At 30.9% G+C, this 60,948-nt stretch overlaps 7 protein-coding genes across 7 annotated transcripts; 1 reads left to right on the top strand and 6 right to left on the bottom strand.

Moving 5' to 3' along the window:
- The first annotated feature begins 4,608 nt into the window (after window positions 1-4,608).
- Window positions 4,609-7,252, top strand: LOC124920736 (G-type lectin S-receptor-like serine/threonine-protein kinase At2g19130). The gene has a single exon (XM_047461290.1). The coding sequence runs from the start codon at window positions 4,677-4,679 to the stop codon at window positions 7,137-7,139; it is 2,463 nt and encodes an 820-aa protein (XP_047317246.1). The 5' UTR covers window positions 4,609-4,676; the 3' UTR covers window positions 7,140-7,252.
- Window positions 7,253-8,349: 1,097 nt separating this feature from the next.
- LOC124932849 lies at window positions 8,350-9,031 on the bottom strand. Its single transcript, XM_047473537.1, has 2 exons — window positions 8,780-9,031; window positions 8,350-8,685 (listed from the first exon to the last, which is right to left on the bottom strand). Exons 1-2 carry the CDS (start codon window positions 9,029-9,031, stop codon window positions 8,407-8,409), a joined length of 531 nt encoding a protein of 176 aa, XP_047329493.1. The 3' UTR covers window positions 8,350-8,406.
- Window positions 9,032-23,816: 14,785 nt separating this feature from the next.
- Window positions 23,817-25,149, bottom strand: LOC124922357 (putative cyclin-D6-1). The gene is made up of 5 exons (XM_047463091.1): window positions 24,867-25,149; window positions 24,686-24,784; window positions 24,393-24,612; window positions 24,182-24,315; window positions 23,817-24,096 (listed from the first exon to the last, which is right to left on the bottom strand). The coding sequence occupies exons 1-5, from the start codon at window positions 25,110-25,112 to the stop codon at window positions 23,911-23,913; spliced, it is 885 nt and encodes a 294-aa protein (XP_047319047.1). The 5' UTR covers window positions 25,113-25,149; the 3' UTR covers window positions 23,817-23,910.
- A 6,786-nt stretch (window positions 25,150-31,935) lies between these two features.
- Window positions 31,936-33,505, bottom strand: LOC124921080 (uncharacterized GPI-anchored protein At4g28100-like). Its single transcript, XM_047461688.1, has 2 exons — window positions 32,756-33,505; window positions 31,936-32,683 (listed from the first exon to the last, which is right to left on the bottom strand). Exons 1-2 carry the CDS (start codon window positions 33,365-33,367, stop codon window positions 32,345-32,347), a joined length of 951 nt encoding a protein of 316 aa, XP_047317644.1. The 5' UTR covers window positions 33,368-33,505; the 3' UTR covers window positions 31,936-32,344.
- A 4,059-nt stretch (window positions 33,506-37,564) lies between these two features.
- LOC124941775 (transcription factor MYB74-like) lies at window positions 37,565-38,447 on the bottom strand. The gene is made up of 3 exons (XM_047482161.1): window positions 38,312-38,447; window positions 38,096-38,225; window positions 37,565-38,012 (listed from the first exon to the last, which is right to left on the bottom strand). The coding sequence occupies exons 1-3, from the start codon at window positions 38,445-38,447 to the stop codon at window positions 37,565-37,567; spliced, it is 714 nt and encodes a 237-aa protein (XP_047338117.1).
- Window positions 38,448-40,267: 1,820 nt separating this feature from the next.
- Window positions 40,268-53,169, bottom strand: LOC124921144 (vacuolar sorting protein 18-like). The gene is made up of 24 exons (XM_047461762.1): window positions 52,968-53,169; window positions 52,284-52,496; window positions 52,025-52,164; window positions 51,637-51,732; window positions 51,309-51,376; window positions 50,548-50,649; window positions 50,229-50,373; window positions 49,927-50,070; window positions 49,672-49,791; window positions 49,444-49,500; window positions 48,718-48,777; window positions 47,598-47,705; window positions 46,523-46,665; window positions 45,530-45,608; window positions 44,164-44,226; window positions 43,737-43,867; window positions 42,967-43,072; window positions 42,409-42,597; window positions 41,970-42,197; window positions 41,646-41,801; window positions 41,342-41,509; window positions 41,147-41,269; window positions 40,881-41,058; window positions 40,268-40,506 (listed from the first exon to the last, which is right to left on the bottom strand). The coding sequence occupies exons 1-23, from the start codon at window positions 53,128-53,130 to the stop codon at window positions 40,882-40,884; spliced, it is 2,979 nt and encodes a 992-aa protein (XP_047317718.1). The 5' UTR covers window positions 53,131-53,169; the 3' UTR covers window positions 40,268-40,506; window position 40,881.
- Window positions 53,170-57,845: 4,676 nt separating this feature from the next.
- Window positions 57,846-60,418, bottom strand: LOC124921258 (external alternative NAD(P)H-ubiquinone oxidoreductase B2, mitochondrial-like). Its single transcript, XM_047461888.1, has 10 exons — window positions 60,290-60,418; window positions 59,929-60,190; window positions 59,656-59,862; window positions 59,328-59,578; window positions 59,015-59,234; window positions 58,822-58,926; window positions 58,471-58,737; window positions 58,264-58,385; window positions 58,065-58,184; window positions 57,846-57,971 (listed from the first exon to the last, which is right to left on the bottom strand). Exons 1-10 carry the CDS (start codon window positions 60,376-60,378, stop codon window positions 57,884-57,886), a joined length of 1,731 nt encoding a protein of 576 aa, XP_047317844.1. The 5' UTR covers window positions 60,379-60,418; the 3' UTR covers window positions 57,846-57,883.
- Between the last annotated feature and the right edge of the window lie 530 nt (window positions 60,419-60,948).

Genomic DNA, 60,948 nt, shown 5'->3' on the forward strand with positions numbered 1-60,948 from the left:
CTAAATTGATCAAATACGGTATTAAGGAAGTTTATGGGGTATGTAGGTTATGGAATAAATGCGTAGAGATCAAATGATTATTTAAATATCTATGAGGGGCTGATTTATAAATAACGGAAATCTAAAAAATGATAGTTATGGTCCCCAATCTACACAACGCTACACTAGATCAGGCCCATTAGACTTAATACATGTCGATTGGTATTAGTAGGGTTATGACATTCAGTAGGTAAGACATCTCTCTTGTCTCCCCATTGACATAGAGGATTCACAGAGTGAGAAATCTCAAAGTGAGGTTAAGGATTGTGCTAGATTAGAATGACTATCAACTGAAATTCATCTCAAGGACAATCAAAAACAATATAAACTAAATATATGTTTCGCTTCTAGTAATTAAATTGATCTATCATCTCAAATCATTTTTTTTATCATTTGATGACTATTTAAATTTTATATAAAATATTATTAGATTTGATTTATAAAATCTAACAAATAGTACCAACATCATTTACCATCATTTTTGGCAAATCAATCATTCCATCATATCAACAACCTCTTTACCTTCACTTCTTCGATAAACCAACAAATTCATTCATATATTCAACCACCAATATTTGTTGTTCTATAATAAACATCTCATTACTAATATCGTGACATCACTTCAAGTATTTTGTACCTCAACCATCTCATATCATTACCGTGGCCTTTTTACATCCACTTCAGCAAACAAACCACCAATTTAACCGACCTCTCATCTTGTAACCTAACTTTCACACTTCGGTCAACCAACAGTCTCAATCACACATTTAACCATCAATATTCTTTTTCTCAATTGACAACTCTAATTATTAATATTGTGACATCACACACTTCTACGCATCTCTTATCCCTTGTCAAACTAACTATCAAAATCACAATTGACCTCTCCATCTCGTGACCTCATACTTTCAGATGCATTTTATCTCTCAGTAAATCAGCCACCAATCACAATGGATCTATAATATTGTGACATCACACTTTGGTCAATCAACATCTCATTCACATATATTTTTAACCACCAATCACAATCAACCTCTAATCTCCTGATCTTACAATCCTTTCTTACCGACTCTTATCCCTTAGTAAACCAACCATCAATCTAAATTTTATCGGCCTTTTATTCCTTGAGAAACTAGCCACTAATCCCATTGACCTCTCATCTCATGACCTCATACTTTCACATGCTTTTAATCCCTTGACAAACCAACTACCAATCACAATTGACATATAATTTCGTGACTTTATGATCCATTTTTTTTTATCAATCTCTTATCCCTCGTCAAACCAACTACCAATTGACCTATCATCTTATGACCCATAACTTCCACACTTCTCTTATCTCTTGTCAAACCAACCATCAATTACAATGAACCTCTTCATCTCATGAAACCACACGTTCACACCCCTTTTATTCCTTGGCAAACCAGCCACCAACCATCAATCCCAATCACACTTTCACACGACTTTCTTATCTCTCAGCAAATCAACCAACCACTAACCTAAATTGACCTCTTATCCCTTGTCAAACTAACCACCAATTCTAATATTATAGGCCTCTTATTCATCGGTAAAACAATTATCAATCATAATTGACCTCTCATCTCGTAACCTCACACTTTCATAGTTACATGCCTTTAATCCTTTGGCAAACCTATCACCGATCCCAATCGACCTCTAATCTCGTGACTTTACGATCCTTTGTCACCGTCCTCTTTATCCATTGACAAATAAACCACCAATCATAATATTACTAACCTATTATCTTTTGACAAAGCAACCACGAATCCAAATCACACTTTTACACGCCTCTTATCCCTCGGAAATCCATCCACCAATGTCAATCACACTTTCACACGCCTCTTATCCATCGACAACCCAACCATAAATTCTAAACACATTTTCACATGCCTCTTATCCCTCGACAAACCAACCACCAATCTCAATCAACTTCTAATCTCGTCACCTCATTATCATTTATTACCGGCTTCTTATTCATTGAGAAACCACATCCCATCACACTTTCACAAGTCTCTTATACCTTGACAAACCGATGTTACCAGCCTCTTATCCCTCGGCAAACCAACCATCAATTTCAATCGCACTTTCACACACCTCTATTTAAGCATTATTATATATATATTAGTTAGTTAAAATGTTTACTTATATTGTTAAGGATGTCATGCGTTTATCCAATTTTGTGTTGAATTTAAAATATAAAGTCTTATTAGCATAGTTGGTTAAATATTTATATACTTTTTGTTTTTGTTATGTTGTAATTTCGAAATATATATAATATTTTTTATTTTAATTTTAACCGTTTCAAATTTATGGACGGATCAACCCACGATCCAACCTATGTATCCATTTACTCTCACATATATGTTCAAATTAACCAAATTCTCGATCCGACAAATTAATCAAATTCAAATTAAGCATTATTATATATATAGATAATAGAATACCCTTATTTTCTTTCCTAATTGATTTTTTATAAGTTTGAACTTTTTTGTTTGGTAAATATGAATTTTGTGATTTGTTTGATTAATTAGCTAGAGGTTATTTTGTGTTTAACTCTACCTTCATTCATAATTTTTATATAACTCATCAGTTATCAATGACTATCAAAATTCTTTAATTTTAAAAATAATTATTATGTTATATATTTGTTTTAATTAAAGGAGAAATAGAATGACACTTCACCGTCGTTAGCTTCCCGTTTAAACTAAAAATCTTTTAGTCTTTAAGCCGATTCTTACCACTTAACTATATTGGTGGGTAATTATTATGTTATATAATAGCTCTAATATATTTTTACTCAAAATATATTTATTTTTTAATAACTTATACAATATATATTTTAAGAAACTTATTATTTATTTATTTTTTATCTTGAGTCTTTTGAAAATTAATTATTGGATAAAAAAAGTTATTTCGAATTTTTTAAATGAATTATCAAAATATTTTTTATATATCAAATTTAATAAAAATATTTTAATTGATAAATTAAATAATTTAATACTTATAATACATATATTATATATTTATTTAAAAAAAAAAATCATAATATAATAAAATATGTAAAAATATGTATAGTTCCAAATGTGACTTATTTCCACGGTTAAAAAATAGCCTATAAATACTCCATTAATTTAACTAGATAATCATATGCCCTAACTCAGTATCTAAGAAAGACGAATATTTTTTTCCATCTAGATTAGAAGAAAAATAATTATTAATTATTGAGGATAACATGAGATTCTGTTAAGCTTTAGCCTAATAAAAAATTAAAATTAAAATAAACTTGACATGGATTATATTTGGGGACGGGGTGATCTTAGCTAGCTAGGAAACAAGAGTTGTTCGTTACGTTTGACTTTTCTATCCTGCCGTGTTCTTTTTTTATTAAATGTCGTTGGTTTAGGTCAACTTATATGTTTGATCAAATATTTCTTAATTGTTCTTTAAATATTACCCACATAAATATTTCTTTAATTAACAATTTATTTCATAAAAGCAAATAATCTTTGCATATGCTTCGTGGAATATTACTATTGGGCTCAGTCGTAAATTCGTAATTATTTTATTAGAATTTAAGCTTGTTTGTTTACATATGCTTTTTTTAGGATTATCTAGAATGTGATTAAATTATTATTTACCTATAATCCGCCTTCAAAAGTTAAGCCTTGATTGCTTGAATTATTTGAGTTGTGTCCAACTCCATCTAATTTTTGTCATCAATCAATTCAACCAACTAACTTATTAAATTATATATATATTTATGTACGAAAATATATGACTTAATTGTTTTTTGAAATTAGTATTTATATCGTTTTTATTATATGAGACTTGAACTTTGAATTGTGTCATATGAAACTTAAACTATTATAATTTTAATTATTAATTTTTTTTTTATAAACAAATAAATATATGTTTTTATAATTTAACCTAATAGGTTCATTTTCTTAATTAATTTATGACATTTCTACAAATACATGTATAATTAACAAAATATACTCAATTTAAATTACAAACACTTCTAACTTGGTAGACATTTCGATATGAAGTTATTTAAAAATAAATATGAAATACATCTCTATTTAAAATTTTACAAAAAAAATTTTTAGATTATACATTTTTGTAGTCACCAAAACTAATTTTAACATATTAAAATGCATAAATCTCAGAATTCATTTTAAAAATTATGTTTAAAACGTCTCTAAATATCATTTTATTTAAAAACGTAGATAAACAAAAATACACAACATACGTTTTCTCCATTTTAAAAAATCTTAAATGTTTAAAATTTTGATCATTTAAATCTAATATTACACAATTCAACATTTGAGCTTCCGCTACCCAAATTCAAACTTCAGATAAGTTAATAACAATTAATTCAAAACTAAATTCTTCTTAATTCTAAATAATCTGTTTTTTCAAACAAGGCAAGTATGAATGTATGATGGGTCCCATTTACAAGTTATTTGTTGAATTTCAATTACTATGATGAGCAAAAGAGGACATAAAGGTAGAACCTTTAGGGTGATCTCATTCAAAGCAAAGAAAAGTCTGTTCATCATCTTCGTTTTCGCATCATCTTCTCTATCTCTCGTCGTCTGCAGAATAACCCTTTGCAGGTAATGATGGATGGTATCAGGAGAAAGAATCACAGCTTCTTCTTCTTCTTCCTCCTCTGTTTCTCATCTATTAACCGTCTCTCCCATGGCGGCAACACCATCTCTGCAAATGAAACCCTTTCCGGAGACCAAACAATCATTTCATCAAGTGGGATCTTTGTATTGGGTTTCTTCAACCCAGGTAACTCCACCAAAAACTACATAGGAATGTGGTACAACAATATCACACCGCAAACCGTAGTTTGGGTAGCAAACAGAGAAACACCCATCTCAGATAGATACTCTTCTTCCCTAAGAATCCTCAACGGCAGTTTAGTTCTTCTCAACGAATCTCAATCACCCATCTGGTCTACCACTCACGACACCCCCAATTTCTCACCTCCATTAGAAGCGATCTTGGGTGATGATGGTAATTTGGTTTTAAAAGACAGGTCAAACTCGACTGTCTGGCAAAGCTTTGATCACCCAGTTCATACATGGTTACCCGGAGGAAAGATTTCATATAACAAACGAACTAACACCCATCAAATCCTCACTTCCTGGAAAAACTCTGAAGATCCTTCCCCTGGTTTATATTCACTTGAACTGGATGCTAATAACAGTCAATATCTTATTAAATGGAATCGATCGGAGCAGTACTGGACTAGCGGACCATGGAATGGTGAGATCTTTAGTTTGGTCCCTGAAATGAGGAATACGTTTCTCTACAACTTCACCTATGTTAGTAATGAGAATGAATCTTACTTTACTTATTCCATGTATAACCCTAATGTTGTTTCTCGTTTCTATATGGATGTAACTGGGCAAGTTAAGCAAGTATCGTTAGTTAGTGGCGTTGGATGGAATTTGTTCTGGTCTCAGCCACGACAACAGTGTGAAGTTTATGCTTATTGTGGAACTTTTGGAGCTTGTAATCAGATTACTCTTCCGTTCTGCAATTGCTTGAAGGGTTTTAATCCGAAGTCACCGAATGATTGGAATCTCGAAGATTTTTCCGATGGTTGTGTTAGGAACATCGAATTGCAGCAATGTGGGAATACTAATGGTAAGAAAGATGGGTTCAGGATGTTACCAGGTATGGGATTGCCGGAGAAATCAGTTTCTTGGTCGGTTGGAAGTGAAAAGGAATGTGAAGCTTCCTGTCTGAATAACTGTTCCTGCACTGCTTATGCTTACGACAATGGATGTTTGATTTGGGTTGAAGGACTCTTGAATCTGCAGCAGTTATCTCAGAACGACGGTAATGGAAGGAGTATTTATATCAGACTTGCCGCCGGCGAGCTTCCTAGTGGCAAGAGAATGACCGGGAAATTGATCGGTGCTGTTGTGGGTTCTGTTTTTGTAGCTGTTTTGTGTCTGGTTTTGTTTGTTATTTGGTGGGTGAGGAAGAGATCGGTTGGAAAGTCGAAGATGGAAGGGTCTTTGATTGCGTTTGTATATAGAGATTTGCAAAACGCAACTAAAAACTTCTCTGAGAAATTGGGTGGAGGTGGATTTGGGTCTGTTTTTAAAGGGATGTTGCCTGATTCAACTTTGATAGCCGTTAAGAGACTCGATAGTATTAGTCAAGGAGAGAAACAGTTTCGAATGGAAGTAAGCACTATTGGTACCGTTCAACACGTTAACCTGGTCCGCCTTCGCGGGTTTTGCTCCCAAGGCGACAAGAAACTGCTCGTCTACGATTACATGCCAAACGGTTCACTCGATTCCATTCTTTTCCACAAAACCCTGGACTGGAAGAAACGTCAGCAAATCGCAATCGGAACTGCGCGTGGCCTGGCTTATTTACACGAGGAATGTCGAGATTGCATCGTCCACTGCGATATAAAGCCTGAAAACATCCTTCTGGATTCTGAATTCTTCCCGAAGGTGGCTGATTTCGGGCTGGCTAAGCTAATTGGTCGAGATTTCAGCAGGGTTTTGACTACAATGAGAGGAACTAGAGGCTATCTTGCTCCTGAATGGATATCAGGACTAGCTATAACGGCAAAAGCGGATGTTTATAGCTATGGGATGATGTTATTCGAGTTGATATCGGGAAGGAGGAACTCGGAAGGTTCTGAAGATGGGAAGGTCAAGTTTTTTCCAACTTGGGCGGCCAATTTGGCTATAGAAGGGGGTGATATTTTGAACATTTTGGATGTTAGATTGAATAGAGAGACTGTTGATCCTGAGGAGGTGCGGAGAATTTGTAGGGTGGCTTGTTGGTGCATACAAGACGAGGAAAGCGATAGGCCGACAATGGGACAAGTTGTTCAGATTCTTGAAGGGGTTATCGATGTTAACCAGCCTCCGATTCCTCGGTCTCTTCAAGTTATTGTGGATAGTGGGGAAGATATAGTTTTCTTTACAGAATCATCGGAGTCGTCGTCTTCAAACAAAAGCTCGCAAGTTCGAAGTAATACTTCCTCTAATCATTCGCAGCTCAAAGGCACTGCTACATTGTTGATGAATTCTGGGGCCTAATTGAATCAATTAGGATGATACATTGATTATTATTATTGTCACAATTTGTTTTTAGGTCATTTATGTATGATTCTGGTTAGAAAATGTGTTATTAAATTGAGCTGTTTCGGTTTGAATAATTTGAAAAAATTTACATATTTTATGAAACTAATCTCTTTGGGTCTAGGTCTTACAAAGTAGTAGTATACTACTGGTGGCATTGAATATAACATATTATTTTTGTAGATTTGAAATCAAATAAAATACAATTTTTTTTTATGCTGTCACAAATATCCTAAGGTGGCCTTACGTTTATTTTTATAAAAAAAAAATCTTATTTAATTTTTTTTTTTACAGTTATAAATAAAAAAATCTAAAGATTTAGATATCAAATTAAAGTAAAATTATCAATATAAAAAATTTAATAATCATATAATTTGTTGAAAAAACTCTATAAACAATTTCAGTCGAATAAATCAATGAATTAGTGTCGTAAACATCAAACCACAAAATAAAATCAATGAATTAGTGTCGTAAACATCAAACCACAAAATAGTGGTAAATTCATAAATTATAGAAAAATATCTATAAAAAAGTAAATATTAGTTCAAGTAATTTTTTTATGAAAAAAAATGAAATATAACTATAGATTCGATAATTTCAGTCTCTTTTGCGGTTAAAAAGAGGACATACATAGACTCTAGAAATAAATAATCACCACCACAATCAGATGACATTAATATCAAACAATTCATCAACGATGGAGTATGAAAATAGAAATAAGGCAACCTTATGTGCTAAGAAAATCATAATAATAGAAGATTTTGTAGGGGCGAAAAAAATTAAATAATGGAAAGCTTAGATTTAATTAAATAATTTTAAGATCCTTTCATTTTACTTTCAACGTTTTGGATATGTCCATCAAGAGCGAGTCAAGAGTGGTGTCTTTTACCTAGTTAGGCAGTTAAGCATGTTATTATTGTATGAATTATTTCATTTTGATTAAATAATTATTTGTCAAGAATTAATGCATTAGAGTCAATCCAATTAAATTGGGGAAGAAAATAAGATAATATAGGGGTGATGGGTCCATCCATCCATCATCTAACAACTTCAAATAATGCCTCTAAAATGTAATCTTCTATTTCATCCATCATCCTAACCGACTTTTAATTCCTTAATTGCATATAAGAAGATGTTTAATGCATCCAAGAAGATGTTTAATGCATCCGTAAAGAAATACAATACACGAGATCAAATATCACGAATTCATTTTTTAGGGTTTACATCATGAAAGAATCCCTTTCTTGTCAATCCCAATTCCCTGATCTTGAAATCTTCCACTTCTAGTGCTCAATGATGATGTCTTCAAACGAGGGAAACAGAGAATAAGGCAAGAACAAGTTACCAAAACAGAGTAAACCCTACCATACAATACCGTCGTTACAAAACTGATCACAAGAATCAAATAAACCATCCATCTCGATCCTGACCTCGATTCAGCACCACCACCCATTAATAATTTCTTATTCTCTTTACTCTTACTCATTAATGATGATGATCTCTTCTATGCAAAAGACAGAGTTAAACTATATTTATAGATAGAATATAAAATCAAATTAGGAGCTTTAATATGTAAAACAATCAAAAGGGTATCTCACCAATGAATGCCCAACCACGGCACCTTCAAAAGAACCTGAAATCGACCGGTTTGTCTTCTTCCTATGTTTAATGTTCTTGGTTTCGTTCTCTGCCTCCAATTTAGTGTTTGATTTAATCATCAAACTCTTGGATTTTCTGAGCGAGGACCGATGAATAGTAGTAGTAGTGTTGACGGAGACCTCAACTGCTTCCGACTCCGATTCGACAACGTCAACCGGTGGCCGGAAGCAGACAAGTAACTTGTTCTTCATCTTCTCAGTTCTCACTCAACGGAAAAATTCGATACATATGATCAAATTACATTTTTAAGTTATATTCCTTATTTAAAATGCTAATTGACCCCACATAGTGACATGTTTACATTGACCTTAATTTATTTATTTATTTTAATAAATAAATCATATTAATCATCTTGTTTCAAAAAATAAATAAATAAATATGTGACTAATGAATTGGGGTAATAATTATGTATGATTGTGTTAATTTCTTAATAAAAACAAAAATTAAATAACAATTATCTTTTTTTTCCAAATTAATCAAATTGTACTATTAAATTTGGGTCGCATTCAATTTGTTAGAAATTGGGACTATTTTGAGTATTGTGGTCCTTTTCAGCCCGTCTAAGGAAAGTGACAATTTTTTTATTTAATTTTTAAATTATACAATAATGTTATTTTGAATATTCAACTTAATTTTTACTTTTGAAAATAAAATTTAAATTGTTTAAGAAATCTGTATATAAACGCGATTTAATGATTATAAATTTAAAATAGAGAAATATTTATTCCCCGGCCGGTAGCAATCTTGTTTGAGCTGGTCATCTTCAAGTTTGATTTTCATGTTTGAAATATAACTACTAAGTTCAGGGTTTCAAATTAATATTTCTTATAAGTTGAGAGCATAATATAAGTTTGTTGATTTAATATATATAAACAATTAGTATGAGGTGAAATGATTTATGACTTGTATTATGATTTATGGAAGCTAGCAGTCTTGTTTGAGCTGGTCATCTTCATGTTTTTTTTTATTTAATAATTTAAATTCATATTTTCTTTTTAAATTAAAATTTATTTTATATAGTCAAAATTTGTGTGATATTCACAAACTTCCAATTCAATAAAAATATTTTTAATTTAAATTATTTAAAACAAATTGATAGTATAACTTGATAATTATAAAGGTATAAATGTTAACGTAAGAAATCTATATATACATATAATGATGCTTAATTTTAAAAGTGTTTGGATTGTCGGGTCGAGAGTTGTGAATATATATATGAGTAAATGGATACTTGGGTCGGATTTTGGGTTGACCTAAACTTAAAATGGTTAAAAATAAAATTAAAAATGTTGTAGGTATGTTTTGAATTTGAAACCTAACAAAATAAGTACAACCCTTTAACCAACTAAACTAATATGACTTTATATTTTAAATTCAACACCAAATTTGATGAACGTAAAACATTTTAACAATATGAGTTTATAAAATTAAAAAAACTATATATATGTTTCGAACTTGCAACCTAACAAAACATGAACAACCCTTTAACCAACTAGGCTAATAAGACTTTTAATTTTAAATTCAACACCAAAGTTGATGAACGCGGGACGTTATAACAATATAAGTTCATTTTTTTTAACTATATATAATGATGCTTAATTTTCAAAGTGTCTGTAAGAGTTGTGGTTAATTTGGATATATATGTGAGAGTAAATGGATATTTATGTCGGATTATGGGTTGACCCGCCCATAAACTTAAAACGGTTAAAAATAAAATTAAAAATGTTACATGTGTGTTTTTAACTTGCTACATAACAAAACAAATACAACCCTTAACCAACTAGGTTAATAAGACTTATATTTTAAATTTAATACCAAATTTGATAAATGCGGAATGTTTTAACCATATAAGTTCAAGTTTTTAGCTAACAAATATATATATATATATATATATATATAAGGATGCTTAATTTTTAAAGTGCCCAGATTGCAGGTCGAGAGCTGTGATTAGTTTGGATATATATGTGAGAGTAAATTGATACTTGAGTTAGATTGTGGGTTGATCCGCCAAATATGTATGTTTCGAACTTGCAACATAACTAAATAAGTACAACCTTTAACCAACTAGGCTAATAAAACTCTATATTTTAAATTCAACACAAAATTTGATGAACACGATACGTTTAACCATGTAGTTCAACTTTTTAACTACCTAATTTATATATAAAAGATAAAAATTAAAATTAAAAATGCTATCACATTTTCACCGTAATTTGTTTTTCTTGGTTTTTTATATCATTACTCGTGCAAATGCACGGACTACATGCTAGTGAAAAAGAATAAACCTCCCATCACATCATCAATAAGATACAAGAGTTTTAACGATAGAGATCATCACTCGTGTACACAAACCATTTTGTACACGTAGTATAGTAATATAAATATCAATGTGCAAATCAAAATACAAAGGGAAATACAAAAGAGAGAAGCTAATCTAATCAAGAATCCTCCTCTGAATCCAGTCCTCCGTATATCACGTGAGGTCCACCAGACTACCTATCCTACTCACTATAGGAATCAATGTTGATGATCCCATCTAATGATGGCGGATGAAGCGAACGTGCATAAATGATGGAATTAACATGCTCTGCGGGAATCGAAATAGACGCATCAGTCTCCCACATGTAATGATAACCGGAGTAAAGCTCTTGAGAAATGGGGCTCTCATCGATAAGGGAAGCGTACCTCCACAAAGGCGTAGGGGCTATGCCAAACTGGCCGAACAGGTGGGTGGTGTCGTAGAAGGTGGCCTCCTCCAACCCCAAGACCAAGATAAATGAACGACCGTCCATTTGGTACCTCATTATATCAGAGTGATACCAAGGGATAATGAAACGAATAGGGTGGCAGTCTGGGATGCTCGTGACTAGTAGGGCCTCAAATAACCTCGCATGTTACATGTGGACGACAATGGGTACGAGTAGAGTGGAGGGCTGACCAACGAAAATCTGTCCATGAGCCAGATGTGTAGCACAAGAGGACCCATTAAGAATAGTGAGCTGGTCCCGAAGAGAATTCCTAGATACCTAGAAGGATCTCAGCTAGGATTAGACCAACAAGGCTCTGAGGATGGGTTGTCATGGCATGGACAACCTCGACAAGACGGAGTGAGAGGAACATCCCCTCAAAAGGACGTAGCAAAAAGTGGGCTACAAGTAAGGGTGGCAATTCGGATAACGGGTCGTGTTTCGTATCGCGTACTTCATGGTACACGACTCATTATGGGTCAACCCATACACGACTCATTAAACTTATCGTGTCTACCTTTTAAACCAAACACAAACTATTTATTAACGGGTCGACACGACATAACCCGTTATACACGAAATTAATTTTGGGTCAATGTATACACGACACGATTCAACACGAAAAACACAAAATTTCTTTAAATTATTGTACACGGACCCGTAAGTACACGTTAACAAAAATTCACCCATTAACACAAACAATGCTCTCCAATCTCCACATAAGTACATAACAAAATAAGCATCAATGTTTTAACAAGAAACATTACACAAAGAAATGTATTACATCTAGCTCGATCGAGTTGTCTCTAATACGATATCTTCATCTTGTAAGTTGTAACTTGTAATATCCCATTCCCATCCCACTAGTTGGTAGAAACATTTTCTAACAAATATTCACATTTAAAATATCATTTAAATTTAAAATTAAATTTATTTGAAAACTATCCTAAAAGGCTAAAACCCTTTTAACTTACCAACATTATTCGCATTTTCAAGTGAAAACGTGTCTTGATCAATGCTTACTCTTGTAATATCCTAAGTAAGTTCTTCAATCCTCACTTCATTCTAAAATTTAATCATATAAACATAAGTCCATATAAAAATATGAATTAAACATAAATGAATCAACTAACCTTTTAAATTGTAAATCCAATCTCGATTGAAAATAAGTGCCTCCACGGTATTTGGTTTAAGACTACTTCGATATTGATCCAATACTCTCCCTCCAATACTAAATGAGGACTCCGATGCTACTGTGGATATCGGAAGGCCAAACAACCTGTGGATATCGATATTGCTCAGCTTTCCAAAACTTCAATATTTCAATATTGGAGTTCCTATCAACCCTTGGTTCCTCTAGGTACTTATTCAATTGCATTTTTTGATTGTTCACTTCAAGTATGTCACTCTCAACAGAATCAAACTCTTGTATTAAGATAACAGTAAATATATTAATATTTGAATAAGGTATAAACAAAGAACAAAAATCAATTCCTTCAAGAAATAATATTTTTTTACCGTGAACAACCCACGTGCCACATTATGATGTAATGATGAACCTTTTTTAGAAAGCCCCCTTTGGATAAAGAAGACACACCAAAAGACTTATCCTCATACTCATTAAAAAAAGTTAACAATTTGTTTTGAACCTTACTGATTTCAATAGAACTCTTGTCTGGGTAACATTTCTTAAAACAAAACTCCACAAATTGAAACTTATATCGTGGATATAAAGTAATGGAAATAGCTAATATCAAAACAAAATCTGACCAATATTTTCCAAACTTTTCCAGCATCCTATTTGTCATTGATCGAACATATGAGTTCAAATTTTCAGATCCTTCTTTGTGAAATACACCACAAATGCTCCAGGAAAGTATAAGTTTGAGGTGGGATAATTTGTTCCAGAAAATATAGTAGTCAGATCATAGAACACTGACAAAAACTTACAAATCTTTTCAGCATTTTCCCACTCATCTGTTGAAGGACAATGTTTGTAATTCGAGTCACTCAACTCCAAATGACAAAATGCATGTCTAAAAACAATAGCACTTTTAAGCATCATATAAGTAGAATTCCACCTTGTAGGCACATCTTGTCTCAAACCTTTTTTGGAATCAAGAGACAATTTTAATACATTCAATTAATTTTTCTTTTCTCACATGTGATCCCTTGATATACTTAACACTTTCTCTAATTTTTTTAATTGAATCATCAATCTCTTTCAATCCTTCTTGCACAACAAGATTCAGGATATGTGCACAACAACGCAAATAAAAGAATTCCCCATTACACAACAAAGCATCTCTCATGTTCAGCTGAGATCTTAAAACTCCCACAGAGACATTATTCGAAGAAGCATTATCCAAAGTTAACGAGAAAATTTTATTCTCAATGCCCCAATCAAAAATCATAGAAAATATCTTCTCAACTAACGCGACACCGGAACGAGGTGGAGCCATGAAAGTGAAATTCAAAATTACTTTGTGTAACTCCCAATCATTATGTATGTAGTGTGTCGTCAAACATATATAGCCATCAATAGCAATAGAAGTCCATAAATCAGAGGTCAAAGAAATTCTACCAGGAAAACGTTCTAACATGGATTTCAACCTCAATTTGTTACTTTCATACAATTTTAGCGCACGAGCTTTCACTATATTTCTTGTAGGAACATACGCTGATGGGCAAATATATTTGATTAATGTACGAATATCATCGTACTCAACAAACTGAAATGGTAAATCATGTAAAATAATTTTTGTTATTAACAAGTCTAGAAATGTACCTTGATCAAACTGACTTGCCGAACCACTTTCTTGGGACAAAATCAATTGACCTATATCCGTAGTGTTTCTTCTCACACAATTTGTTAGATGTTTTTTCATGTTCCCAATACCATATTTACTATCACAAAGATACACATTCCCACACTTCTTACATTTCGAACGACGTCTTTTGTCATCTGTTGTTACAGGGAACACATCAAAATAGTTCGATACTATTGATCTCAACTTTCTTTTATTCTTAAAAATTTGTTTACCCTTTGATGTCATTTCATCAATATTTGCATCTAAAGTATGAAGATCAGCACTTGTTGAGTCAATACCTTCCCCGAAAATTGGAAAATCATTGACATTAAAGTCAACGTCAACATCAATTGTGTCACTACCTTTATCTATAGGATTATTGTCCATTGAGGAATGAATTGCCATGTGAATCATAATGCACAACTTAGAATTTTAGCACTCCAACAATAACTTCAGTGATTATATGAAATTTCAGCACTCCAACAATAACTTCAGTGATTATATGAAATTTCAGCACTCAAACAGTAACTTCAATTACTCATACACCAGCACAAACAATGGTTATGAGATATATATGAAACATATATGAAACACTAAATGACTCATACACCAACTAGTGAGACATATATGAAACTCTTTTACAGATGTTATAGATGGATTATTAGCGCATTTTGTCGTACAAGATCTTCAATGAATTGAACATGAATAAGCAAAGTTAGATCGGTTCCATTTACAATATGATCGGTTAAAAATAGAGCATGAAGCCTAGATCTAGATGAACATTCGAAAAGAATGAACCTCCAAAATAAACCTATATCAAAATGCCTACATCTAGATGAACAATCAGAAAGAATGAACCTCCAAATTAAACCTAATCAAAATGTCTAAAGAAACATCGCGATATATTAGAACAAAAGATAGAGAGAGAGATAGACCTGAGGAAACGAGCGACCGTAAAGACGTCTAATAGTGTTTACGTCGGAGACACTAGGTCAAACAAACCTACGGTTGATACACAAAGTAGAGTTCCTGAAACAACGAGAATGAAGTGTTTTACGTCGATGAGCCTCAATTGCAACGAACATCTATGGATGAAAGAGAGAAAGAGAACTGGAAACATAGAGCAAGAATGAAAAAAGAAATTGGGTTGGGTTGGGTGTTTGAGGAGATGAACAAATTATTTATTTATTTAGGGTTAGAATTGGTAACAGGTCACATATGGGTAACGGGTAACCCATTATTCGTTAGACACGATAATTTAAATGGGTCATTATCGTGTCTAACGGGTATACACGATAATGACCCATACACGATCCGTTAAAAACCGACACGTTAAAGACACGACACGAAAAAGACACGACCCGTTAAAGACCGACCCAAACCCGTTAATAACGTGTCGTGTTCGTGTTGTAACGTGTCGTGTTCATGTTGTGTTATCGTGTTGTGACACAAATTGCCACCCTTAGCTACAAGGATGAGCATGATACGCAAGTGGGGTACCGAGCTCCTACGGGATATAAATCTCAAACGGATATCCTAGGCTATCACCCGTAGGTCGATAGTCCTACCTACGATGGACCGCCTCACGGAAACACGAGTTCACTCGAAGAACTCCAAAAGAAAGCGCCCCGGCCAATCGGGAGAGTGGGGAACCAACAACATTAGCTCCTCGTATGGGGCCGAATGATGGACTGGAAGTCCTCTATGGTAGGATGTGCGTCCCACTAATGACGAATTCCCTATCCTCGGTGCTCCAACGCTGTTGCATGTGAGCCATCAACCGCTCATTGATCCTGATGTCCCTTAATAGTAGAATCTCATTCTCACCGAAGAGTGCGAATGCATGGGCATTATTCTGGAATAATGACCTAAAACTACTCAATTTGTCTTCTGAGATGCTCATGTTAATCCTGACAATACAAGTTTATTAGATTTTCACATTTAAAAAAATAGAAAGGGACGAGGAACAGAAAATAAAGTTTTTTAGTATAGACCTTTTGAATTGGCCCGTACAGGTTTTAAATCGATACAACTAAAGCTTAACTAACAATTAGGCATTTCAGCAAGAATGTACATGTGTAAATCCAAACTAGAACATCTCATATACCACATATCAATTGACGACGGTGTACAAACCGTCATCCACAACAACAAACAATACTTAGCATATGAAGTAATGTAATTGGGCATCGTGCATAAACGTTCGTATTCGACTCGGGCAAGTCATGTTAGACTCTTAATCGTGTTGTGTTGTGTCGTGTCTCAATCTTATCTGTATCGTATCGTATCTTGACTCACTCAAAATATTATGATTCACAGACTTTCGTGTCATGTTATTCGTGTCGTGCTAACTCGTATTTAAATTCGTGTTTCATGTTATTTCGACTAGATTTTGTCATCGTGTTTTGACACTTATGTTAATTATTTATATATATATATATATAAAATTATATTGTTAGTAAAAATTATAAAACATGTTTATTAATTTAGAAATTTTAAAATAATTTGATAAGCTAAATGTATTAAACTTATTTAAAAAGTTATTTAATATATAAAATGTGTAAATATAAATTTTAACATATAGTTTCATAAATAATAATTTGAATGTCAATTATTTAAAATATGTTTTAAAACATACAAAATCATCTAATTAAAATTAGTTAAATTTTTGTTATAAAGTTATTAATTTATATAAAAATATGTATATTAAGTTACTTAAATATGAAAAATATGAAATTTTATAAATTTTTATTAACTTTTAAAATTTTAAAGTGATATAAGAATTTTTTAAAATGATTTAGTGATATACAAATATTAATCAATTAATAGTGTATACTTTTTAAGGAAAAAATTATTAGAATTGATATATTATTAATTTTTTATTTAATAAAATTAAAGGTAATTTGAAATTTTTTAGGTTAAAATATATTTCTATAACTATTCACTATTGTATTTTCTTGAATTAATATTAATTTTATAAATTAGATTTTTATTTAATTAATAAAATTAATTATTTTTTTATTTTATAATTTTTTTTGTTTGGTAAATTTTTTTATTAACTTGTAAAATTTTGGAGTGATTTAAGTTTTTTAAAATATCTAATGATAAACAATTAAATATATGATCAATTATTATGAGACATGATAATTTGATAATATTAGTGTAAATGTGATAGTTTGAGTAAGAAAATGGAAAAGAAAATAGAAAAGGTGGATATAAATTATAAATATATATTATTATATTATTAAAATTAAAATTATTATCAAATATTTATTATTTAATGTATTAACAATAATAATTGAAATTATAAATAATTAATAAATTAATAAATAATTAATAAAATTAATATCGAACAGAATTATTAATAAACTCACATTTTTATTCATATAATTTATTATTTTTATTTTTTTAATTTATATTATTTAAGTTAATATTTTTAATATTGTATTTTAGTATGTTTAATTTTAATTATAAATATAAATATTACATTTATGAAATTAAATAATTTATTAATTGAATAAAAATGTAATAGGTTTAAAGAATGTTAATATGAGTAGTTTAGGTCATATGACTAATTGTGTTTATATCGTTTCATGTGTATATTCGTGCTCGTGTCGTATCTATACTTGTGTCGTATCTATACTCGTGTTGTGTCCATGTCGACTCGTAATTGTGTTACAATCGTATAGATAATCGTGTGTTCTCGTGTTTGTATCGTGTCAATACAAGACCTAAGTGATATAATATCGTATCGTATCGTTTCATACAAATACCGTGTTAGATCATGTTGGTTCGATTTTATTCAACCCATTGCCCAACCTCTAACCTCGACAGTAAAAATCAATAAAACAAGGAATGGATCGCGGCTCTCAAAATCGTCTTGATGTGATCTTGACTTGGTTTCTCTCTTTAGTTCAAGCTTAGATGGAACGGAGCGGCTCTCCTTTAAAAATATCTTTTGGAGTAAAAATAAGTGCCGACAGCATGCATTGAAGTGAATGGTGACTTTTATACTTCTTTCATTTTTATATACTTTTATGCATATATATTGTAAAATGTACAAATATTGATTGGCCAAATTATCAAATTGTTGAGATTTTAAATATTTATTTTATATCTCACAATTTGCAAAATAAAGTTTTGTCTTCACGATTTATAAAAAGGCTAACTTATTATTTACATGTCATTTATAAATAAATAAATAAAATATTAATATCACTAATTTAATTATTAAATTTAAGCAAATTTAGAACTTTGACTACCAAATTTCATAAAATTGGCAGTCAAAACAATTGATTGACTCAAATTATTATTGACATTAATCTTTTATTTATAAATGATATATATATATATATATATATATATATATATATATATAATTAACATAATTTGAAACCGTTAAAACAAAATCTCGTTTAATATAACTTTAACAATAATTACCCTCAAATGGTAAAGTTTGAATAAATAAGTTCGAAATTTCAAATTATCATTCAATAAGAAATCCAAATTTAACCATTCAACTCATATTATTTTCATTAACATTGTATGAATGTAGGTTTCATAATTGGGGGATTGTGCTAACTTTTTTGTTTCTTTTTTTTTTTAATTTACAATGTATTACTTTAAATAGAGAGGTGTATTAATCTATTTAGAGAATGCTAAAGATAATTATCATTTAGCTTTAATCAGTTATATTTTGTATAATGAAAAATTATTACTTTTGAAATAAATTTATTTATATTAATAATTTAAATAATGTAATTAATAAATAAATTGTTAATTAAATGGTATGTTATTTGAAATTTATTTTCAAAAACACTTTAAGAATTCTTTGGGCTCTTCAACCCTAACCTAGTTCAGATAATAATGGGATAAAAAGGGGAAGGTAATGATTGAGATGACAACAAATGTTTATTAATGCAAAATTATATAAAACTAATCAAATTATTTAAAGATAATTAGATTATTTAGATGAATGTAATTTGTTGATGAAGTTAAATAAGGAAAATATTAAATTAATTAAGAAAGAAATAATTAATTAACTTAAGAGAATAAGAACGACATAATTTTAATGATGTGATCATTAAATAAAACTAAGTTATGACTTGAAAAAAATTAAGTTGGGTAATTTTCTTTTGTGCGGGTACAGATCTAAAGAATTATGTTACTTCAGACGTGGTCTGAAGCAAGCGCAAGTAGACGTCTTGGAAAATAGACGTATCAAGTCTTGAGACGCAGTTAGACGTCGTCTAACTCCTTTAGACGTGGTCTAAGGAGTGTGCGAGTAGACGTCGTCTAACTCCTTTAGACGTGATTTAAGGAGTGCGCGAGTAGACGTCGTCTAACTCCTTTAGACGTGGTCTAAAGAAGAGTGTCGGATGTCTTACTTCAGCAGTCGTCTGAAGGAGGCATCCGTCTACTCATCTAGTTCATCTGCAATGCTCGTTATCAACAGTCTGTCTAGCCAGCTGACCTTAATAAATGAACAACTGCTACGTACGCCAGTATTCAAATTGCCCACGATGTGTTGTACGTTCCAGTACAACATTATATCAGAGAATATACGGTGCACTACCTGTCCGGTATGGCCACGATCCCAATGCTCATGCTCTGCTATACGTTCGTACTATTGGCGACCGTACAACAAAAGGAGGACATGTGTCCAAGTAGAAGATTTGACCGTTGGTGCTCTTCAAGTATAAATAGATGCCCAAGGACAACGGACGAAGTGCGCGGGTTTGATTACTCATCTATTGTCTTTTTCTTGCTTGCTGAACTTTCTTAATCACACGCTCACTAAATTCCTACTTACTGAAAGCTTTGTACGAATTAAGATTCATCAAGGATGTATTCACTCTCCATTTGATCATTTTTTAAATCATATACTGTTCTTTTTGTGTGAAATCTCAGTATTGTAAGTTGACAAAGGTTGTTCTGTTCAATAGAGAGTTAGCTAGAAGTTCAGAAGCAGGTAGTTGTTAAGTCATGTGGTTTCTGACCGGATTTGTGTAGTGTGTTCTATACCAATCAAAGTTTTCTAGTGAATATCCTTCCTGTTTAGGAAGAAGGGGTGACGTAGGAGTTTTATCTCTGAACATCCATAAAACTCCCTATGTTCTTTACTTTATATTGATTGCATTCATCGGTCTAATGCTTTAAATCCAACAAATTGTTCCGCACTTGAACTTGTTCAAGAGTTTGTGAAGATTTACGAAGAATAGAAACATATATTAATCCCTCATAGGATTAACATCGAATCGAAAGTAATAAGTTGTTCACAATAGTTAGACCCTCGTCTCTATTGTTAACAGCGATCCTAACATCATCCCCGGAAATGGGTCCCTGATGACTGTAGCTTGGACACGTTGCAATACGGGGATCCCGGGGTGACTCGAAATTCGATGGTTTCAACCTTAGTTTGCGTGCCAGACATCTTTTTAAAAGATTTTTACAGTATTAGAAGCTTTTGAAATTAACTATGTAAAATAATAAATTTTATTCAAATTTTAATAATATGGAATTTGACTTGAAATTCGGTTTAAATTAATTAAACATTATTAATTTAAAAAAAAATATTTATTTTAAAACATAGTCGTCAAATGATTTAAGAAAATTCAGTAAAATGTACATTTACAAACGTACTTTATACTAGAGTTTCCATAAAGGTTCATTTTTTGGTTATGCTCGGAAAAGGGCTTCCGTACTATGTCATCAACGCTCATCGGAGACGGTTTTATTTTTAAAGTAAAAGTTTGGCTACCAAAAAAATTATTTATAATATTTATTTCTTTTAATTAGTAATATGGGAGTCCTAATCAAGGATAAGTTTAGATTACGTAAATGATTGTACAAAATTATTTAGAAGGTGTGTATTTGCGATTGCGTTGATAACAAATTAAATAAAACCTGAAATATCATAAAAAACATTAGAATTTAAAAATAAATTCCAAACGGGGCCTTAGTCAAAATATTTGTTTGGGAAATATCCAAAAAATATTTTAAAACCATTTTTTGACCTTTTAGGATTATTTGAAAATGGATTAGAATTCCAAAATTAAAAAAATAATTTTAAATTTTGAAAAGTGAACCAAACAAGCCTTAGGACCGGAGTCCTAGGGCTTGAGTCTGTTTTTACCGATTTGGGCTCGGATGGGCTCGGTCTAGACCAAGGGTGATCTAGATCAGGGCTCGGGACACTTGGTCAAAGGACCGTAGGGTTTGGCCCTGGGGTTCGAGAGTCTCGGTCCTGAACTCAAATTTATTGGTCCTATGTCTGGGAGTCTCGGTCCTACGTCTAGCTTCTTCGGTCATGGGACTTGGGAGTCTTGGTCCTACAATAGACCTCTTGGTCCTATGTTAGAATCATCGGTCGAATTCTTTGGTCCTTACTCAAGAACACCGGTCCTAAGGCTCGACCCTCATTCAAGAACACTAGTCATTGGTCTCGGTCCTTGATCTCGGTCAGGACCGAGGATTCTCAGTCCCGGTCCTACAAGACTCGATCATCGAGGACAAAGTGTTCTTTATTTAGTATGAAAAAATGCAAGTTTTTAACTTTTAATACAGATCATGAAAACATGATATTTAAGCTGCAAACAGCTCATATGGATATAAGGATCATAATCCCTAACCATAAACCCGATCAATCGAGCTCTACAACGATCAATTTCTCAACCCATTTTTTAGGGAAAAAATTGGGAACTTTTATTTAGGTCATCTCATGGCCTAATTCTTGATTGATTGCAAGAACATCAATCAAACTCTATAACAGAATTCAAAACTGAAATTCAAACTTTTTTTTTTAAATTCAGTTGGATCATACATGATTGGGGTGTTGATTTTATGATTTGGAAATCGTCCTAACATGCTAATTGAATCAAAATTCCAACTTAAAAGCTCAAGAACATGAAATTCAAAATTTCTAGATTTTTAAATCAAATTTGGCTTTTTTTTTATTGAGGTTGAATTGATGAAATATCTTTCGACAAAAAGCTTAGAAATCATCTAGGGAGTGATTTCAACTAAAGAAAACACAAAATAGAACCCTAAATAAGATCAACCCAATCAAACTTAGAAAAATCCAATTTCAAATCATAACTTAAATTACAGTAGGTTTGGAAGCTTACTAGTGATTGATGAACACTCCAATTAGGTTTAGGAAGTTTTCTCAAGCCTTGGACCGAAGCTTAGATCGCCGGAGCAGTTTCTTCAAAAAAACAGTCGTAGAAATTCTTTGTAGATCTTCAATCAGATTATAATTTTCAGATTTTGTTTGATGGATTGGAAGGAGAACTCCTAAGGACTATTTATACACGAGTTGTGTCGGTTTCATGGACGAATTCAACTTCAATTTCTCTTCTAAAATTGCTTCTTTTTCGTTTTTTTTTCCTTAACAACTTATATTTAGTGTAGGATTTGAATTCAAAGCTTAGGGGTAATGATGGAGAGATAGTGACGTGCTCGTGAGTGAAATTTGGAGGGATAATGATGAAATATGGTGGAGATAAGGTTACTTGAAGGTTGTCGGCGTCGATCGCGGGCCTCTGGCGTTCGCGAAGGAAACGAACAAAACTTTTTGGTTAAGTTTGGATAAAATAAATACTATATTTTAATTAAAAATAATTTATATTTTTTAATTAGGGTTTAATTATCACAATAATTAAACATAATTTACTTTTAATCTCTCTTTTTATTATTTTGAATATAAAAATTCAAAATATTATTTTATTATTATTATTATTATAAAATTAATAATATTATTAGAAATTGGGTAGGTCAAATATAAACAATGAAAAAATTAAAAATGATTAAAAATGTGTTAATAAATAAATAAAAAGTAGATATAATATAATTTAATTAATACATAATATTAATATTATGTACTCTCCTTAGACCTTTTTATTAAAAAAAAAAATAGTATGTACTCTCATTATTTTTCATTATACATATTAATCATTTAAAAATAAAATAAGTTAATATTAAATTTATTTTAATAAAAAAAAAGACTATACATACCCCCATTTCATTAAATTTTGTGATCAAATATCAAAGTAATTGTTCAAAGGGATTATTTTTTTTCTAAAATAATTATATATTAATTATAATAAATAAATAAAATAACAAATTATACTACTAATGCAAAAGTTATATTTTGTATTTATTATGCATCTCAAATTAATAATAAAATATTTCAAATTATTACTTTACTCATTAAATTAATTGTTAAGTTGATTGAGATGCAATGTTTATTCAGTGTATTGAATTTTATTTAAATAACATGTAAATAATTTTATATAGATTATAAAAAAAATGAGTTTAAATATTTTTTTTAAATATAACAAAGGGTATTTTATCATTTTTTTTTTAATTTGAATTATTTTTATTAATAAAGTTATGATAAAAATATATTTGAGTTAGTAAAGTACATTTTATTAACAACAAAAAGTTGTTAAATCTTAATCTCTGAAATTACGGAATGAAAAAACAAAGCAACTATTAAATCATTAGATTAAATCAGTCCATGAAATTAAGCTGACAAATCTTTTGACGTTTCGTTTCTGCTTCCATCTCCGTCTCCGAACTAGACGTGGACCACACGCGCCGGTCAAACATGTGCACCGGCGACCCTGTTCTCCGGCCACCATCACCGCCTCCATTTTCTGTTTCTTGCATTACCCCGTAACAGTTCATCAAACTATCCTGCATCCCAAATCCCAATTCCCAAAACTACTGTTATTATTAATAATAGCTAGTTTGTAATTTCCTTAAAAGAAAAACAGAGTACCTTATCATCTACATATGAAGATTGGCAAATTGAATTTCTGAAGCATGGAAATTGGAGAGGGAATAGTTCATGACAAGCAGCTAGAAGAGATGAAGCTGCCATTGTTGAAGGCTTGAACCCCATTAAACTCTCGTCTGTTGTTTTAGTTTTCTTAATTAATTAATCATAGTTTTAATCAAGGGTATGATAAATTAAGTATAATGAAGAATACCCATTTGAGATCTGAAGATGATTTGGGTTGCACGATCTCTTAAAAGCTTCAATGATGAAGGATCTTTGAGATTGAATAGAGAAATGAAGAAAGTAATGAAAGAAAATGGAGTTATTGAACGCATTCTCCATTTCAGAGCTCCAAGAATCACAAGCTCCATTCTTTGAATCGTTTTTCGGTCGAATACTAGTATTGATCCCCCATCTTCATCATCTTGATCCTGTCATCAATTGAATATAAGAACTAGCTAGCTAGAAAAGCTAGGAAATGAAGGTAATTAAGCAAGCAAGCACCTGATTGGGTACAGAGGAAGTGGAGTCTGTTCTTGTCATTTTTAGTGCCAATGAAATGCAAGAAACTGCAACAAGATTTACAGTCCATGGCTTCCAATTCTGTCAATGAATGTTCAACATTACATTAGTAGTGTTAAATTAAAGAATTAATTACATGAATGACAATTGATTAATTCATTACTTGAGTATTTTGGAGGCAGATGAAACGATCAAGGTAATTGATGGCGAGATAAGTGAGGAATGGATTGGAGTTGGATTTGGAGTGGTGGGAGATGAGAGAGATGGTTTTCCGGCGAAAGAGATCCGGCGCCGGGAAGTAGGACGGCAAATGAGCTGATTCATTGTGGAAGAGAGATGATGAGTCGTCGTCGTGGTTGGGAAGGTGGTGGTGTGAAGAGCAGAGAGGATTCTCAAGATCCAACTCCATTGATTTCAATATTGTGTAACATGTATGTTGTTGTTGTTATGTATGTATCTAATTGTAACAACTAAACCTAACCAAGTCTCCTTTAATAATAATAATAAAATGCCATAGAGAGGATATACAATCCAAAACAAACAAGCCCTACAATTTTTTATAACTTTTTCAAAATTTAAAAATAATATATCAAAATTAGAAAATATAGCTAAAAACATATGAAAAGATGTTCATCAAAGAACAAATAAATATAATATAAAATCTAGAGTTAACGAGTTCGAAAAATTTGAAAAAGATTAATGAGTTCACCGATTATCTTCATCGATTTTTCAAAAAAGATATCTCATATCGTCATAATAATAGCATTGTGGAGTAAACACATCGCTTGACCATGATTACTAAACGTCCTTTAGTTCATTTCGAATCAAATAGTCCACTAAAAATTAATTGGGTTAGAGATCTATATATTTAAGCAACCAAGATTGTGATTTTTATTTAAACATCTCAACAAATGACAATTAGTTTAGGCATCACACCCTCAATACAACTATATTAGTCCAGTGATGAATCTACGAATTGAATTTAGGGTGGGATGTAAATTTTTTGAAAAAATTATGAATTAAACGGGTAGATCAAGATATGTTTGTTTGTTTTTATTTTTCTATCTTTGAGAATCAGATAAATAAATAATTAATTAAATTAAAACAAATAAAAAATTATGAATTATGTCATATATATTTTTAACGTAATAAATCAATAAATATTTTTTTTCGCAGCGAACTTGAGCCCACCTGATCTTAACCTATATTCGTATCTAAATATTGGGAAGTAGGTTTCAAATCAAAGTCACTCTGCAAAAATAAATGCTGTCAAAATTTAAAAGTAATGTTCTCTAGTCACATTATTAGCATAATAAATAAATAAATAAATAATTAAATTAAAACAAATAAAAAATTATGAATTATGTCATATATATTTTTAACATAATAAATCAATAAATAATTTTTTTCGCAGCGAACTTAAGCCCACCTGATCTTAACCTATATTCGTATCTAAATATTGGTAGGTTTCAAATCAAAGTCACTCTGAAAAAATAAATGCTGTCAAAATTTAAAAGTAATGTTCTCTAGTCACATTATTAGCATAATAAATAAATAACTTTTTTTTCGGTGGACTTAACACCACCTCATCCTAACCTATATCCGTATATGTGTAGTTAGGGACATATCCATAATTTAGAGTTGGGTGGGCTTGAAAAATAATTAGATAACTTTAAAAAATAATGAAAAAAGTTTAAGATAAAACGTGAATAATGATAAGTTTTATCATTTTTTTTAATAATCAGATAAATAAATAATAAAATATATTAAATTTAAAATAAAAATTAAGAGTTAATATCACATTACCCTTACAAAATAAATTAAATTAAATTTGGATTGAGGAGCCCTTATATATCCATTTTAATAGTAGGTTTCAAATCAAAATCACTTAGGCCTCGTTTGATGAAACGGTTTTTTTTTGGATAAAACTCAGTTTTTATCTCAAAACTCAAACGTCTTATCAATCATCAAATTTTATCATTTAAATATCAAAATTACCTTATAATTTTATCATCTCTCTAAACCATTATTCTCTCACCTACACCTTATCCTCTAAAGTAAAAAGTCAAATTAGTCTTCAAATTTTAAAAACCAATTTTTTACTATTTTTTATCAAACAAGAATTTTTTTAAATAAAACCTAGATAAAACTCAAAAAAACTCTTTGCTCAAACAATGTCTTAGTTTGTAAAAACAAATGCCGTGAAAATTTAAAAGTAATTAATGTTCTCAGGTTAACAATAAATATACATAATTAAGACAAGACGAGTCCGTAGAGAGTATGGGAAAATAAGCTGTATGTATAATCGTGATCTATATATCTGAAAATGGAGAAACATGAACTATATAGATATATTAATGTCCCGCATGCATATATATCTATATAATTAATTAATTATTAATAATTAGAAAGATAACGCTAGGTTAGCTAGGTGCTGTCAACATTATATTATAATATTAAATGAATTAAGTAAGCTATTTGCTGTCAAATTATAGGACAACGGTGTTGTCTCATCATTTGTGTATCAAATTAATTTGTTTTTGGGGGCGGAGACACCTTTTATGACTGAAAGAGAGCCATCAATCCAAGCCTTTGTATTTGGATGATTCCGGCCATTTGTCTTGTCTTCATCATATAACATTTTTCACTTTTCTTTACTTTTATACTATGGATTATTTTGTAAAATTGGATGAAATGACCCTAATAATTGTCTAAATGGCGCAAATGACCAGCGTCTAATAAAATTTGTGCAAATTAGTATTTTTTATTTTTCGGACAATAATACCCCTGTTGCGTAACGCGATGTTGTGTCGCGTTACGCGACGGACCCTAATTCGTCGAGTGTGCTGTCGCGTGATGAGCGTTCCGTCGTGAGACGGGGTATTTTTGTCTGAAAAATAATAAAGTGGTCATTTACGCAATTAATACAATTATTAGAGTCATTTCATCAAATTTCCGATTATTTTAAGACGCATTCAGCTAAAATGGGTTATAAGGCGGTGAACTTGAAATTTGTTCGGTAAGAATTTGTTTAAAAAAATGTTGATGAGTGGTGACTTTAAAGTTTTGAAATGTTTTTTTAAACAAATTTAAAGAGTATTAATATATAATGATAAAAAATTAAATAAATAATATTTTAATATTTTAGTTAATGAATTGAGTGATGTAATTATTGAGAAAGTGGATGATGTCATGTTTGATATTTTAAAATTTAACGAAAATATTAAATTATTATAAAGAGGGACGGATCCATGAATTAGAGTTTGGGGTGGGCTTAAAAAAATAACAAAAAAAAATTATACATAAAACAGGTGGATTATCCTAGGTTTTTTTTCTAATTTTTATGAATTAAATAAACAAACAGTGAATTAAATTTAAAAAAATTAAAAAATAATATCACATTACTGTTGTAAGAAATATAATATTTGCGGAGTCTTAAAAATAAATCTGTCCCTAATAATAAATATTGACCTGATTTTTATAAAAGTTAATAAAAATAAATAACAGAGAGTTAGGATGTCTTTTGCTAGCTTGACCTACCTACCATCATCAACAACTAGAACTCTATTATTGTTGTACTGATACAAACAAAAATCAAAACATGATTTTAGGACCAAAGTTCAAATAGTTGTCTTAGTACTAGTTATATATGATTGAATTATTTGAATTTAATCTTCAAATAATCCACCAAATTTATCATCACATTATCAACCAAAATATCTTATATTGAATAGCAATACCTTTTAATAACTTAACACCAACTTAAACAAATTTATTATTTATGGGTTATCTAAATAACCTAAACCTTAACTAGCTAGGCCAATTGGTATGAAAAGTTATATTTAACTCACTAAACTTTCTAGTTAGTTCATATATATATAGTCTCCTATCTAACTTGACAAGGAATGGTATATTGTATAATAATTGCAACATGGTATTGAAAATAATTGTAATCAATATATAATTATTGGATTAAAGTGGGTAACATTTTTACAAGTTAGATAAGTTATTTAAATAAAATAAATAAAGTTAAGTGGACTGTTGTCAGATATTTTTGTTACAATAGAATATAATTTCAAATGTTTTGTTTTTCTCATCCTTATAATTTATTTTATTTTATTTTAATATGTAGAAATATTAATTTTCTTTTGGGTTTTGTGCTTTTTTACCACCAAGGAAAGGCTGACCAACAAAGCATTGATAAAAGGGAGTTGATTTTTCAAGTCAGTCAACATGTCCCCCATCATTCTCTATACATTTTATATTATTGTGCCTACACTAATAATCAATAATCATATTGTAACACATTTAGAGAAAACATAAATCTAAATAAAAACATAAGATCATGATATCTATTGTTATGCCCAATGTAAATCAAAATTTTTAATCTTTTAAACAAGACTTTTATAACCCTTAAGCTACCATATATATTATTTTGAATATGAGTAAATACAAATTAAAATGATTTGTTAATCTAATAATGAATACATAGTTAGCATTGATGAATGTCCTAGGGTTTTGAAAAGTTGGAACCAACACCTCCCAAGTCAATTGGTTTTAAAAGAAGAGGAGACAAAAACCAAAAAGTAATAATATTGCTCTTTTTCATCTCATTCTTTTTGCTTCCCACCACACCCATCTTCACATCTAATAATTTATTTCTTGTGACTGGTCCCAAAACACAGACTGAAACAAAATCATGAACCACCTTTATTAAAAAAAAAAACTCATAAGTTTGCATCGATTGAAGGCCCAAGGAAGACATCACAATTGCGATAATGTCTTGACTTTAATTTACAATGTCAAAACCTCGTATTCCTAATAAGTTAGATGCATATACCACATCAAAGCTCGATAATTCCTCAAATGATGATGATATATAACTAACTTGTAACTTGAGCTATAGAAACCAAATTATAAGAAATTAAATGTTGTCTTCAAGCATGAAGAGTCAAACCCTAGCTATATATATGATATATCACATTATAATGGTCCATGTATAGCAGACTTTATACTTCCACGCCAAATAGAGCCATGCAGAAGATAGTAGCAAACATTTACAACAAGCACAGCATCATTGCATCTAATTCCTTTACCTATATATATTATATACTAAGTGGACCCAATATAAATATTATAATATATATATATACTTTTTAACTACTCACAAAATTCAACCCATTTGAAAGCAAAATAACTTTGATCAATGAAATTAGCTAGTTTGTGGTTTGAATGTGGTAATTAAGCCACTAGTTTAAATATTTTGAAATTTGATCTAACAAGCTAGGTTATTATACAAGATTGGTGAATAAGTGTAATTTTAGTTTTTCATTTTTTATTATTATTATTAATAAGCTGTTTAATTAATTTCTCATACATGAATTTTGTAATTTTAGTATTTGATTATAAACATTAAAATTTTATATGAAACTCAAACTCAATATTTTAATTAAAATGTGTGATAAGATTCTTGGGTGTAAACATGAAAAATTAATTATGGATAAAGAGTCCAGTACGAGTCCTTATCTTACTGTTGGACATTCAATTTGGGCTTAAGAGATATGTTTGGATCATAAATTTGGGCTTAAGAGATTGTTGCTGGAGTGTATGGATTCTGGACCACACCACTTCCAAGTCTCATTAGATTTCTGCTTGGTCAATTAGGCCTTGTTTGGTATTAATTTATTTTAGTTATAACTACATTCATATTATCATAGTGGATTTTTAGTCATATTATTAGTTGGGAGCAGGCCAGTCCAGCCCGAACAACCCCGTAGTAGTTTGGGTCCATGAGAGGAGAAAAAAATTGTTCTATTTAACTGTTATATTGAAAATATTAATGATTTTTTATTATATTTAATATAAATTTTGAAGAGATCTTATGTTTAAATCTGAAGTTATTCTTTATTTTATAAAAACTTTGAGGGTGTGTCCACATTCCTGGTTGGGAGCTATCTCTGGTTTGATTGAGACTAGGGGTGTTCAATATTTGGTCTGAACAGAATATCCGACCGAATTCGAATTCACCGAATTCGAATAAACCGAATTCGAATTATATTTTCGGTTTTCGAATCGAATTTTAAACCGATTCGAATTCAAATACGGTTTTCGGTTTGGTTTTCGAGTTTAGGTTTCAACTCGAAAAGCAAACCGAAAACCGAATTCATTTTTATTATTTATTATTATTTATTTTTATTATATATTATATAACTTATTACATATTATATATTAAATTACATGACCTCTTACTAGATCTCTAAATTAAATCCATAATTCCTCATTCATTTTCCCCTTTCTCTAGCTGTCCACACCTCTCAATCGCCATATATTGTTGTCGTCGACACTGTTTTACTTTCGTCGTTCAATTGTCGAATATATATTGGCGTTAGTCACTAAGCTAAGTTTGCATGCTTTATATTTTTTTTATAATTTAAGTAGATAAGATCTCTTTAACAACTTATTTATTTTGTTAACTCTTTTAAAAAAAATTATAAGTATGGGATGTTCTTTATTTGGTCTAAACCGAATATCCGACCGAATTCGAACCGAATTCGAATAAACCGAATTCGAATTTAATCAAATCGGTTCGGTTTTCGAATTTGCTTAAAAAAAATAAAAATTCGAAGAACTCGAACCGAAAATTCGAAGAACCCAAAAACCGAACCGATGAACACCCCTAATTGAGACGAGTATGTGTTTATTTATTCAAATTTTTGTCACGACACTAATAAACATAATTAAATATATAAACACTAATATATTTATTTATTTTAGATATTCTATAAGAATTTTAAATTTATTTGTTTAAAATAATATAAATTTTAAATATATTACCATATATAATATTAAAAAAATTATTTATATAATTTTGTTAATTTTTTTTTAAAGAAAATGGTATAGAGCCTTAAAACAATAAAGACGAGATATAGTAAAAACAAATTCTTGAAATAGAATGATGCTGGGATAGTAAATATAAACATGTCCGCCTATTTGTCTTTCATTTGTTGCTTTATTTAAAAACCCATAAATTATATTTTTATTTAATTTATCAATTGAAATATTAAATATTTTTATTACTATTATTACTATGGATAAATTAAAAACTCATTTTTTTTTTAATTTATACCAAACAATTTTTTTTCAAAATAAAACTTTTAATTTATATGTGGAGACTGATAGCATAGTGCTCTGTTGACATAGAGACTATCTAAAAAATATATTATCATAGCTGATTGATCACCTAATAATAGATTTTTTTTTTTCCCATAGACAGCTAGAAATTGTATATTTTCAAATAAACCCATATGTATATGAAAAGGGTGTTGAGAACTAGTGGAAAGACAGACAGACATTCAACCGAGAATCTCCCACCCCCACTTAACACATGGGAATGGCTGATTCCTCCAATTTACTCTCTTGGATCCAGCCCCTCAATATTATTTTATTCCTCATTAAATTTGTTTATATGAAAACATCAATATAATAAAATATAATTAAAACTCTGGGTTTAGTTTGTATAGTAAATTGAAGCTGATCTCATTTTTTTTACCAAACCCACAAAAAAAAACCTAGTAAAAGTAAAAATAAAATAAAAACCACCACCAAGATATTGCCGGCGGCGATTAAGGTTTCCGACATAGTCTATAGAAGAAAGAGTAAGTAGCAATATACAATGATAATCCAGTGTAATGATATCACCGCCGCCGCCGGCGGCCATAGAACAGACGAAGATGACTTGATCGTCTCGAATTGAAGTGAGTCGACGGCGAGAGGCATGTTTTCCCGATCAGGGCTACACTTTGAATCATCATAGGACGGATGTCCCCCGTACATGATCGCCCGTAAAACTGCCGATACTGTCGGTATGTACTCTGTCTTGTTCCTTGCTAACAACCATGTCAACCCCATTAGCCTGCAATCCCTCCTTAACATCTCACTCGTTCGATTTCCAGTCCCATTTCTCACCTGATCTTCCGTCAGCTGCAATAATAATGAATCATAATTATTATCACTACCATGAAAAACCCATGATTTTGTTGTTGTTATTGTTACCTTTTCAAGAGCACCGAGGCATTTGGTACAACCAATATAAGACGAATTCCGACAACTTTTCTCCAAGTCCCTCACAGCGGCGGTAGGTGTTGCATTCCGTCCATTGCTAATATTAAACGCCGCCGGACAACTAAGAGAAGTGATCTGATGAAGACGAATCCGGCAAAAACATAGTGTTGTATCACAAGTTGCATTCGGTCTAGTCATTTCAATATTCCGACTTTGTAACGAGCTTTGAAGAGAATCAACGCATTTTTGTGAATCATCTGGTATCATTGGGAGATCATTCATTGCCGGAGAAGGAGATGGAGCTGGAGTTATCTCAAGGGCGGTGCGAGCATGAGCTGCAAATAGCCAGGCGGCTAAAACAGGACAGCAACGACTCCGATCAAGGGTTCCTCCACATGCTTCCTTGACGCCGCCGAAGAGTTCTGCGGAAAGATCAAGATTACAAGTTTGGGTTTGTTGTTGGGCAGGGAAAGCTGGGACTGTATTTGGACTTGGGTAGTCGGCCGGATTAAGTGGTTGTGCTGGATCAGCGAGAAAAGCTGCTTGAGAGTGATGGAGTAAAAGAAACGAGAAGAAGAGCAAAAGAGGGGATAGATTCTTCATTTTTAGTAATGCAAGGAATTGAATCAAGTTACAATCTAATTGTAAGAAAAGCAATCTAAGAAGAGATCAGTGGTCTGGTCTGTCCAATGGCTATCTTCATCTTCATTCATTCATTCATATAAACAGAGCTAACCCAGAGTCAGAAAACCAGACAGAAGAAGCTAAAGTAAACAGAATAGGCCCCGTTTGTTTCCACTACTTTTATAAATGCTGGGTCATCTATTTTGGCCACGTGGGGTTACTTCAAATTATTTTCAAATTATTACAAAATATAGTATTATTATTATTAATAATATTTAGTCATTTCTCCAAAATAACAACCAAATAAATAATGTTATCCTAAGAGAATGGGTTCCAGGGTCAGAACCAAATCTACTGTTTTTCTTAGTTTGTCAAGAGGATTATGACCGTGGTAATGTATTCATTTCAAATGTATTTAAGTGTTTTTTTTTCCACTATTTAGGATATAGTTGGAAAGAGTGGAATGCTAGAGTTTTTTCTAGAGTTCAAAGTGACGTTGAACATTTTGGAGGAACATAGTTTTTTGATAAAAATGCACTCATTCGAACGTGGAGGCGAATACTCACTTGCGAAATCTATTGATTTCAAGCCGCTTTAAATTACTATTGTTAGTGTAATAAGTGGTTATTTGTAATCTATTGTGTTTGTTATTTTCTAATTGTTGTCTATTTTCTGTCTAAATTAAGACAAATGTTTGTTTTGTCTTAATCTCTAAATTCAGGTAAGTTTTTTCCTTTTAGGATTTTTCAATTAAATGACATGTTAATTTGAGATTTATTTGAAAATACTAGCATATATATATATATATATATATATATATATATATATATAAAAACACTTTATGTAAATGTTATATTATGGTTTCCATCGATCCAATTGATTTAATGTCAACTTTCTTTATTAGGTAGAGCTATAGGGCACCACTTTCCTTCATATTCTCCATCACAATTATTTTGAAATTCCACCAACAATTAGACAAATATTTTCACTAAGGTTAAATAAAAACATTATTATTAAAAGTTAAGTGGGCTAGGGTTTAACGTTAAACTAAAAAAATAGGGGATTGTTAATCAAGAACGAAATGATTCCAACAAAAAAGTGTCACACTTTGCAAAAGATAAGAGCAATTTTATATTTTAGTAAATTTACAGCCTTTTGGAGGGCTATATATATATATGCACAAAAGTGATCAAGACAAAAGAATTGCTATTATTGCATAATAGTTAAATACTAAATCTGTTAAAGGGTCCATTAAGATTTTTAATACATTTTCACTATTTTTTTCAACAAGGATTCTTTATTGACAAGATAATAAAAATATACATTTGAACTACGGTTACAATAATCATATGAATCAAAGATCGATAACAGCGTATATTCACTATCCATTTTGTTTACCCGATCAAATCTCGACCCAAAAAAAAGAAGAATAACCTCGTCACATCATTTCAATGCCTCAAAACCATCAGGTTCCATACAATTTTTACCATCAATAATCTCACTTTATAAGATGATATCACTTTTTTTTATTCAAAATATTAATATTCTTATTGATTAATTATATCAACTTTATCAAAAGACTTAAACGAATCACAATTCAACTTATTTAAACTAGTTAATAATTTGTCCACTTTATTTCCCTTTTACAGCTTGTTTTTTAAGCAAAAGAATTATTAAGATATTCATTGTTAAAGTTATTGGCCTGCATTACTACATACCTATATTCCTTGGATGTGTTATTTTAATTGGTAAAATTAATATAATCTTAATTATAGAAAAAAGAGTCAACTTTTTATAAAAACATCTTAAAATTATTAATGTCATATACATATCAAAATTTAATAAAAGTAGAGCTTCAATTCAAATATTTAATTATAAAATAGGTTTTCATAGCACTCTCACCCTAATTATAAATCAATTGTGGTATATTTTTACTAATAACGTTTTAAGTTAAGGTTAAAAATCATTAACGTGGAATCGTAATGTGTTAACTTTATTGAATGAATGGATTTTTTTTTTTGTTGTTTTTTTGTTACTTCACTAATCACTAGTCTAGGGTTCTACCTTTTTCATTTTTCTTTTTAAATTATCTTTTCTTAATTTTATTTTTTTTTCAAAATTGTAGAGAAGGACAAAGCTTGGGAAATTGGAGAAGTGATAAAGTTACAATGATGATGTTGTTACTGAGGCCCACTCCACTGCTTAAATATGGGCCCATACTAAGACACACCACTAAAATTAAATTTATTTACTTCTATTATTATTATTATTTACTCAAAATTTTCTCATTTATATATAAAAATAAGTGGATTGATATTTTTATTTAATATTAGAATATTTGATTTTTTTTTACCTTTAATGTAACAATTTTTAAGGCAGAAGAAGAGAAAACCTATTATTGAGGATGAAAAGAGAACAATAACATATAATTAATTAATTATATACAAAAAAATTATTTGAAAATATAATGGTAAGAAAATCAAGTGGTGGAGAGTGGAGAGAGACAGATAGTGCACGATCGATTGTCTCATGACTCAACCTTTTCAGGGCATCCACTATGGAAAAAAAAAAATAGTGCTTTTTTAAATTGACAATAATTAAAATAAAAATAAAAATAATCAAACATACTTGAACTCCGATCTTGTGATCATGAAACTTTGCATTTTAACAATTGAACTAAAAGATTCTTCAAAATTAAAAAAAAAATCTCATCTTATGATCTATCGGTTAGATTTTATTCCAAACATTTAAAGTTGCTAACTCATGATGATTATTATTATTATTATTATTAATAATATTTCCTCTCTTGAGTGATTATTTGAATTATTACTTTTGAGAAATCAAATTATTATCTATATTATTAATTGTGGTCTCCACCTTACTACCATACTATGCACCTGGCTATGTTTTGGACCTTGGGTTTTTGGTTGGGTTGACTCCAAAAATATATAAATCTTGAATGTATGAAATTAAATGTTAAAATTTTGAACATGGGTTTGAACGAATCTGGGTATAGATAGGCCGTGGGATGTTATATTATAAAGATGGGTTTGAATGTTTGAATAAATTTAGGATTTATTTGATACATTTTAAAAGTGAAGGGGGTTATTTAATCTATCTAGCTATGTCCTTTAGGAAATGTGCATTATTATTATTATTGCTGAAAAGTTGGTGTACAAAAAATGGGGCATTATCACCACCGAACCGAAGGGGGTCCAATTAAAAGGTCAGTTCGTGGTAGTCAGAACTCAGAAGAAGAAGAAACGATGCCAAGACAAACCGGCGAAGCTTCCGGCCGTCAGAGTCAATTTACCTATAATTAAATTACTTGAATATCATATTTATTTTAGGTTGAACTTTGCATATATCATTAAACAATTACAATTTTCATGCAAGCCTGACTGAGATACTAGGATTAAGAAACACAATTATAATTCGTGATAGTTAACCGAAGATGGAACGAGAATGATACTTTTGGCTCCGTCCCGACTCACCCATCACACCCTTATTCTGCCAAAAACAATTAAATATATAAAATTGTTTTTAATGAATATTTTATAAATGGTACCTTTAGAGGATTCTAAAAAACCAAACGTGATGAGAATAATAGTAAAAATAATTATCGAAGTAAAACAAGACATTGATGGTAAATGTATTCCCACCCTGATCCGCTCAATTATCATCCCTATACAAAATGCTTAATTGTCTCAATTCTACTAATAAGTCATCTTAAAAAAGGATATTCTAGTTTTCTTATTTAAACAAAATATATATAATTGTCAAATTAAAAAAACAATAAAAAACTAAATATACAGAAAGTGAATACATATATAATTAAAAAAAAAAAGTAAAATATAATCAATCATATCCTTTCTATGACAATAATAAAAAAGAAAAAAAAAAAAAGAAATGCATCATGTTTACAATAAACAGGAGAGAAGGCTAGTATAAATGCATTGCCATGTCAGCAGCGACAGGTCATCCGACACAGTCAGCTATATATAGCTGCTGACATGGAAATACATTTATAAATATATTTACATAAAATCAAAGTCCAAACTCTCTGGTATATTTTCAAACTTCAACATACTGCTAGAGTACTGACTAATCTCCTTTTCATCTTCTTCTATCAATGTTGATGACATTGAATTCATGGGTGCTGACGTCATGATCGAATCAAATGTAGTGAAATCCATTGGCTTGGCTTGTTCGAAACATTGGAGTACTTTCTTGCTGATTATTCAAATTGTTTTGATTTAGAAATTGATTAAACTCGTTATGATTTTGTATTTGGAAATCGACAAATTGGTTTTCTTGAAAGAGCTTTAATTGTGATAATATCGTGATCAATTCCGAGTTGATTGGTAGGAGATTGGAGGATGAATTAAGAGCGGAAACAATTCTTAATAGTTCGGGATTCATTAGTGCTTGAAGGCCAAGTAGGTTCGAAAGATTTTGTTGAGCCGAGATGACAATAGACGACAAGTTGAGTAGATCTAGACGTGGATTATGAGTAACCGGATCAATCCCCATCTTTAGAAGCCTTTTCTTAACGTGTGTGTTCCAATAATTCTTAATTTCATTATCTGTTCTGCCCGGCAATTGAGACGCAATAGCCGACCATCTTAATTAAAAAAAATGTAAAATTATTTAGTAGTGTAACACAATTTTGATATATATAGAGGTGAATGATGAACTTATACTTACTTGTTACCCAAGATACTATGTAGGTGAATTATGGTCTCTTCTTCTTCAAAAGAAAACTTGCCTCTCTTAATATCGGGTCTTAAGTAGTTTGTCCAACGTAGTCTACAACTCTTTCCGCACCTTTGAAGCCCTAATGATAATTGGGAAAGGGGTTTATTAATTTTGTAAGATATTAAAAAGGGCATGCATGCATGCGTGCATGAATGATATACAAACCAGCATGGGTGGGAATGGCTCGCCAGTTGCCAGGGCCGTGGATATGCATATAGTGAGTGAGTAGTTCATCTTCTTCGGGTGTCCATGGCCCTTTCTTTAACCCTAATTCTTTGTCACAGCAAGGTGACCTTCCCATTATCACAGACAGTAATATCTATCTCCTTATAATTAAGAGATCAGATATATATAGAAAAAGAAGAAGAAAAAATAATTGTTTCCAAAGGGACTGGAAAGTCAATTGGATTGGTGCCGCCCTTTTATTTTTTCTAAAGTCAACCCATATCTCTGTCTTCTATGACATTAATCTTTTGAAATTAGAGGACTCCGATAAAGTCATATGACATTATACACAAAAACAATACTAATTACATATCAAAGCTAGGAACATGCTTTTTAGTATTGTTTTTGTGCTATATATGGAAAATTTTGAAAAACATTCTTTCTCGAAACAAATATATTTCTTTGAAAATAAATCGAACTTTTTACGATTAAATATGTTTGTGAGTTATATGCTTAATCCGTTGACCTCATTTTTATCCCATATTCCAGGCTTTAGCATAGCAACAACAGGATGTAAATATCCTTAGGCTCCTTAAGAGATTCTGGGTTCGAGCACGTTAAATGATAAATTCTGCGCCTAAATAAATAGTTGAGTGTGTTTGCGAGATTTGTACTTAACCGTCACATTTTTTTTTATCAAGAAGCTCGTAAAATATCTTAATTTGTGTGAGTTGTAATCCTAAAGAGTTTAGATGAACAACAAACACATAAAAAAAACATTTGATTAATTCTTCTAATTTTTTCTAATTTATTTAGGAATGAATTCATTGAATGATTATTATTAATTTATTTATTTATTTTTGAGGTTATATATGCTTGTGTGTTTTGTAGTAACAAATTTACTTTTATATCAAGCAATAATAATTAATAAGATTTGAACTATATACAATTTATTTGAAAATGAAATACTTAACCACTACATTTTTGGGATGGGATACACTCTTCAAATAGGTTGGTAGATAGAGTTGTTAGACCCTAAATAAATAAGAGCCATGGTTTAGTTTTTGCTTTTTCAAAATTCATCATTATTTAATTAATTAGTTTTCTAACTAAATAATTAAGACCATGATAGTCACTATTTTTTAACCCATGAGTTCAAACTTCAAACTTTGCTTCTTCATAATTTATCAATACAATACAATTGAACAATCACAACCTTTTTTACACAAAAAAAATATTACAAGGATGATGCAACCTAATGAAAGGAACACTTGCCTAGCTCCCAATTTTGCTGTAGATTTCAAAATTTTCAAAAAAAATGTCATTAAAGAAAAAGCAATTACAAATGAGATTATAGTTTGAATAAATTTACAAACAACAAAATGGTTTATAATTTGAATAAATTTACAACCCACCACTTTTTTTCTTATACCTAACACCATACAGTAGGTATGATTGTAATTATAATTATATATTTAATCAATCTTGTTAAGTTTACGTGTCAAAACAAAAAAGGTAATATTTGAATTAAAAATTTACAAATTCAAATTGACAAGAAACCAAATAATCAAATATTAAAATTAGGTCTAGAAAAAAGTGTTGCAGTGCTTGCATATATACATGACCTTTTTACACACAAACATTAGGTATATTGTAAATATTAAAAAGTAATAGAAGCAGTTATTATTCTCTAATGAATAATATTGACTATAACTAAAAAGTCTTTAACAGTCCCACTCCCACAAGCAATTAAAAAAAAAAAAAAAGGCAGTTATTCAAATGTTGTTGGATATATGGGTGTTTACCTCCATCAACTCTCTATCTAACAAGAAACTTTTTATGATTTATTGGGTTATACAGTATATAATTGTTCTAGAAGTATAACCTAGCTAGCTATTGTTTCAATTTTATATTCAAATTTTTGAAATTTTTTAATCGTTATGCTTAAACGACTCTCATTTATATCATATTACATGGTTATAATGGTTTTGACTTATATATATCATTCTTATGTGAATTCTCTAACTCTACTTTGGGGCTTAGACACATAATTTATCTCATTGTGTTAAATTATTTCAAGGTCTTTATCAAAAGAAAGATGCAACCAAATTAAATCATGTAACAGAATACAGCTCCTCAAATTCTCAAATATTTACCTAGCCTTATTGTTATAGTTAAGCTTCATTCCTCCCTCCCTGCAATTCCATTAAGTAACAATTCAATATTTTCAACAAGAGAACTAAATTTAATCTGCTTATAAATATTTTTGCAAACTGAATCTGAGAACTGTTTAAGGATATGTGCTTCTATTCTTTTGTAAACTAGAGGTGTTGTTTGATTTGGGGTTTATTTGAATAAACTCAAAATATTGTTTGATTGACTGTTGAAAGGGATATAATGTGTGATAAAATTTTATTTTTCCCCCCATCAAACAAGCTCTAGAGATGGGTAGCATGTAAAAGGCTTCTGCTAGAGACTTATTTGGTCTTAACCTATAAGATTAGGGGTTATTCGTTCTCTTTTCCAACTAAAAAAAAAGAACACTTGAAAAATAATTTGGGAAACTTACCTTATGCAGCAGTTAAAGAAAGGCTTCTCAGAGGTCCAACATTGTGTGGTTTTATCTCCCAGGTTGTGGCCTCGTTGGCCTCCTCAAACAGAATTAATGGTAAAGATATCTCACGAATCATCAAATCACCACAAAAGGGACATTCACTAGCTATAGCATCATCTAATTGTGACCTTATCTGTGAATAAAATATATTCCAGTAATAATAATTTTAATTCATCAGGCATGCTAAAAGGTTGATGAAACACTCGTCAAGAAACACAAACCTTGTCCACCGGCGATAAGCTAGTTATAATCAGTTCGTTGTTTCTTCTTAAGCCACCATTTGATTCTTTTGAATCAACTCCTAGTAAGGTAAGTTGTTTCTGAAGGTCCAGAAAATATTCTGCCTGCAAGGTTCATTCAAATTGATATATATATATGCTAATAGAATTTGTACAAATATGTTGGTTTGCACTTACTTGAGCTCGGTTTGTACGACTTGTCACATGGGTAATCAGGCATTGTGCGTGAAATGCATGTCCGCATGGAAATATATAGAAAGGTGCCATATGACCTACTACAGATGAATAACCACCTCTAGCTAATCGCTGATCCCAGCCCGCACTTATGATTTTCTTCCCACAAACCTGCAATCTCAAAACCATTACTACACCTAACTAAATATTTACTACTATGTGACAGTTTGGACAGGAACATTTTTCTTCAGAAAACTGCATTTAACTATTCAAGTGATAACCAATAGCATAAAATGAGTATCATTACCCCGCATTCCTCTTCGGGATCAATGACAGCATATCTCTGAGCGAGCGCGTTAATGTCATTCCTAATGTTGTCAGCACCATGTGTGGCATCATTCATCTCCTGTTTTAGCTGTTCGATTTGCTTGTTGTAGTCCTCCAATGATGTGCAAATTGCCTCCTGTAAAATAGATCTAACTGGAGTTAGCTAGCAAGCATAACCCAATTTGAAGGGGAATCAAAAGAAGGCCAAATATAAATGGTTATGTAAAGAACTGCCGCCCACGCTAAAGTTTAGATCCTAAAAACAATCTATTTGTTGGGAATTTTAGCCTATTTGATATTTTACCTTAAAGTCATCAATTAATGCAAAATCTGGAAAGAATGGCAGAATATCTTCGATCTTCAATAAGCCATCTGTTTCCTTCAGAAATGCTATTGCTTGTCTGATGTTTTCCCTCTTAGTTCCTTTTTCTTGTTCAACAACGTGTTTGGCCACCATTAACCAGAGATTCTTCCTCAAGTCTTCATCATCTTCAACCTTGTCAGCTTCAGCCTTTGCAAGCTCTGCATCAATCTAGGGTACCAAAAGGTTTCTTATTGCACACAAAACTTTTCTTTTTCAAAAGAATTGCACACTAAATAAAACTGAGTATAAGCAAATATCAAATAGTTTCATAAGTCAAGCATTTCAGTACACAACTACTCTACAATTTTATGAACAAACGGAACAGATGCTTTGAAAATTATCAATATGCAGAATTAGGAAACAATCACTATGAAGTCACCTGTAGAGCTAGAGCAACAGCCTCTTCATGCATGGACATCATGCTGTATATGTGAACACAGGCTCTCATCCTCTTCTCTTTAAGACATAGACGCAGAGCATACTTGGGTTCATAGAAGAAGTCAGGCCCATCTGTTCGCCCTTTACCAAACTTGTATTGCAGGAAACGCAGGAGGGCACCATCATTCTCCTAATCACGACGTTTAAGAACTTATCTCAGGTCCATACAACACTATCATTCAGTAATCATGAAGATTAAGATCTCCTAACCACGTATGTATTGGTTCTAGACTGGATTAATGTTAAATATTTCTGGGCCCGATATCAACAGCGATATTAAAGCAGTTTGAGGTGAACATTTACAAATGGTGTGTTTTGTTTTCAAAGTAACTACTGGGCTACGGTGATTTTTAATCGAAAAAGCAATATGACTTGTTTTTAAGCCACTGTCAGTGTAACCACAGAAAACAGACACCGGAAGAGTTAAATAATGAACACTTGATTGAGTAATATATATGCCTAATAGAGAGGGCTTCAGACTAATGAAGTTCTTGAATACCTGCTTGGCATACAAAGAAAGCAGCAAGTTGTGGATGCCAGGATCCTCATTCTGCAAGCGATGAACACAAAACTCCAAGTACTTGATTACTTCATGTGTTTCATTCCTGATTGAGGCATGTAGAGAAATAAAGCAAAATATTGTAACTGATTATATAATTAATCTCCATCAAGCAACTAACATCACGAAGAAATGGAATGGTCTCAGTCAAGGTTTCTGATTGATTATTTAATAACCTACTGACAATAAAACAAGTCCTATTTACCATTCTATTACTGACCACATATCCCTTATATTCTCATGATAATCACTTTTGACATTTAAATTCCAAATATCCACCTCATTAGCCCTTAAGGTATAATACAAAACTGTGGGATTGTGCTAGCTTCCCAAAAAACATTATTTTCGACATGGAATATATAAGCAAAATCAGTCTGCAGATGCAGATTAATATAAATTAATTATTTCCATGTTTCCAGCAATTAAGCTTATAATAGAGAATTCAAGTGTTCCTTTCAGTATCCAATCTACTAATCCATTAATTTATCTAATGATAAACCTTGTGCATTTCCATATGATACTGATATTTAAATACCAGTAGCATATTTGTCTGTTTTTACTTATATATATATAAGGTAGTCTTCCATATTAATCAAGAATATAGGTCTTCATATGAAAAAACTTTGGCAAGACAGATTCAAGAAAACTCAAGCTTCCATGTTCCAACTGTAACAGGGCATTTATTCTCAGAAGAGGCAAAAACACTTTACTTTGCATGAGGTTCACTTGAATAACGCATCATTGCAGGTATTAGCTTCCTTGGATTCAAGTCTTTTGTTGTCATCCATGACTCCACAGTTTCATAGGCATCAAGCATAATGAGGTCAGGGGCAAATTTGTACTGCAAAGTGACCACCGTGTGCAATGAGTTCACAAGAGATAATAGAAGCAGAAGCCCTTTTCAATGCTCCATATATAAATATCAATCAGGAGATGAGACAAAAGAGTAGTGAAAATGGATGAGATAAAGAGTGTGGAAGGGTTTGCTTATTCAGTCAATATGTAACTAAGAATCAACAGAGGTTGTTGACTGAAGAATAAGTACAAATAGGACAGCTGCTTAATAAATTATTTTTCTACAAAAGATAATGTGCTGAAGAAACTATCTAGCATAGTCCCTAAACCAAAGAACATTACCTGGAGATCTATTTGCACAGAAGGTTTTCGAAGCACTTCCAATGCCTTCCTTGCCTCTCCTTGCTACATTCAGAACAAATGAAGGAATTCAATCTTGAGAAAAGAAAATGATTGACATTCTATACATTTGATTTGATGAAAATGTAAAAGAACATCACTTTGTTTTAATGACTTGTCACAAAATGCGACTTCAATACAAAAGACAATCACTTAGATCTTCATTTTTCTCTTTCTTATTGGAGAACAGGGGAAATGCAATTTTCTTCACAGGCTAATTGAATAAAGCATAAGCAAAAAATGATTCCTTAAAAGATGAATTTTCATTTCTTTATTTATGTAAGGTAAACATGTATAAATGATCAAGAATCTCTAAGGAAGCGACTCACAGATACATGTAAAAAAAAAGGGGAATGTGAAGAGAAGAAAAAACTCAATGAAATATTAAATCTGGTCTCTTTACAAAATGTCTCCATCTATCGAATATGTTTCATTACCCGGATCCACACAGAGATAGATGATGCACAATTCACAAAAAGAAAAGTCTAATATTCATGTCGAGCCAAATTTCCCAAATAATGCATACAAACAAATTATTTATTTTTCCTCAAACACTTCCATTCACCCATTGTCACCCACCTCAGATGGAAAATCGAATCATGTTTAGTCGCCATCCTCTAAATATCCAAATCAACTGGACATAATATTGACTTTCCCAATTGGATTATGATACGAAATAGAAAGTAGGGTTTCGAAGGGCCAATCACACGATGACAATTGTTAGTTATTTACAAGTATTAGATAATATTTTTAGTGGTTAGGATAATTACAAGTATTAGATAATTATCATTGGTGGTTAGGATAATGAGAAGTATTACCAACTTCTCCATTAAAGTCCTACAACCCGAATTAGGGTTTGTATAGGTTCACACAAACAACATCAACGGGACTCTCTGGTTTGCTGTGATTATTCCAAATTTTCTGCTAGAAATTACTATTCATGTATTGTTCCTCCTAAAAGATATCTACTTGCTAATTCATTTCCCTACATAGCCCCTGGTAACTTGAACCAAAACTGAAGAGTTAAACCCAAATCTAGACCCTGAAAAGGGAAATGAATTCTTCTTCTTCTTAGGAATATGCAACAAAATTTAGCTCAGTTCATAGACATTTTAGTACCAACTTATGTTATGTGAGAAAAACTACTAAACTCTAGATCCTCAATATGCAACAGTGTTGTACAGATATTTACTTATGAGATGTATATTCATAAATACAAATAAAGAGTAAAGGACCGAATACAATCATGAACAACAGTCTCATAATTTTCTTAAGACCAGGAGAATATACGCATGTATAAAGAATGGACCTGGATATAATTATGAACAACTATCTCATACTGTTCCGTCAAACTGGCAAAAAATACCAGCTCATCCATTCTCCCATAACTGCAAAAAGGCAGAATAAAATCCAGATAAGGGCGGATAAAGAAAACAACAGACTGATCTGAAAAAATAAAATCTCCCAGCAAGCTACCAAATTATTTAATGGAGGAATATATCGTGCAAAATCATAAGAGGAAGTCAAAGATGGAGAGTGTGCTCTATAAAATTGAATTCTCTGTTGAATATGATAGGAAAGCGGGAAGAAAAGAGGTGGTAATAAGAGACGCAATGTTGGTTATGTTGACTCAATGATAATTCGGAGTATAAGGAATAGTTTCTTTTGGGGATTAATCAACCACTGTTTTGTGGTGTTAGCAACTTATATTTTTTGGGGAATCCATGATTCACATGTTGCATTTCCGTGAGTTTATGCGTGGTGATGCTGAATTTATTACTTTATGTTGTAATGATCCTGGAACAATTTATACAAGCTTTAACTTTCAAGAAAAACAATCTTCCAGTGAACATTGTAGACATTAGAAACAAAGCATCTGGAAAAGCACCAAACAAGAATAATTGTTTAGTCTCATTAGTTCTAGGATAATTGTGTTATACTTTTCCAATTTAGCACATTTCCCATATACTAAGCTTGAAGCCTCTAACCAAATCCATGTGTTCTGCGGGCTAGAAAAATAAGTACAGATGTTGGGCTTGGTACAGATCTCATCCTGAATAAGTTAACTGGATATCTCCACAAGAAAAGAGTTCCAAACTGTTATTAATATTAGCTAGAGGTTCGTGAAGAAATTACACCCCAATAGAATTTCCAGCTTAAACTCCATTTCATCTTTTTAGCGTCCTTAATAAGAATGAATGCAGTTCAGAACTGGGGGAAAACACATTCAATACTACTTGAACAATACATCAATTACAAATAATTAAAACTAGTTCTAATCATTAGAAAGACAAAATTCTACCTTTCTAAGAGCTTCATTGTTGTTGCCTCATCCAATACATCTTTGGAGTCACTGAGAAAAGCACGAAACTCACGTATGATCAAATGCAACTCTGAGTTACGATCTTCAGCAGCAGTTTCATCTTCCAGGAGTAGTCTATTGATCTGGGAAAAAACACAAAATAAAATAATATCATTGAACTGACAATGTATGATCTGATCTCCAGATAAGTTTTAGGAACCTGTGAGGAAACAAATACAGTCATGTATAATAGAAGCATATATTTCTGGAATGATGCAAAATTCTAGACAATTGAGCTTCTTTGGTATCAAGTTTTTGGCAAAGTGACCAAAAATAAATAAATAAATTGCATTTGGAAAAAAATGGTTAGCCAAAAAAATTGTTGTAGTACAATCAATGATTTTGACAACTTTTCACATATTTTACACTTAAAATGTCCAAACATAGTTTTCATACCAAATGCAAATAAAATCACTTTTTGTAGCATGTATAACTAGAGAGAGGAGATGAGACTAAAGATGGAACTAGGAGAGAGAATCAGACTTTACTACTTTCCATTCATATCCCAATGTACATTCTCCTCTATTTATACAGCTATACTAACAGCTTACCTTCCTAACAGACTAACAATTATCTACTAACAATTATCAACAGATCATTACCATATTAACTAGCAATACTAACAGCTCTCTAACAATCATTTGCATGACACTTTCACTTTTTACTTTGGCAAGTTTCAAATGTAATTATTATTGTGATGGTGATCGTAACAAAATACCACTTTCCAAAAAGGCCCAAAGTATTGATCAAATGCAACTCTGAGTTAGATCTTCAGCCACTTTCAAATACTATATCGAATAACTAGTTTCTCCACTTGACAACTCTGATGTTGTCATAAAACTCAAACTCATTTCATGTTTCATCTCCCCCACTAAGCCATTTCGGATTTGACAAGTATATGTAAAATGATCTCATCCAAAAATAATGAGTGGACATGCAAGACAAATCTAGCTAAAAGGAAACAAACATACAAGTAAATGGCATAAACAAAGCTATGAGAAGTTAGAAGCAGAACCTTATCCAGATACAGCTCCGTTGCCCATGTGGAAATCATAGTTATTTGGCATTTGTCGTCCTTTGTAAGATTATCAAGCTTCCTCAACAAGAACGTTTTTAAAGCATCCTACAAGAAACCGAAGAGCAGCATACAACTTCACTACACAGTTTCAGGAGTAAATTATAAAAAAATGTTGAGGCTTAACGATCAGGAATTTATTGCTTTGAATGATCACAGTTTCTAGGGTTTTATGACTGGTACCGACCATTAAAGTTTTCCTATACTTGCTGTACCAATAATCCCTAATTTTAAAATAATATTAATAACAATCCCTTATGTCCCCCCTTGCCATGTTGATAGTTATAGTTAGCACATATATCACAGAAACACACATCAACACTTGTAAAATTTAATTTCAAATGCATAAACATCAAAAGTAAAAATAATAATAATAATAACAAATAAAGCACTGGTTTTTCGTCTCAAATAATATGAAAGAATTGTTGTCAAGGAGAAATGAAGCAATATAAATAAACTAGAGAAGCTCAATAATGGTATGACATGAGGCTGAAAAAAATTGAAATGCTAACACATTTTCTAATGAATCAAACCACATTGCTACTTAGAGCAATGATAAATTAACTTCAAGTGGAAAAGGGAATGTTGGCTACAAAAGATTGTCAGGAACTCAATATCATATACCAATTAAATAGACATTATTGGTTATTGTTTAAAAAAAGATGAATTTGACATTATTGGTGAGATAAAAAAACAAAAAACAAAATATTGCAAATTGATGGAGGTTAGCTACAATTTGTTTTTGTTAATGGATGAAGATGTTTAGAATTTTCCAATAATCATTTAATGACAGATATAGACGGATTATCCAACATATCTAGATAAACAATAATGCAGTAAATGATAAATTAGTTTTCATTAGCCAAGTAGCTACTACAAAGAATTCCATATTAAAAGTACAGATTCCTGCCACTGCAAAATAGATGCTTTTATAACTGGAGATATCTATAAATGTCATCGTACTGAACCAAAGATAGCAAGTATTACTCTTTGATTATTAACACAAGGCCAAACCCGGAGTCAGCATTTAGATGATGAAGAGACAATAACAAAAGGATACCTGTTCATTCACACTAATGAACTTCAAGGTGATTTCTTCAAATGACAATACGTAGTTAATCTGAAAAAAAAAGGGATCTATGATTAGAGAAGTGCTTTTACTAGTATTACTATATTAAGTTTAAGATTGAAACAATTACCTCTGGGCACAAGGAGAAAAAGATTGAAACAAATATTCAGGTTATATATATGTGTAGTACTAAGGATATCACCAAGAAATATGAAAGAAGAGAAAGGAGGACAGATAATCAAGGAACGTATAGAAAGTCTGAGAGGGAATTTGATTGTCCTAAAAAGCCTAACATCTTGTAGGCATTGAATCATACTACAAGATAGAGTGATAGTGTTCAGACAGACTTGTCACACATTTTTTGGTGACCTTTATTCCCAGAACAATGGAAAATAATATGTGGCAACATGCCAATGCAATAACAAGAAGAAAGATCTTGAACATAAGTTAATAACTATTATATCTCTTAGTGTTAATATTTTCCCATAAAACGATTTGTTGCTTGTAATTAAAGAGACCTAGCTGTAGACTTAGCCAAGGTATTCCTCACATTCTACTCTTATGCGAAGCACATTGTTTATGCATACAAACAAAGCCTCAAGGCACTATACATGTAACTATACAACCATTTTTTCTCTCCTAAACCAGCCCAACAAACCAAAATTTAAGCACACAACTGCAACAGCAGCATAAAAATAACAGCAATTGATAACTCACCTTCGCATAGAAAGATGCTGCTCTTAAAAAATCTTTGGCTAAAAATGCAGCTTCAGCCTGCATCAAACATTTATAAATGGTAAGGGTGGAAGAAAAAAAATATATATATTGCTTTTCTCAGAAAAAAAGAGAGTATATATTGCCATAAACCAGTCTCAAAGTATCAAAAGTGAACAGAACTTTACATTAAAAACTAACATTTAAGTTGAAATAACAATTACTCATCACCTGGGCAAGATAAACTTGGTCTCTCTGTAATGGATCACGACAATTTGCCAAAGCTGATGCATAGTCCTTCAAATCAAGGTACACTTTCCACATATGTCGACCTTCATCATTTACAGACACCTGATTACAGCCCAAGTTAAACACGATTAGGGGAAAAGGACAGCCAAAACATGGTGTAAAGGAGACATGAGTGCAATGAGAATTTGAAACACAATGTTTCAAGGCTGAAAAATGACAATAAAGTAAAACATAAACCTGGAAAATGGAGTTCTGGTCATAAGCATAGAACAATCCAGCAGAAGCATCGCTGCATAGACCAATGATACCCTTTGAAAGTGATTCTGATGTTTGATCAAACTGAAGCTCCTCTATAATATGTTCACTTATTCTATTTACAACCTGTTAAATCAACAACAATAAAGTAGGCTGACTTCTAACTGTAAGAAAGTAACAAAGTCCTTCCTTTACTTCTAACCAAAGATGAGCTCATATTCACCGAATCAAGAAACAAGAGATAAATATAACACAATATAGCAAAGGTAGATATAGAAACACACCTTAACCTTGCACCCCAAGAGAAGAAGAAAATGAAACTCCGATAATGCCAGAGAATTAGGTCTAACAGTGTCTGTACCCTCAGATAATTTTGAGTAGCCCAAGAGAGCCTTGCTCTCAACAAAGTTCTCATCACCATTTGGGGAGCTATAATAGGATCCAGAAAATATATCATAAGGCAAAGGAATTTCTTAATATAACTGATTTAAGTCCTTGACTGAGTAAAAAAACACGAGATGAAATTTAGCTAGTTGTGCAATGATAGATCTGACATACTAGGAATTATATGTATCTAAAGAAAGCATTATATGATCATCTCACCTATGTGAAGCACCAAAATTAAGGCCTCCATGATATATTCCAGCTCCTGATAGCCATGCAAAATGTACAGCCCTTCTTTGCCTGATAAAGAAATGCAATTCACTGCAAAATTGCAAAATGGGTAGCAGATTACATGATAGGATACAAGGGAAAAGAATATTAGGGTTAAATATAGTGGCGAGAATAAAGTGGCAGTTATAATGTAGTAGTATAAATAGAACAGTTAGTTGTTAAGAATAGTTATGAAATGATTTAGTTGAAAATTCTTGTTAGAATTTCTCTTCCTCATCCCTATTGTATTCACCCTAACAGTTAGGGTTCTATCTCCTTCCTTCATCAATTCTTCACTACTCATCTCAATATAATTCTTCTATCCTTTTATGTTCAAGATTTATACCTAATTCTACTACAAGGTATAACACATATCTTCCACTATCTAAACAAAAAGGTCATCTTTCCCTGTTAACCAAACAAATGAAAATCTTGCAAGCCTTAGTATGTGATATAGACCTATAACCAAACAACATTCTATGAGCTTAAAATGCTTTAGGGAAAAAATTATTTTAGCTTTCAGTTTGTTAAGTATTTAAGTACTTGCTGATATATGATATGGTATCCATTTAACAATTTATTTATTTTCTAGTTTCTACTTATCTATCTTGATTGTGAACCTGAAACACAAGAAGTAGGAAGATAAACAAACTCATATGCAATTACCACCAAAGATTTTTTGTCTTTTAAGTTCCAAGGAAAGCACTTGCCTGTTGGGAATTTCACCCGGAAGTTCCATAAAACGCACATGACGATCAGCATAGGTCATAAAAACGGTCTACAATATATGTGCAAACCAATTAATATAGATCAATTAAAAGTAGAGAATGTTGAAATGCTACAACAGAATAACCCTAATGATAAAACAAAACGTGCATGGATAATATTCACTGAACAATATAAGTTAATTTTCATATAGATATTAGTTATAAAAAATGAACAAGAATCTACATGTACACATAGATACAAATGTGATTGCACCATGTGAATGTGCATCCAAGAGAAAGGAAAAGAAAGCATGAAGCTTGTCAAACTTACCTCAAGTGATCCAATGCCAGTGAACGAATAAAGGCGGGTAGTAGTAACTGCCATCACATAATATCTAGTTCCATTGCTTACACTGGCTGTTTCCATCTGGAGGGAAGTAAGAAGCAAGCAGAGTGTTATTATACCTGCTATTGTTCCAAATATTTCTTACTGCCTTCACGCATTATATAAATAAATGTTTAAAACTAGAAAAATGGCAACACATTATCAAATACTATATCCCCAATAACCACTTTAAGATGTCTCGGTGCTTTAGCACTTGTAGGATATCTTTGGCACAACCAGTTTCTTCCATGCTTAATGACAAAAAGAGCACTTGAAAAGGTGACCTTACAGAAAATAATAAATGATTAGATAGCATAACAAGGGAGTGGGTTACCTGCAAGTCCATGAAACTTTCTGGAAGTTCATTGAGCTCAAATAAAAATTTCATGTACTTCTCCTTCTTATCCTTCTCATCCACACAAATTTCGTGAAGCTGTCCATTGTCAGTACCAAGAATCACTTCTCTTGTAGAAGCTGAAAGAAGACATTATTTATGGTAAAGTATGGTTAGCAGTACCAAGAAATTCTTTCATAAGTTCTTATTGTATTGTGATGTAGCAAACACCAGAAGAAGAAAAAAACCCAAGGTTAACCTTCTGTTATCTGTTGTTTATTCCAAGCAACAGCATTAACTGTAAGACCTTTCAGTTTGCTCAGAGCGCGTGGCTTAGTCCATTTTGCATGTGTATAAAATGTTTCAGGTCCTCCATTGCCAACAACAGTTGCAATGCAATGACTACCTCCTGGATCCACAAAAACTCTATGGATAGATTGCTCCCCCCCGCGGCCCACAGATAGGTCAATATCTATCATTAGAACAAACAAAAATATGTAAATCTAGTCATACTCTGTTATCTAGATATGAAATCTGAGACATGAGATGTGAATTTGAATTCATTATTCATTAAAGTTAATAGAGCAATCATTAAGGAGAAAGAAAACTTGTACACTAACATAATAACAGAAAATCATATTGTATTCATATTCCAGATACTGTATGAAAGGTTTACACAATATGGTATACATCCAGTAGGCTCATAGAAATGTAGTACTACTTTTGGAAAGAAAAAAAAAATCACTCTCTTGCTATTTGTAGACAGGACATAGAGTAAACATGACTAAAGCTTATAAATTAACTGTGTAGTATGAGAAAACTTGATAAAACATGTGGAAGTTTTGCAATTCAAGCACAAAGCAATCTAACCAAGAGTATCTATGGAACAAAATTTCTTAGCAAAAAAAAAAGCTAAGGAACATAAGCAAATGGCAATACATACCAGAAGAACCTCCAACTCCAAAATCATATTTGATCACCCATCCCTTACTGGTTCCTAGTACAATAACATCATTTCCAGCAGCCATACATGTAATCACTCCACGCCCCTTGGCTGCATACCTCTCCAAGAGATCTACAGAGAAAACTGGCTTCCCCGCTTCCATAGAACCCGAATTCTTCACCTTGACATGCAGAAACCATCATTTTTCTTATGTTATTGAAAAATATAGTTTTTTAAAACACTAAAAAGGAAATAAGGTCAAGGGAAAGCCTCCAATAAACTGAAAGTAGAAAGGTCTTTCAGCAAAAGAACTGACAACAAATCTACATATTTCTATATACATTACAGTGTATAGAATTGCTACAGAAAGCTAAGATAACCCAAATCTACACAAGGATTCTTCGGACCAGAGGGAGAGGGCCTTAAAAGCATAATGAAATATGTTACACATGAAAATTGTATTGGCTCCATCATAACAAAAGCTATGGCCAGACGATTCACTTACAATCTTTATGCATCCACAAATAAACTGATGAATGGTGCCAAATCAACAAATAAGAGGAAAGTGTAGAAAATGGAAATAAGCAACCAGTACTAGTAAGTAGTAATATCTTCTTCTTCTTTTTTATCAATATAGCTGGATAAGCTTCAATTCCATGATTTTTTCCTCCTCAACAAGAAATTTTAATAAACACCATACTAATACTTGTGATCTAGCATACCCAAAAAAAAATCTACAGTTTTTAGCATAAAATTTTGTTCCATACTCGCTGATTAGAAATTATGATCCATGCGGTAAATTCAGTAAAAGCAAAGTCATACTTCGACTACAAGTCTAAAACTGTCGTTACTACAGCCAAAGCCAGTTTACAGTGATCGTCAATTTACTGCAGCTTTTAATTGGAGAATAACACAATGAGAAAAAGGAGATAACGAACAGAATAAGGGTTCTTAGCAGCTCACTTTGCTGAGTTGACGTAAAGAATCTGAATTTGATCTGAAACTAAAATGTAATGATGATGATCAGAATGTTGATGCATCAATCAATCAATCAATCCATAATGATCGACAAAGTTCTGCAATTTCTATGGACCGCGGCAATGTTGGAATCAAGTTGGTCGTACGAGCCTTGTAGAGAATGAACGTACGTACCTTCGCCCTTTCCGCCTTCCGGTGATGCCTTCCTCTTACAGGGAAAATATTTTATTCAGTCTTTTTTTTTTCTTAAAATATTTTATGACAGTGATTTCATAAGCAAATTATTCTTTTATATTATTAATACAAACAAAAATTATAATAAAGATTGTTTATTATGAACAACTCAATAGTTATAAAGTTAGTGGAGGGCAAATATAAAGATCTGTTTTTTTTTTTTAAATTTTAAATTAGATCTAAATTAATTGATATATTTTAATTATTTGAAAAGAAATATTTAAATATATATAAGTGAGATAAAATGTTACGTTTGTCGTAATAGTCACGAGCATGTTGAATCGAAAACTCATTACTTTATTATTTTGTTGTTGAGTGACTAATATTTAGAGTTTTTTTGTGAAATATTATTGAAATTTATTAGGTAATGTTTGAGTCTTTAGGCGTGCTAAGTTTGAATTAATACAATTATATGAGAAACATACATATTTGGGTTATCATTTTTTAATTTTTTTTTATTTTGGTAGACGGTCTGGTTTGAAAAAAATTGTCGAACATTTTACTCATTTGATGCGTATAATTTATAATACTATCTATTATTATGATATTTTCTAAAATTCATTCTGAAAAATCAATAAAATCAGTTGGAGTTAATCATTATTTTCGAAACTTACAATTTTTTATTTATTTTAATGTATAGTCGAATTGGAAAAAATAACTTGTAATGAGTTGAGATTGGGTGTTCATATTTGTTTGGAAAAAAGCTCACACGTATGTACTTGTACAACTAGCTCACTTAAACGTATGTACTAATAAAAAGGTCATTTAATCGTACTATTAAAAATTGGTTCATTTAGCTTTTTTAGTAACCATGGTTAACTTTTATTTTTAAATTTATATATTTATTAATTAAATATTAATATATTTTCTCTCTCTTTCTTTTTTATTTATTATTTCATTTATTACTAATAAATGAACCCTCTATTTTTATATTTTTTATAATTTTTTATTATTTTTATATTAGTATTTATGGTTAATTATTTTAATTATATATATATATATATGAGCATTCATCATTAATTATTTTAACTCTATATTTCTTCTTCTTTTTTTATATATATTTTTTATATTCACATTAATTATTAATTATTTTAAAATTGTTTGATCCCTAATGAAAATTCTTTCAACAATAAAAATCCTTCAACACAAAAATAAATTAATTAATAATTAAGAATTGAATAATAATAAAAACTCATTCATCAAACACCGAGTAATAATCAAATATTAGACAAAACAATTCATTTACTACTAATATAAGTTCGTGAATAAAAATTAAATAAAAAATTATTAGTTTCATTTTTATTTATATTAAACTAAATAAGAAAAAATACTTTTTCATTTTTATTATTTTAAATTAAATAAAAAAAAATCTTTCAAAAAAATATTACAATAAAACATAAAATTCATAAATAAGTTGTTAAATTTTTTAAAAAAAATGAGAATTTAAGAAATATGAGAAATAAAAACTAATAAAAAAAATGAAATATAAAAGAGAAATTAATATTAAAATAATAAAAATTTTAAAAATAAAAAAATTACCTAGTTTAATTAATAAATAAGAATGAGAGAGAAAATATATTAATATTTAATTAATAATTATATAAATTTAAAAATAAAGATTAAACATGGTTAATCAAAGAGGCTAAATGATCCAATTTTTGATAGTACATATGTTTAATGACATTTTATTAGTAATTGAGCTAGTTGTACAAATAGATACGTATAGTGAATTTTTTTTCCTATTTGTTTTATATAATACATTTCATTATACCCTAAACAATTTTTTAAGTTATTTTTTTTAATAATAATAACTTTTACCAAAATAAATAAATTTTTTTATAATATTAAAGAACTATACAAATAATACAATGCATTTTAAGAAAATCAGTATAGGATTATTAATAAATACTAGCATGTATCCCGTGCATTTGCACGAATAATAATATAAAATACCGTGAAAAAAATATTACGGTAAAATTTTTATGGGCGGGTCAACCCACAATCCGACCCAAGTATTCATTTACTCTCACATATATCCAAATTAACCACAGCTCTCGACCCGGCAATCCGGACACTTTAAAAATTAAGCATCATTATATATATATAGATTAGTTAGTTAAAAAGTTGAACTTATATTGTTAAAATGTCACGCGTTTATCAAATTTTGGGTTGAATTTAAAAAATAAAGTGTTATTAGCCTAGTTGGTTTATACTTGTTTTGTTAGGTTGCAAGTTCAAACCATACCTATAACATTTTTAATTTCATTTTTAACCGTTTTAAGTTTATGGGCGGGTCAACCCACAATTTGACCCAAGTATCCATTTACTCTCACATATATCCAAATTAACCACAGCTCTCGACCCGGCGATCTGGACACTTTAAAAATTAAGTATCATTATATATATATAGATTAGTTAGTTAAAAGTTGAACTTATATTGTTAAAATGTCACGCGTTTATCAAATTTTGGGTTGAATTTAAAATATAAAGTGTTATTAGTCTAGTTGGTTAAAAGATTATACTTGTTTTGTTAGATTGCAAGTTCGAACCATACCTATAGTATTTTTAATTTTATTTTTAACCGTTTTAAGTTTACAGGCGGGTCAACCCACAATCCGACTCAAGTATCCATTTACTCTCACATATATCCAAATTAACCACAGCTCTCGACCCGGCAATCCGGACACTTTAAAAATTAAGCATACCCTCTATATTACTTTTTTTCTTTAATTTAATTATTTATAAAAAAAATGTAATGCCCAATTACACTCATCTATAATTTTTAATATATTTTGGTGTGATATTTTTAAATTGATTTTTTAAAAAAATATAAAATTGATAAACAATTTTAATTTAAAATATATATATATATATATATATATATTCATAATTAAATATAAAAATAAGTTTATAACTAAATATTATTTTTAAATATTAAAGACTCTTCCTCCACTAAATCTTAAATTAAAGTAATGGCAATGTAGACATTGTAGAATGTGAGAATTTATTAATATGTTAATTAAAAAAAATCTTTAAGACTCATTATTGTCTTAGTGAATAACAAGTCAAAATATATGATTAACTAAGTCAAATTTAAAGTTTACTTAAAATTATTCAACATTTGAATTCATAAAATAGTAATATATTATTATTATTAATTATATATATATATAATTAAATATAAAATTATTTTAAATAATAACAATATAAAAAAGTCATAATTACAAAATTAGTTGGATGAATATTTTATTTAAATAATTAATTATTTAAATTTTTTTATAAATATATATTTATTTTATATTTGTAAAATTATAAAATCAATTAGATTTTACATGAGAAAAATAATTTAAGAAGCAATTTCAGATACAAATAAATGTACAACCAATTTAAAACCAATTTAATATATAGATAAATATTTCTAACAAAAAAAAAAGTTTTGAAATTGTTTTGAGTAAGCTAAATATTAATACTATGAAATTTCTGTCACCAAAAAAGAATAAAATGCTAAATAAAAGCATATGATATAATCTAACAATATGCATGTGCATATAAAAAATGAAACAAGTCAAAAACTGCAAACAAAACTGAAAAAATTAAAGGTTCCTCAAAATTCCTCTTTTTTCAATCAAAGAAGGATGAAAAAGGCTCAATATAGTTTGAATTGTTGTAGCATATCTGGGAAAGAGCATCATATATCGATTCGATCATATACGACTCGAGTCTCTTCCGAAAATGAACCGCCTTCCCCAGTCAGACACCACCAGCATCCTTGTTCGCCAACTCATCTGTTTGCTGCATTTTTCATAAATAATTCGAGTCAAAAGGATCCACCATGCCATACCCACAATACAATATATTTTGTTTGTTTAAAATAATATGAAATACCTTGCATATACTGAGTACCAGAGCCACTGAGAGCTATATCCAATTGAAACCCAATCACCTGGAAGTTGTGCAGCAGTTTGTTCTCCACCCAATGGAGCAAATTGTCCCAAATGCCTATACCTATTATTATTATATAACACATAACATATGTTAAAGTTTGAATTCCAAGTAATTAATATATATATGTATTTTGTGATACCTGAAAGGATGAAACCTATGGTTCCCTGTTCCCCTGAACCTCAGTGGTCCCTCTGGATTCTTTTCACATTCTTCCATGTTATTGAAGCATTTGGCAAGATATACACCTTGCTGAGCAGCTACCTGGAGTTGGATTTGGATTAAGATTTGAATACAAAATTAAAGGGAGGTTTTTAGAAACAAAGATTGATTGATTTGATTGACTGACCTGTGCTGTTGCTGGAAGATTTTTCATTTGTGTATCGACTTCAGAAAGAGCATTCTTGAACACTTCAATATCAATAACTTCTTTTTTACTCGATGTTTGAGAATTCTGCAGCAAGGCATTAAAACCTTTCAACTGCTGCCTTTTCATATGTATCTCCACTTGTGGGTACCTCTCGAAAATGTCCTTTATCACATCTTTGAAGTCGTTTACTGTCAGCTTCCCAGTTTTGTTCTTGTCAGCCTTGCTAAATATCTCTGTTATATCAGCCTGAATTCCAAATGGCAACATATCAAGTCAGTGAACACAATTACTAATGTTCTATTTTACAAGAAAAACACAAATGAAACATACCATTACTGAGCGTTGATTTATAGTGGCACAATCACCCATTGCATACACATTTTCGTGTCCTTCTACACGCAGCCATTCATCAGTTGCTAAAGCACGTCTATTTCCCTTCAATAACACAAAGAAATTTATGCAATTGTTAATACTTACCACAACATAATAAAGAAGAGAATTGTAAATAATACAGGGGCCAAACCTGTCCAATTTCCTTCATAAAGTTTGTAATGACTGGGCGCGTTCCAATACCAGTTGACCAAACAATCATTCCATACTCAGTGGATTTAATTTCACCAGTTGCTCTTTCTTTGGTAGTGATTGCCTTATCTGTTACTTTTGTAACCATTGAACCTGTTTTTAGATTAATACCATCTCTGCGAAACTTTTGTTCAGCAAATGTTGTGATTCGTTTGTCAAACCTACAGCAACACAAGCCAAAACAAGAGAAATCATAAATATCAAAATAGGGGATAACCCAATTAATTAGGCAGAATGGGAAATCCAATCCTTACATATTGAGAATGTGATCAGCTGCCTCAAGAAGTGTTATCTGCACATGATCTTTAAGGAGTGGATATAAACTGGCTAAATCATCAGTGACAAAGTCATGAAGTTCAGCTGCAAACTCCACTCCAGTTGGTCCTCCACCAACAATAACAAAATGCAAAAGTCTCTTCCTCTCTTCATCACTAATGCTCGGGATACTCGCCCTCTCAAAACAATCAACCACTGTCCTACGGATTCTCTGAGCATCTTCAACCTCCTGCATTTAACATTATTTGTTTTGTTTTAGATTGATTCCATACAAGTTCAAATAAAAGGTTTGGTGCATCTATATACCTTCAAGAAATGGCAGTTTTCTTCAACTCCTGGAGTGTTAAATGTATTTGAACGGGCACCAAGTGCTATAATCAAGTAGTCATAATCAACCTCAAAATGTTCTTCCCCACCCAAATTAGTATCTTGACTAGATCTACATAAAACCTTTTTGTTTTCCGCATCAATCCTCAAACATTCAGCTTCTCTAAACTGAGTATCAAATGGTTTCTGCCCATAAAAAAAAACATGTTAGAAATCAAATAGAATGAAAGGAAGTACATACCAAGAGCTTACATTTTTCGTTATGTTGCGAATAGGCTCAACAACACTCCGTGCTTCGACTGTTCCAACTGTAACACTCGGTAGCAAAGGAGTGAATGCAAAATAATTTCTAGGGGAAACCACATGAATCTCATATGAAGGATGATTCAAATTTTTCAAAAAACTTGTTCCAGCCCAACCAGTACCAAGAACAACCACCTTCTTCTTCTTTGAATCACCTTCATTAGAATGAGCATAAGCTTTATGTTCTGTGAAAGCCAACAAACTTCCTCCACTACAACAAGTTCATATAAAAACATCCATTAGATCTGAAAACATGTTTTTTTCATAAAAAAACCGATAATGAACATTGAACATGCATATTAATTAATACCTGATTCCGGTGAGAAGTAAGGCAGTACATACTCTAGGATGTTCTTGAATGAGTTTAGGAGTCCGGCGGAAAAACCTAAAACCGCTCATATCTTGAAACCCTAGTTATGAGTTATGGAATGATATCAAGAGATAGTTTTTGTATGAAGAATGATAGAGTAAGGGCCAAGCAAAAAAGCAAATATATATTCTCCCATGTTATTATGGGAAACAAATCTTTGACTTTTTTTTAACGTGTTTTCTTTTCCCACGTTACTTTTTTTTATTACTTTTAATTATTATTATTATTATTTTTTTAACCTTTTAAATTCTAAAATATATATTTATTTATGTTTATGACCCGACTTTTATTGAGGATTAATTAAGATTTGTCGTGGAAATTGGACCATATGTATATTTGATTTTTACTGTAAGAGTCTTAACATTCAATTAAGTCAAAATAAATTATAAAAAAAAAGTATTTTTTTTATTCACTTTTTCACCAATAAAGTTTGATTTAATTTAATTACATATTTAATATTACATAAATATAAAATTACATTTTTTTTATTTTGATAATTTTTAAAAGTAAATTTGATTATGATAATCACAAAATATTAATTAATTTAAGGCTATTATATATTATAATATATGGTATTTGGTAAGTAGTCATTTAGTATG

This window comes from Impatiens glandulifera, chromosome 1 (assembly GCF_907164915.1).
Source record: "Impatiens glandulifera chromosome 1, dImpGla2.1, whole genome shotgun sequence".
NCBI lineage: Eukaryota > Viridiplantae > Streptophyta > Magnoliopsida > Ericales > Balsaminaceae > Impatiens > Impatiens glandulifera.

Excerpts from the sequence above, each read along its gene's own strand:
- LOC124932849 (XM_047473537.1), bottom strand. The coding sequence starts at position 9,031 with ATGAAGAACAAGTTACTTGTCTGCTTCCGGCCACCGGTTGACGTTGTC. Across the intron at positions 8,686-8,779 it reads CCGTGGTTGGGCATTCATTG|AAGAGATCATCATCATTAAT; the intron begins GTGAGATACCCT and ends TCTTTTGCATAG.
- LOC124921080 (XM_047461688.1), bottom strand. The coding sequence starts at position 33,367 with ATGAAGAATCTATCCCCTCTTTTGCTCTTCTTCTCGTTTCTTTTACTC. Across the intron at positions 32,684-32,755 it reads GCCTCGGTGCTCTTGAAAAG|CTGACGGAAGATCAGGTGAG; the intron begins GTAACAATAACA and ends TTATTATTGCAG.
- LOC124922357 (XM_047463091.1), bottom strand. The coding sequence starts at position 25,112 with ATGGAGTTGGATCTTGAGAATCCTCTCTGCTCTTCACACCACCACCTT. Across the intron at positions 24,785-24,866 it reads TCTGCCTCCAAAATACTCAA|AATTGGAAGCCATGGACTGT; the intron begins GTAATGAATTAA and ends ATTCATTGACAG. Across the intron at positions 24,613-24,685 it reads CTTCCTCTGTACCCAATCAG|GATCAAGATGATGAAGATGG; the intron begins GTGCTTGCTTGC and ends AATTGATGACAG.
- LOC124921144 (XM_047461762.1), bottom strand. The coding sequence starts at position 53,130 with ATGGAAGCGGGGAAGCCAGTTTTCTCTGTAGATCTCTTGGAGAGGTAT. Across the intron at positions 47,706-48,717 it reads TCATTAGTGTGAATGAACAG|GATGCTTTAAAAACGTTCTT; the intron begins GTATCCTTTTGT and ends GGTTTCTTGTAG. Across the intron at positions 43,868-44,163 it reads CTGTGCAAATAGATCTCCAG|TACAAATTTGCCCCTGACCT; the intron begins GTAATGTTCTTT and ends GTCACTTTGCAG.
- LOC124921258 (XM_047461888.1), bottom strand. The coding sequence starts at position 60,378 with ATGAGCGGTTTTAGGTTTTTCCGCCGGACTCCTAAACTCATTCAAGAA. Across the intron at positions 58,386-58,470 it reads ATCTTCCAGCAACAGCACAG|GTAGCTGCTCAGCAAGGTGT; the intron begins GTCAGTCAATCA and ends ATCCAACTCCAG. Across the intron at positions 57,972-58,064 it reads TGGTACTCAGTATATGCAAG|CAAACAGATGAGTTGGCGAA; the intron begins GTATTTCATATT and ends TGAAAAATGCAG.
- LOC124941775 (XM_047482161.1), bottom strand. The coding sequence starts at position 38,447 with ATGGGAAGGTCACCTTGCTGTGACAAAGAATTAGGGTTAAAGAAAGGG. Across the intron at positions 38,226-38,311 it reads AGCCATTCCCACCCATGCTG|GGCTTCAAAGGTGCGGAAAG; the intron begins GTTTGTATATCA and ends AATTATCATTAG. Across the intron at positions 38,013-38,095 it reads CATAGTATCTTGGGTAACAA|ATGGTCGGCTATTGCGTCTC; the intron begins GTAAGTATAAGT and ends TTTTTAATTAAG.
- LOC124920736 (XM_047461290.1), top strand. The coding sequence starts at position 4,677 with ATGATGGATGGTATCAGGAGAAAGAATCACAGCTTCTTCTTCTTCTTC.